The following is a 67,322-nucleotide window of genomic DNA, read 5'->3' on the forward strand; positions in this document are numbered from 1 at the left end:
AATATCGTCCTCTTTCGTCTTGACCCGGCTCCTTCGAGCTGCTTCCTGAGGAGCCCGGATCACCACGAAGACCACGATCCTGAGCCTCGATTGTTTGTTTGAACTTCTTGCCATTAAATATCGTTAAACTTAATTCACGCGCATCCGGAGCCTGATGTCCATCATCTGCCAAGTGCCCAGTTTCAGTTCCTCTTATAAGCGGCTGCGCTTTTCAAAGTCGCGTCTGGCGTGACCGCGCCCAGAGACCGCCTCAGTTCGTCGAACCGAAGTTCGTGTTATTTCTTCGGACTGTGGCCTTCGCTCCGATAGTTTTGGTCGGGCTTAAAAATCTGAAAGTCTTGAAACCAAATAACGAAAGAGTCGTAAAGGCTTCAGTCCTGACTACGAACGTCCTCCCGCTGTAATTCCGGTAAACGTGTGCGGTTGTAGTTCCTAAGAACTACATCCAAGCTAAATGGCCACACCATCAGTCTGGCTGCTAATCTCTGGGATGTGCAGCAGGAAGTGCGCCACACTACTGGTGCCTAAAGTACTCGCTCTCTTCCACGTTTTGATATCTGTCCAACGGCACCTTGTCTGCGTCCCCGCTGCCTCGTTCCACCGCACACGGAGCATGCCAGACTCATATCCGCCACTTTTCATTGCATGTGAATGTGCTCCTCATATTTCACCGATATTTCATTGCCTACTGGGTGTCATTGGGATATGAATGGCTGTGGCCATCTTCCAATAGATATTACCGGAAGGAATTTGGGGATTAGTTAGAAAATAAAAAATAACTTGGTGGCAAGAGATAATTGGGTACACGCATTTGTGTGTGTGTGTGTGTGTGTGTTGAGATTTCTCTCATTTCCCGGTGCTGAGCACGTGGCTACATGTGTGTGTGTGTGTCAGTGTGAGAGTCACGTACGCCGCCGGTCACAGGTGAGTGTCATGTGTGATGATCATTATTGCCATACACCTGCTCCGCTCCCGCAATTAACTTTGCCGATGCAAATGAGCCTTATTGCATCACCGAGGCCTCGCCTCCTCCCCAACAGACTAGACGATGTTCATCTGCTGGATCTAATTAAGGTAATGAGAGAGGGAGGGAGACGGAAGGACGGACGGATGGATGGAGGAGCGGAGGGGCAGAAAAAAGAGAGAGAGAGAGAGATGGAGGGGGAGTGGGAAAATGGCGGAAGGTGGAATCACGAGGGAGAAGGGGATGAAAGAAGTTGGCACAACAATACAACATATGAAGGGAAACAGGAGAGAGAGGTGCAGGTTTAGCTGTGTGTGTGTGTGTGTGTGTGTGTGTGTGTGTGTGTGTGTGCTTTTCATGGGACAACGGATGGGGTGCAGGAGTGTGATGAATCCATCTGACTATATAGAGTAGTGACATAACTGTCATGGAGAAACAAGGGAAGTTCCCTTCAGTGTGTGTGTGTGTGTGTGTGCGTGCACAGATGTGTGCAGAATGCCATGTGTGTGTTTCCAAGTGTGTGTAGAATCCTTTTATCGTGTGTGTGTGTGTGTGCGTGCACAGATGTGTGCAGAATGTCATGTGTGTGTTTCCAAGTGTGTGTAGAATCCTTTTATAGTGTGTGTGCATGTGTGTGTGTGTGTGTGTGTGTGTGTGAATGATGAGGTGTCGGAAGAAAGGACGGACAAGAGAGAGGAGGGGAGGAGACAGCAGGTGTTCTGACAAGGACAACAGCCGTCACCCACACACACACACACACACACACACACACACCAGAGTACAATAGAATGATGCACATGAACATACGATAAAAATACAAAGACGAATAAAAGAAATGCGGGGAAACACGCACACAGGAGCAAACCTATACACACTTGCTACACGCACACACACCTCTGTAAACACTCAAATACACACATTTCCAGACACCCATTCTCACATGTGACCTCCATACTGTGCTGTTGTTCACACACACACACACACACACCTGAATGTTACACATTCTCACCATCGCTCTAGAAATATCTGGTTTTCACACACATCGCACACCTTTATAAATATGAGAATACAAACCCGTCGCTTCTTGACTGCAGCTGTTTGAGTTCTTTCTTTAAAGGAGGATTCTCCACCTGAAGCTGTTGCCTCTTTCTGCAGAGACCCTGCCCCCTGCCTGGGTCTTCTCATGTTGCTGTGTTAGGGGCCTTTTAGGTCGTTAACCTTTATGAAAACATACCAACCAGGTTCAAATATACTACAAAATAAAGCCCGTCAGAAAGCTAGTAAAGCAAAGCTAAAGTTTATTGGGTGCAAAGCTTGTTCTAAATTGCGAATTAATCTGGGTTCTGGTATATGACTCATGTGTTAAAGCTGCATTATCACTCCTGACCACCAGGGGGCGACTCCTCTGGTTGTATAGAAGTCTATGCTTTATGTGTTAAAGCTGCATTATCTCTTCTGCCACCAGGGGGCGACTTCTCTGGTTGTATAGAAGTCTATGCTTCATGTGTTAAAGCTGCATTATCTCTCATGACCACCAGGGGCGACTCCTCTGGTTGTATAGAAATCTATACTTCATGTGTTAAAGCTGCATTATCTCTTCTGACCACCAGGGGCGACTCCTCTGGTTGTATAGAAGCATATGCTGCATGTGTTAAAGCTGCATTATCTCTTCTGACCACCAGGGGGCGACTCCTCTAGTTTTATAGAAGTATATACTTTATGTGTTTAAGCTGCATTCTCTCTACTGACCACTAGGGGGATCCTCTGGTTTTATAGAAGTCTATACTTCATGTGTTAAAGCTGCATTCTAACCCTAACCCATTATTCTCATTGTAAAGAATACTCAAACACTGACATATGGTAAATAAGAAAATGGAAAGGATTGTCCAATAACAGAAGTGTGGTGTTTTTATTGCACATCTGAATCCGGCATCAGAGTCTTTCTCCAGTGTCGTTCTCAGGTTGTGATGGTGAAGTCGTGCTCCGGTGGCCCTGAACATCTCCTGTCACTTCAACATAAACATGTCACATCGGGGCCCTTGTTGACGGTGCCGTCGCTCTTCCTGCAAGGACAGTCTTGGTAAAGTGTGAATGTCTGTTTACCCAGAAGCCCAACTTCAGTTCTACAGGTCAACGCACACTCATTGTCCAGCATCGCCGTAACGCACTGGCGAACTCACAAAGATGGAATGTGGCCGCCGATAGCGACGTCACGCAGTTGCATTAGCATTCCTCAAAACCTGAGACAAGAATTTTAAAAGGGATGGAGAGAAAAACCAATGTGGGATTCATTATGCCATGATCCTACTAACCCTCCTTTACTATATCTATCATAGGCTAACCCTACTTTACCACTTTACATCAGCTAACCCTACTTTACCACTTTACATCAGCTAACTCTCCTTTACCACTTTACATCAGCTAACCCTACTTTACCATTTTCCATTGGCTAACCCTCCTTTACCACTTTCCATTGGCTAACCCTACTTTACCACTTTACATCAGCTAACCCTACTTTACCACTTTACATCAGCTAACCCTACTTTACCACTTTACATCAGCTAACTCTCCTTTACCACTTTACATCAGCTAACCCTACTTTACCACTTTCCATTGGCTAACCCTACTTTACCACCTTCCATTGGCTAACCCTCCTTTACCACTTTACATCGGCTAACCCTCCTTTACCACTTTACATCAGCTAACCCTACTTTACCACTTTACATCAGCTAACCCTACTTTACCACTTTACATCGGCTAACCCTCCTTTACCACTTTACATCAGCTAACCCTCCTTTACCACTTTACATCAGCTAACCCTACTTTACCACTTTCCATCGGCTAACCCTACTTTACCACCTTCCATTGGCTAACCCTCCTTTACCACTTTACATCGGCTAACCCTCCTTTACCACTTTACATCAGCTAACCCTACTTTACCACTTTACATCAGCTAACCCTACTTTACCACTTTACATCGGCTAACTCTCCTTTACCACTTTCCATTGGCTAACCCTACTATACCACTTTACATCGGCTAACCCTACTTTACCACTTTCCATTGGCTAACCCTACTTTACCACTTTCCATTGGCTAACCCTACTTTACCATTTTCCATTGGCTAACCCTACTTTACCACTTTCCATTGGCTAACCCTACTTTACCATTTTCCATTGGCTAACCCTACTTTACCACTTTTCATTGGCTAACCCTACTTTACCACTTTACATCGGCTAACCCTACTTTACCACTTTTCATTGGCTAACCCTACTTTACCATTTTCCATTGGCTAACCCTACTTTACCACTTTTCATTGGCTAACCCTACTTTACCACTTTTCATTGGCTAACCCTACTTTACCACTTTTCATTGGCTAACCCTACTTTACCACTTTTCATTGGCTAACCCTACTTTACCACTTTTCATTGGCTAACCCTACTTTACCACTTTACATCAGCTAACCCTACTTTACCACTTTTCATTGGCTAACCCTACTTTACCACTTTACATTGGCTAACCCTACTTTACCACTTTCCATTGGCTAACCCTACTTTACCACTTTCCATTGGCTAACCCTACTTTACCATTTTCCATTGGCTAACCCTCCTTTACCACTTTTCCCATTGGCTAACCCTACTTTACCTTTTTCCCATAGGTTACCCTACTTTAGTATTTTAGCCCTAAGCTAGCACTGCTCTCCTACTTCTGGGTGAGCCCTAATCCAAGTGTGGCATTATTTCATTCATACAGCGCTCTCCTCACCCGGCCCTGGATTGGACAAATATAAATATACAGGAGCGATCACAATTGTTTCTGGACCTATTTCTGTGAACCGACCCACTGCACAATGCGTTTCAGCCATGCCTCGTCCCCGTTTCTATCACCGACTGCTTCCCCTTAACAGAAGACAGAGTGGTACCTGCGGAGGATACGCATCGTTGATACGACGCTGACGGATTTATCAACGTATGATTTCAAATGATTTTTTATTCAGTTAGGAGGTTTTCCCGTTGCCGTTCTTGTTGTGCGCTGTCAGTGCAAACAACATTCTGCCGTTCTCCAGTATGTTCTCCAGCGTTCGGGATGAAACACCACAGTGTGTAACCCACCAGGTGGTGTCATCACTTATCCAGTAAACAGCACCACGTCTCACATGTACGGCATGACTGTCTGTGTTTTCTTTGTCTCAGCTGTCCTCTAAGCCTCTCTCTCCTCCGACTTTCTTTTCGTTCTGTCAACCTCCGCTGGGTTTAATCTGACTAGCCGCTGTGGTGACTGATTGACCGGTGAATGAGCTGTTTATTGGATGCAAGGGAAACAAATTGCAGTTTGACGTGTTCCCCGAGTTGTCTAATGAGAGCCGGGATGAAGTATATCACTCTCTGCTTCTGCTCTCCGCGCTCAGCATGAGCTAAACCCAAAACAAGGTTTGGACCTGTGCCAGCGCAATCTCAATCATTCTGATGCACCAACGACTGTGTGTGTGTGTGAAGATGGAGAAATTGTGTAAATGCTGTACCTTCTGAATTAGCTTTGTACCCACACTTGGAAAACATTTCCTCATTTAATAGGTTTTGTAAGGTATTTCTCCTGGTGTCAAACACAAGGCCCGGGGGCCACATCCGGCCCGCCACGTCATTTTATGTGCCCCCCCCCCCCCCCCCCCCCGACGAAAGAAATCTTTTCTTCAAGAAATAGAAGAAAAATATCCTGTGCTTTTATTTTGAAGGGTTTCAAATAATGTTATAAGATTAGAGAAATGTTCTTATGTACAATATTTATACACTCGAATTAACAATAATGAAATGCAAAGAGATTTATTTAACAATATGTTGAGGAGTAGTTTATACAGTGTTTCAGTTACACCGGCCCTTTAAGAGGCGGCCACGATGCTGAAGTGGCCCTCGGTGAAAATGGTTTAAAATCACACGACGACGTATCCTAGCATGAAAAAGTTGAGCAACGTGTGTCAGTCGCCGTTTATATTAAATGTCATATATAGCAAATATATATAATTATTTATTGTGGTCCACTTACCCTTAAAGAATACTTCCTTTGAATGCACACTGTCATTCCCCCGTGTGCGGCCCACTTCAGCCCCATCAATGGAAACATTTAGCGTCGCGGGAGATTGTCATAAAAGCTCAGCCGCGAGTCCGCCGCCAAACCAACGGGAGCGGCGGCGTGTTTTTTTACTATGATTTATTAGAGGAGCCCGCCCTTCTCCTCCTCTTAATCTTTCATCATTGTCTCTCTCTCTCTCTCTCTTTCCTCTCCTCTCCTTGCAGCACTAGGGATGTCGCATGGCGGCCCTCAACATAAATCTCTCTGTGATCTCGCGCTTTTTTATTTTCGCCGCCCGTGACGGAGCCTCGGCGTCTCCGCTCTGATCGATACGACTTTATGAATGATTTGCTTTTCTTTTTCTGTCGTCTCTCTTCTTTTTTTTTTATAACTACACTTGCTCATTAGCACGCTGTCTTTATTAGCCAAGGCCACCGGTGTGAGCTTCCCCTCCCATGTGTGTGTGTGTGTGTGTGTGTGAACACGAAGCGTGTACATTTTTACGAGTTGTGTGTATAAGTCGCGGTGTAATTAATCTGCTTGCCCTCAGCTCTGATTAAGCTCAGATTCTTCCACACAGCTGAACACTCTCCACCTCCCGTGTTTTTTGTTGTTGTGTTTTTTTTGGCTTCTGCTCGTCAACGTGCTGCGAAACACTCACAGTCAAATATGATAATTTATGTTTCCGCGCGTCGGGAAACACAAAGTACTGACAAAGGAAAGCAGGAGCGTGTTTGATTTTTATTTTTTTAAACACACCTTCTTTTTTTTTGCCTAGAGAAATTGAAGATAATGTTCTCTAAATTGGGGTTAGGGTTAGGGTTAGGGTTAGGAAAACGTGGAAGAAATTGTAATTTATTTTCCTTGAAAGCTTGTGGAAAATATTGTGGAAAAATTAGGTGATGAATAAAGAGGATTGGGGTGCAATTCCCACATGGATACTCAATAAAAAAAAATAGAAATATAATTCCTCTATTTCATGGATGTTGCCCTTTAGGTGGTATGAGAAGTCAATATGCTCTCTTGTACAGATCTAATAAAAAAATGCTTGTGTGTGTGTGTGGGTGTGTGTGCACATGCAAACACACACACACACACTCTCTCTCCTCTTCCCTCGGCGTAATCTGTAATAATTGTAGCCGTAATAATCTTTACAAACAGAGGAAAAGGTCAAGTCTGGAAGGTGAGCGCGAGGTGGGGGGGGGGGGGGGGGACGACGAGAGGAGAGGGGAAAGAAGAAAGAAAGAGAGGAGGAGGAAGTCAAGAAGGAGGCGAGAAGGTAAACAAAGATGACGAGAACAGGGGGGAGAAAAAAATTGGAAAAACCGAGAGGGACGAGAACGTCGTCGCGATACGCGACTCCGTCTCTCGCCACTAGTCTCTGCTGTTGCATCAGGGATGAGTGATGCTCCCCTTCCTCCTTTTTCCTCTTTTCATGTCACTCTCTCTCTCTCGGGTCGGACTCCCGGAGGAAAGACTCGCCGTCGAGCGGCCGCCTCCGGGCCCACGGTCGAGCTCCTCTCACGCGCTTCCTTTGGAGAACAAGAAGTGGCGCTATACGCGGAGCGCTACGCGTTGCGTCACGCTGGCGGTGTGCAGGCCTCGGGGAAGCAGTGCAGCGCGTTGCCTCATTTTTTACTTTAGTTTCCTTTCGGCTTTAATCAGATGTAAAGATTTATTTGCCTTTTAAAACAATCTCTCTATCGACTTGTTGAATATTTTTTTACAAGCGATTTCATAACCACCGCCGACGCCGTCACGGTTCCTTTCCCGCCTCGCAAAGTGAGACCGGTGTGTGTGTGTGTGTGTTTTGAAAAGACCGTGTGTTAATCCAACCACTGAACACAATTAATAAACACAAGTAATGAAGGGGTTCATGTAGTAGTTGGAAGAAGAAATAAGGATTTTTCTTTTCATGTTGGTGAAAGTATTTGCGTCCGTTGCAAATAACGAATGACGGGCTTAATTGTTATAATGTAAAAATAAAAAATGTCTTTCATTTGATATAAATTTCTTCCATTTGAAGTATCGTGTGTTCTATTTATTAAATATATTGTTGTATGTTTTAATGAAGAATTTATTTATTCACAAAACACTTTAAGAAACACAGGAGAAATCCAGCCAATGGACTTTGAGTTGTTCAATAACGGCGTGTCGTCGGGCGGTTTAGACACTTTTCAGTTCACAGTTTGGAACCAGCCCGTGAATAGTTGATAAAACCAAATAAACAACAACAATTGAAGCTTTCTCACTTCAGAGAGATGGAGCATTAGAAACGCATCGGATCGGCACTGAGAACATCCTTAAAAAACGGAAAACAAACCGATTTAGGAGCCGATCCGATGTCTTACGACCAATCGGAGACTTTTAATACACAAATGGATTAGAGTTCCAGGTGTGATCGTACGTGTATCAAGATAAGGAAGGAGGAAGGAGGAAGGACCATGAATCCTGAATGTTTCGGTCTGGAAATACCACATACACACACACACAATCTAAATGCTCCAAGAAACAATTGCGAATACATAATTTATCCTTTTGTGTTTCCTGAGGTGAATCAACAACTCTCTGAGATTGACACCCTCGTGTTTTTTGTGCTAAATTCTGACATCGAATTCCCCCCAAAAAATATGAATCGTTTTTTTCCCAGACGTTGCTGATGGGTGCTCTGGAACTCAGCTCCCCCTCCCCCACTGTGTGGGGTTATTTCCCCACGGAGTAGCAGATAAATGGGTCATCGCAGATTAGCAGCGGGGATAAACTCTTTAAGTCTCTATATTTGGGTTTGAAAAGGAGCGAATATTCAGAAATACATCTATAAAAAAGAAAAAATGACACACGCCGTGTTCGGTGATTCTGCCAAAGGTAGACCGGGCGATCTGCTTTGGAGGGATCATTAAATTCATCTCATCCTGTGAAGCGGGAGTTTGTCATGCAGATGACATCCTCCTCCCGCGTGATTCACAGCTTTTGGATGTCAGACGCATGAAAACATCCAGATCACCCAGATTCATATTTATAACTTAAATCAAAGAATGTTTACAATACCTGTACCTGCATGCTTATTAATGGATTACACCTTTGGACATCCTACTAAAACATATTATATATATATATATACATAAATATTCATATATACATAAATATATAGATATATTTATATATACATAAATGAACATATTAACATATATATAGTTATGTATGTATATTATATATTTATATATTTATATATTTGTGTATATATGAATATTTATCGATATAAATAATATATATTTGTAAATATATATATATAATACATATGTATATATATATATTTATGTATATGAATGTTTATATGTATATTTATGGATATAATTAATATATATGTATTAATATATATATATATAATTATGTATATATATGTATGTTTATATGTATATGTATGTTTATATATATTAAATATGTGTATCTATGTATATTTATTAATCTAAATGAATATATACATATATAATATATATGTATATACAGGACTGTCTCAGAAAATTAGAATACTGTGATAAAGTTCTTTATTTTCTGTAATGCAATTAAAAAAACAAAAATGTCATGCATTCTGGATTCATTACAAATCAACTGAAATATTGCAAGCCTTTTATTCTTTTAATATTGCTGATTATGGCTTACAGCTTAAGAAAACTCAAATATCCTATCTCTAAATATTAGAATATCATGAAAAAGTATACTAGTAGGGTATTAAACAAATCACTTGAATCGTCTAATGAACTCGAAACACCTGGAAACATATTTTCAAATGTTTGATTTTGTTTTGCTGTTATAAATCTTTTTTACTTGGTCTGAGGAAATATTCAAATTTTATGAGATAGGATTTTAGAGTTTTCTTAAGCTGTAAGCCATAATCAGCAATATTAAAAGAATAAAAGGCTTGCAATATTTCAGTTGATTTGTAATGAATCCAGAATGCATGACATTTTTGTTTTTTTAATTGCATTACAGAAAATAAAGAACTTTATCACAATATTCTAATTTTCTGAGACAGTCCTGTATATATATATATGTATGTTTATATGTATAGTTATGGATATAAATAATATATATATGTATGAATATAAATATATACGGTACATACATATATATACTATATGTATATATATATTATATATGTATATGTATATATTATATATATGTATGTATATATGCATATTATTTTATATAAATAATATACATTTATGATTATGAATAAATATATATTCATAGATACAATAATTATTATAATTTAAGATAAATTAAATTAAACATTTACAATAAGATATGACAAAAAAATCTAATTAAGAGCATGTTAAAACCAGTCTGAAGTGTATATTTAATAAATGTAGACATCCTGCTGAGATCTCAAAGCAATTACAATTTGACAGAATGTTATAACAAAGCGAGGAAACAAAGCCATAAACATTAATGTTGCCTTTTAAAATAACCTTTTATTTGCTTTCCTTTGTGAGAACGGACTGAATATCGAACATCTCCAAACATCCAGTTCACGCACGTCCAACGTGACGGTAAAAAACCCAAATCCTCTCTTCACACTCGGTGTGGAGCGTCACCGCCAGGCGGACGCGACGCCGACGCCTCAAAGTCGACATCGACGCCGGGGAAAGAAGAGAGAGAGCGGAGAGTTGAGTCGTGCACGGCGAATATCACTCGCCCGAATCCGTGTGTGAGGAACCCCGAGTGTGTGAGGCTAATGAAGTCTTTGATTTGGTTATAGTTTATTAATGTCAGAGACTCCCCATTAATAACGAGACGACACCCCGAGCCGGCGCTGGGCCTGCGTGTGTGTGTGTGCGTCTGTGCATGTGTGTGTGTGCATGTGTGTGTGTGCGTGTGTGGGTTTATGTGTGTGCATGTGTTTGTATGCAAGTGAATGTTTGTGTACACTTGTGCGTGTCTGTGTGTGTTTGTGTGTGTGCATGTGTTTGTGTGCGCTTGTGTGTGTCTGCGTGTGTTTGTGTGTGTGTGCATTTGTTTCTGTGTTTGTGCGTGTGTTTGTATGTGTGTGTGCGTGTTTGTGGATGTGTTTGTGTGTGTGTGTGTGCATGTTTGTGCATGTATTTGTGTGTGTGTGCGTGTTTGTGGATGTGTTTGCGTGTGTGTGTGCATGTTTGTGCATGTATTTGTGTGTGTGTGTGCATGTTTATGCATGTATTTGTGTGTGTGTGTGCATGTTTGTGCATGTATTTGTGTGTGTGTGTGCGTGTTTGTGGATGTGTTTGCGTGTGTGTGTGCATTTATGCATGTATTTATGTGTGTGTGTGTACGTGTTTGTAGATGTATTTGTGCATGTATTTGTGTGTGTGTGCGTGCTTGTGGATATGTTTGTGTGCGTGCATGTGTTTGTGTGTTCTTGTGTGTGCATGTGTTTGTGTACATGATTGTGCGTGTAGGTGCATGTTTGTGTGCATGCATGTGTTTGTGTGTGTTTGTGTATGCACGTGTTTTGTGTGTGTGTGCATGTTTCTGTGCATGTGTTTGTGTACATGATTGTGCGTGTGTGTGCATGTTTGTGTGCGTGCATGTGTTTGTGTGCGCTTGTGTGTGTCTGCGAGTGTTTGTGTCTTTGTGTGCGTTTAAGGGCGTGCGTGTGTCTTTGTGTGCATGTGTGTGTTTGTGTGCGTGTGTGTGCATGTTTATGAGCATGCATGTGTTTGTATGAGCTTGTGCGTGTGTGTGTTTGCGTGTGTGTGTATGCATGTGTGCATGTTTGTGTGCATGTGTGCGCTTGTAGCATTGTGTGGGTGTGTGTGTGTGTGCATGTGTGCATCTTTTGAGTGTGTATGACGTGCATTCGGCCGGTGGGGGGGGTCAAAGCGCGCGTCTCACTCCAGCGGCAATAATATCGCACGCATTTTTTTTTAAAGGGCCGTCATTATCGCCGTGGGTTACCCCGGCGGCCCCCCACCACAAACCCCACGAACCATTTTCATTCCAAACTCATTAATATGCAAACTTATTCAAATGAGATTGTAATTAAGCATCTACTGAGTGGGAACCCTTTTCATGATAATTTATGATAAACTCCTCGCCACCTTTGATTGAGATTGATTTTTGGCGCCGGCAAGCCGACCTGAATACAAAGCTACACCTGAGAGACCTGCGGGGAGAATAACACTTTAAAAATAAAAAAAACAGCAAACTTATTTCATGGCTGATTGTGCCACAATCATCTTTGGAGGAGTAACAAAGATCCATTTGAATAATGCATTCCCAGTGTGCCGGCGATGATGTGCTCAGCCTGAGAAAAAATATATATATAAAAAACTTGGGCATATCTGTTCCTGGCATCGAGGTGACAAAGTGATGTGTGTGTGTGTGTGTGTGTGTGTGTGTGAGTGTGTGTGTGTGTGTGTTTCATAATGGAAGGTAAACCAAGCAGAACTCTGTTTACCCGGCGTTTTATTGGAAGGATTACAACCTCTGAAACTACCATTTCTTTACCAAAATCGTATCAGTTTTATGTTCGTGACTTCGGTCCGTTGGCCTCGTAGCGATCACCTTTTCTATTTATCGTAACCTCATTAATTACATTTCCCTGTAAAAGTCCACAAATACCCTGACCTTTACATCGTGCTGTTTTCTTTTAAACTCCGTGAGGCGGCGTGCCGTCAATTCAGGTTCCGACAAATAATATAGCCGAGCTGCTATTTTTATATGAGGAGGCTCTAAGCAGCCGCTCTGCAAAGCGCTGCGTTCACACCAGGAGGGGTGTGAACTTTTCTCGAGAGTAGAACCTGTAAGAAAAGTCAAAGTACAGACGCACACTTTTAAATAGCCACTCTGCACTCCCTTCTCGGCCTTAAAGGCCCGTTCCTATGCATCTGTGATCTGCTGATTCCCATGAGCCTCATGTCAACTTCATTTTCCTGCTCACCTTCCTGCTTTCTCTCTTGACTTATACGTCACTCTGAAAGTAAAAAAGCCCGGTTCATCGTCCTCTCCCCCAGAACCGCCTGCGACCCACTTCAGGATTCTATAGCCCCACCGTTTCGGGGTTTGGGAAACAGTGGTTTTGGAAGCAGATGGTAATCGCCTTGGTAATTAACACTCTGCGAGTACGACGTGTGTGTGTGGAGGTGTGTGTGTGTGTGGGGGGGGGGGGGCATTGTTGTTTTGACGAACATCATCAAAGACGAAGGCAGTCTGCAGAAAATGATAGTTGTGTAATTGCCCCGCGGTACTCGCCGAGCCAAAGGACCGCACACGCCGAGCTAGTTAGGAGCCCCGGTAGGGCTGGATCCCCCTCCCCCCCCCCCTTGTCTACACACACACACACACACACACCTGCATAAATTGGATAGAAACATTGGGATCGACATCAGAGATGCTTTTGTCTTTTTTTTCACAGGTATGTTGTTTTTTGGGGTCTGATTGATTTGGGGGCGGGACTTGGGATGAAACAAAAGGGAAGTGAAGTGCTGTTTGTTTGTTTTTTGACTCCCAACTCGAGTTAGCATATGGAATAAACCAATGACTTTGTCTTTGGCGGCGATGTTGTTTCGGTGTTGTTTCTTTCCCTTTACTTCCCCGCCCACCCCTCCCTCTCTACCTCCGTCGGCCTCATGGATCACGGAGGTCTGGATCGTGGTCCATGCCTATTACGAATTAAAATCTCATATTAATTACCTTCGCATTGAATGTGGTAGGTTATGTTTTGTTCGCTGTGTATTTATTTATTTGTATGCGTGTTATTCGCATAACTCAAAAAGTATTAAACCGAATCGCAAGAAATTTGGTGGGATGATTGGTTATTATCCGGGGACCATTTGATTAGATTTTGGGATCGATCGGGACAAAGGTCAAGGTCAAGGTCATGAAAAGGTACCAAAAAAGTGGCTGCTGCGAAGGTATGCGCTCTACCGAGTGCCCGTTCTAGTTTAACTTGTTCATGTAACTCTGTAATGATTCCTTCTGGTCACATGACCGGCTTTAGTTTCCATCTTTACCTTTACCTGTTTTCATCACTAAATTAGTTTGACATCCTGATCCATCTTTCAAATGCATATTGTCAAATGGAGCGACTTGACGGCACAGAAGCAGGGTGGGCGGGGCTTAAAAGAAGGATTCATTAAGTCACCTGCTCGCTACCACCATTGATTTCAGCTCAAACGAGAGCGACATCGTGGAATGATTGCATATTTATTCATATATTCTTTACATTTGTCGAATAAACAATGTCTTAAATGTGATACGAACCATCCGGACCGCCGTTCCCCAGCGTCCACGTTCACGTTATCCGCCATAACACACGGCAAAGGGTCTTTTTTTATGCTCGACTTCTTTGAGTCGTGCATGATTAAGTGGGATCTCATGTTCATCTGGTCACATGACCTCTATGCTCATGTCCATCCTGGAGAGGAATCCTACTTTTTTTTCAAAGGTTTCTTCCCTTTTTCCCCCTTTTTTTTCTATTTCTTGGGAGTTCTTCCTTATCCGATGTGAGGTCAAAGGTCAGGGGGGTCGCATGTGTCCTGATTGTAAAGCCCTCTGAGGCAAATTAGTAATTTCTGATATCGGGCTACACAAAATAAACTGAACTGAATTTCCCCGAAGGCATGTTTGCGTTGGATGGAGTAAACAGAGAAGTCTCCGGGTGGTCGCAGAAACTGCGTAGAAACCCATGCGAGGATAGTTTCCCCACATTCTATACGTGTGCCATTTTAAATCTTATCTACGGATTTCCTCCGTGCCTTTTCAAACTCTTTCATACGTTCGTACATATTTGCGGATGAAAGGGAAACGTCTTTCTGAGAGAGAGAGAGATGAGAGCGATGCCGACGCGTCCTTGACTCGCCAAGTCGTACAGCATTCGTATATATATGTGTGTGTGTGTGTGTGTTGCATTACGTATCGGCATATTTGGCATACAACATTAGCCGCCGTGCGCTACTGGTCAAACAACAACAATGGGAACGGCTGAATGCTTGCGAAGTAATTTCAAGGTACATCTCCCTTGAAACTCTCTCACGTCTTGACTAGCCAATTGAAAAGGGCTCATTGGTATTGGAAATACTTAGATATGGGAATATAATACCATCCTGTGAGCCACATATCCCCACATATGCAATACGGTAAGGTTATTATACACTTACTCTCCTGTTCAGAAGGTTATTCTCTGCTGCAGTCCCAGATGTCTGAGAAGACCACTCGAAAGGCTTGAATGGTCTTTCATGTATTTGAAAAAAAAGAAGAGTTCTTGCTTCATGTGCACAATAATGCAGCGTTTTAAAAAGCTGGTATTTAAAAGGCAATGAATTGCTTTAGTAAAGCTCTTCTTCAAAGACATGCGATGGACTGACACCACTAAGTAGACCGCAAAGGACCCAGAGACTCAATATTCAGAGCCCAGTTGCATCGTTGTGGTTCAATAATGATCCGTTGGGTCACTGGACATCCCAACGCTATTCTCCCATCATGCAACAGTGTTTGGACCTCCACCAAATGGGAGTTTTAATGTAAATAATACAATCGGCTGCGTCAACTGCACAGTTTTTTTTAAATTTCTGTTCAAATTTAGAGAGAAAATACCCGATATAATATATGTTGGTATGCCAACAGGTATGTGCTTATGAACTGTTAGTCAGGTGCATGTTCTATAGTGTAGACCACAGGTGTCAAACACAAGACCCGCGGCCCGAATGCGGCCCACCACGTCATTTTATGCGGCTCCTGGCGGCTTGAAAGACACATGATCGCCTTTATATCCTGTGCTTTTATTTTGAAGGTTTCAAATTAAATGGATTTGTGTTGTAATATCAGAGAAATGTTCTTGTGTACAATATTTCTACTCTCGGATAAACAATAATCAAATGCAAAGAGAGTTATTCAACAATATGTTCTGGAGTAGTTTATACAGCTCTTCAGTTACACCGGCCCTTTAAGAGGCGGCCATGACGCTGATGTTTGACTCCCCTGGTGTCAACTATTGGTTTTAGTGATATACCCCCATGTGAAATATGTTAACAGACAAACATATATCAGTGTCGGATTTAGACTGTAATATATCAAGTTTATGAACTTATATTTATATTGAATTGAATATTTATTGAATAACTACTATTTTTAAAGGATTTTTTCATGGATACTGATTTTAAATACACTACCGTTCAAAAGTTTGGGGTCATCCAGACAATTTCGTGTCTTCCATGAAAACTCACTTTTATTTATCAAATGAATTGAAAATTGAATAGAAAATATAGTCAAGACATTGACAAGGTTAGAAATGATGATTAATATTTGAAGTATTAATTTTGTTCTCCAAACTTCAAGCTCAAAGGAAGGCCAGTTGTATAGCTTATATCACCAGCATAACTGTTTTCAGCTGTGCTAACATAATTGCACAAGGGTTTTCTAATCAGATATTAGTCTTCTAAGGCGATTAGCAAACACAATGTACCATTAGAACACTGGAGTGATCGTTGATGGAAATGGGCCTCTATACACCTCTGGAGATATTTCATTAGAAACCAGACGTTTCCACCTAGAATAGTCATTTACCACATTAACAATGTATAGTGTGTATTTTTGATTAATGTTATCTTTATTGAAAAAACAGTTCTTTTCTTTGAAAAATAAAGACATTTCTAAGTGACCCCAAACTTTTGAACGGTAGTGTATATTTACAAAAATCTCACGTGCCCCAATTTGAGAACCATTGATGTACACTATTGCATATCTGGGGCCAGACATCAACTTGTGGCCATTATGGGGTTCTATTAATTGACAAATTCTCTTTTTTTGAAGTGTTTGTTGTTCAATCAGGGGTTTTGTATCAGAGCAAACTCTACACCTTTTGTTAAAGTCAACCACTCATCGTCCTGTGAGACCCCTGAAGCTCAAGCGTATAGAGTTCAATCAGAAGACCATTCTCTCTCTTGATGCCTCCGCTCGTCATTTAATTCATTTATGTCACTTCTCACTCACGCTCCGTTATTATTTCCCTGTGTCATTGTTGGTTTAGATCAGCTGCTCTCCTCTATGCAATAAGTCCAACAAAGACATCGTCAGCCTCTCATCTTGCCGCTGTCTCTTCTTAACGTGGCCGTCTCTCTACCTTCGGTGCATTCTTGTCGCTGTTACGCAACCCCTCCACCTCCCAGTCTTCATCAGGTCCATCATCTTCATCAACTCATCATTCTACCATCGTCCCCAGCGGGTCTGAACTCCACGGGGGAATCTATCTTGTCGCTGATCAGCGCAGACTCGATTATAAATCTCCCCGTAGAGTCCAAATGCCAAAACCTCTGTCAACACGTCATCGCACATCATCTGTTAAGAATAAATAATTATCTTTTCGTTATCCGACCGGTTTCTCCTGATTGAAATGTCTTTTGGACCCCCCACCCCCCCAACCTGCCTGATTATGGCAAAAATGACAAACCCCTCTCTAACACAAGGACTCAAGACTTTGGATTGATCGGATTGTACCAGCTTGAAGTCAAATCAGCTGTTCTCAGGACAGGAAAGTTTTAGCCCATATTTTCGAATCAGCAGGATTGAATGTTTTTATAATAGAGCGAAGAGTTGCTCTCTCGGAAGAAGAAAAAAGTGTCAAACTATCTAAATGGCAAATATCTGAAATAGTAGTTCAATATCTGTCATGTGTTTACGGTTGGAGCGCCAATGCTCCCCCACGAGTGACATTTTGTGGGTCTTTAATACTTGTGCAGATCATTATCGGCAGTTATTCACATGCACAGCGTCATCAAAGGTGTCCCTCATTATGCCTGTGGAGCCTCCATGCAAAAGGTGACGAATGTCTCCTACTCCCCCAATCACTGGCCTCGATCAGAGCTCATGCTTTCATTTTACTTTTAAAAGACCCTTTCAAGTGTAGACTCTCCAATTTTAGGGTTAGGGTTAGTTCTAGTGGTCAACTCACACTCGAAGCACCCTGAGGCCCCGGTAGTTCTAGTAGTCAACTCACGATTGAAGCACCTAAAGGCACCCGGTAGTTCTAGTGGTAGTTCTAGTTGTCTACTCATGATTTAAGCACCCTTAGGCCCCGGTAGTTCTAGTGATCGGCTCATGTTAGTAGCATCCTGAGGCCTTGGTATAGTTTTAGTGGTCAACTCCCACTTGAAGCACCCTGAGGCCCCGGTAGTTCTAGTGGTCAACTCACGATTAAAGCACCCTGAGGCCCCGGTAGTTCTAGTGGTCAACTCACGATTAAAGCACCCTGAGGCCCCGGTAGTTCTAGTGGTCAACTCACGATTGAAGCACCTAAAGGCACCCGGTAGTTCTAGTGGTAGTGGTAGTTCTAGTTGTCTACTCATGATTGAAGCACCCTGAGGCCCCGGTAGTTCTAGTGGTCAACTCACGATTGAAGGTCCTCAAGTGCTGTGGGGGGCCATAGAGGTCAGCTTATGCTTTAAGCGCCGAGGGACGAAGGGTTCCTCGCACTGTAGGTGCCAAGTGGCCCAGAAGGTCCTAGTGTTCAGATTACTTATGGCACAATGTTCATGTTTGTTACTTTTAACTTGGATAATATAAGGAAAACATTAATAAAATCTCCCGTATATCACAGGTCTCAGTTATCGAGTTAACCAGGTTGCTTGCTGGGTTGAGGTCTTAAATCGCTTCACCTTTCCTTTGACCTAACCTGCTTTGTGCCGATTACAATCTGAATCATGTCCTCTAAGAGCCCCTCGGGAACAATTAGAACGCAAGCTATGACGCGTGGTGAAAATCACTTTCACACAGAATTAGCCTAGCTGTGTGTTGTTTACGGCTTGATTTATGGGCTCTTAAAATCCCCCGAGACCAATAAAGGATCATGTTAATAAGCGGCTTGAGGAGACCTTCAAACGTATGAAGTTTTATGTTCAAACAAGAGATATGATTCTTCAAAATGAACAAATACCACCGCGTCAGGAGTTCCGTCTACTAACCGGATTTTGATATCTGTTTGTCAGCGGAAGGTATTCATCATCATATGATCCGTCGATTAAACCCTGCTAAACTGAATCTGAGACACTATAAACAAAGTCACTCCTCAAAACATATTCATATGTATTCTAATAACTTTGCGATAGAGGGTGAACATTTTCCACCAAACTTTTTACGGCCCAAAAAAGTTTTGATTCACTTTTTAAATTAAAGAAATAACTAAATCATGAAGTGTCGCCGTGAAGTCGTACAACACTCGTATTTCTTTTTTTTAGGTGATTATTTTAGCCAACTATGGGAGTACAAAGAGTCTGACTGCTTCGTTGAAGAAAGCCCCCCCCCCCCCCGTGTCCATGAGCCGCCAGAGAAAGCCACATTGAAGGAGGGAACGGCCCATCCATAGTTTTAAACCACATCCAACATATATGCGAGACAGGGTCGAGTTCTGTGCGTACTATTGACCTCCTTTCTTTCTCTCTCGCTCTCTATTTCCCTGATGAACGCTGGACTCTGTGTTGCCGATGTCATCAAGTCGTGAATGCATCAATCCGTGAATGTGTACGAAAAAAGTTAATTTTGTACGCTGCTTTCTATATGACACGCAACAAAGGCCAGTGCTCTTACCTCCACTCACCCAATAAGACAATTGATTTTCAACAACTTTATATTTCTTTCTTCCGTGCGTGCTGGGTGGTGTGCATCGATGAGAAATGTTCAGGTGCTTTTGTATTGATCATTGTCCGAAAAAAGATAATTTATATTCAGTGTTTAATGCTTGGAGGCTGTGGCTGCTGTTTGGGTGTGAATAAAGAACTATCTCAATGCTGCTGGGGACATTCCAGAATAGTTTTCCTTCCCTTTTCCAACTTTGAGACGTATTCATTTCGTAAAAATTGAGATTTTCTATTTTAAAGGACGTGAGTGTTGGGTTTAGTGACATCTAGTGGCGAGGTTGTAGATTGCAATCAACTGAATAATGAGAACTGGGTGGCCTTCGGGTAATGAAAAATGTTTTTTTACGGAGCGAATTAACTGAGATAAGCCCCGCCCCCTCACCGACGCGAATGACACGATTAAACCACAAATAGTGGTGCGAGTAAACTCATGCAAGTAAAGCGTTTTTAAATAAAAGGTTGGAAATTATCATATATTTTTTTATCCGATAAATCAAAAAATTCATCTCCAGATTGATCAATTATTAAAATAATCGTTATTTGCAGCCCTACATCACATTCAAATGGTGACTTTGGGCTGAAGGATGACTGAGAACTGTTGACCGGCGTAGTGATTAGCCGGCAACATTGGTCGTGTATATAGTCCACATCTGATATGATGGATGTGATTCATTATGATTGTATTGCAGAATAGATCCATACTGGTTGTTTATGACACACCTCTAAGCTGAATTGACTCCAATGCAACACTTCTATAGATTTTTCACATATTGCTTCTACTACCAATAAAACACAAAAGAGTCAAACGTATCTCATTTAGGTTTCCATAGGAATGGAGAATCCAGTATTTTCTCCAAGTCTTTTGCCTTGGATCGCACACACCGGAGGAAAAATAATTCACGAGCGCTTAAACTATCGGGAGGAGGCCGCCGAGTGGGCGCAGATTAACGGAAGCGAGCCGGCCGCGGCATCGCAACGCAAAGCCGGCACGAGCGTCTTTGTTCACGTAGACGGCGTCCTCAATGCACACACCGAGCAAATTACAGTTAAACGTGTCTCCAATTCCCCCTCGCTGGGCCACATCGAGAAACGTGAGGACCAAATGATGTTTGGTTTGGGGTTTTACATTTCAATTTAGCCTCAGGCCTGGAAGCCATTAAGGCCTAATCTGAATCCTGGTCAGTGCTTGCTCCCTGGAGCAGAAAGTATGGTTTTATTAGCATCAAATCATACACAGCATTGAGAACACACACACACACACACACAGCCCACGTCCAATAATGGCGAAACAGCATCTCATTACTGGCCATTAGATTTGTATTAGTTTCATTTGAACTGGCGATATGTCTCGTATTCATAAACGGAACCGAGTCACAACATGAAATGGTGACACAGATGCATGATGGGAGCTGCGAGACCAGGCTGGGAACAAATGATTCATTAAATGAAACTTGGTTTATGACGGGGAGGGGGGGGGGGGGTATCCCTCTAATGTGCCGACATGACTGACTGCTGTAAGTGTAATCAAATAAATTTTTAAGGGAATTTTGTGTTTTTTATTAATTTATTATTGGAGCCAAAATGTATAAACGAGCAAGCGGGGGGAAAAAGAGAGTAAAAAAAACCCGCTTCATCTTTTTCGACACAACGTCCACACTGAGTGTTTTCTCGCTGATGGACGCGGCACATTAACTGGCTCATTATCAGCCTCCCGCCATATGGCCGGTGTGGGTCATGCCCCCCCCCCCCTAATTAGGACAATTATGCCATCTCCATCACGAGGGCCGGTTACACAAAATGGTGTTGCGCCCTCGCCGAGATTGGTGTCACGGAGGCCGGGCGGACGAGAGGCGGCGAGATGAGGGGGGGGGGGCTGCGCCGCTCGGCCGGGCAACGGGCTCACGGAGCAATTACCCTCTCGGGTGAGAGGTGTCAGAGTGGGAGAGGAGGGGGGGGGGGGGTGAAAAGAGAGAAGACAACATGGTGGATAGATAGAGGGAGGCCAGGGTTAAACACCCCAGATCACAGAGAGAGGTTACAGTATCAATGAAGTTAACACCTGTGACTTTTGGATGGATCGGGCTGTTCGTTTGATACGTTTGATACATTTGGTACATTTGGTACATTTGGCATCCCTACTGGACAGAAACGTCTCTTATAGTTCGACATTTAGGAAAATACGTTGCAGAGGAAACCACCTCTACAAACTAAGAAAACACCCCGACTAAACGCTCTAAAGCCAGGGCGTATAGGGTCATGGAAAACCTGGAAAAGTCATTGAATTCAAAAAATGATTATTTGCAGGCCTGGAAAAGTCCTTAAAAAAATGTAATCGCAAAAGTTTTGGAAAAGTCAGAAAAATTATGTTATATTCATACGTTCATTTACGCAGTTTGATTAAAAGAAAAAATATTTATGTAAATGAATGAGAGACAATAGTTTGATTAAAAGAATAATCATTTATATAAATGTTTATTCTTTTAATCAAACTATTGTCTCATGTATACAAAGAGATTTCACAACATTTTTGGTCATGGAAATTTGGTTTGAAGTCCTGGAAACCATTGGTATTGGTAAATACCCATGCAGCACATACAGTTTATAATGCCAGCTTTATATATATATATATACATATATATATATATACATATATATGTAAATCATCAGAGCCCCCTAGCTGAAAAGGCCCCTGATGAGATGGTTGTTATTTTTTCACACTATTTTTCAGATCAGTTGGTATATACAGTTGATTTTGACATGTGGGATCACTGCTGGGCACCTTTAAGTGTTTGCCAATTAGATATGATCTCTGCGAATAGCAGGTATCCAGACGGGTTATAAGGTGCAACTATTAGGCCACATTCATTGTTGCTGTTGTTCCCATCTTCAGACAGACACGACTTAGAGCTCATCTTCACTCCAAAGCAGACCGACTCCCCCCCACCCCCCCATTTTTTTCCCGTATGATTTTTCTGTTTTTGTGACGTTCAAACGGAGATGTTTAAAAAAAAAAAATCTTCTTTTCAACGCAGAATCCTTGAGTCTTAAATGAGGCCCTCAGGGCGCCCGGAGATCGATGGGCTCACTGCAGGTGCACGGCGAACGGGAACAGCGAGAGAAGGGCATTATTCCCCCCCCCTCCTCCCCCCTCCTCCTCTCCTTTCATCGGAATAAAACACGCTTGATTGGGAGGGAAACGAGTGAAGAGGAAACAATGCGTGTGTTTTGTGTCCACCGCTGGGGCGTTTTTTTCTTCTTCTTCTTCTTCTTCTTCTTCTTCTTCTTCTTCTTCTTCTTCTTCTTCTTCTTCATCTTCTTCTTCTTCTCTTTCTACGTTCCCGGCGCCCGTGTTCACTAGCTTGCTGCGGTATTGACCGTGTTGTACGGCAAAACGGAGATCAAGCTGGGTCACCGCGGCGACGACTCAATCCCCGAAAACAAACTGCTATCGATTCGCGCGAGGAAGTAGTATTCAAGTTTTTTTTGAGCGCCCACCAATCCCGCGTCAGAATCCGGCGTTGTTAGAAGCAGGGGTGTCAAACTCCTGTTCACCGTGGGCCACATCAGCATCATGGCCCCGCCCCTTTAAAGGGTTAAAACTGTAACACGGTGTAAACTACTCCCCGACATATTGTTAAATAAACCTCTTTGCATTTGATTATTGTTTATTCGAGTGTAGAAATATGCTACATAAGAAGATTTCTCTAATATTATAACATGAATCCATTTAATTTGAAACTTTCAAAATAAAAGCACAGGATATCTTTCTTAGATTTCTTGAAGAAAAGGTAATCGCGTGTCTTTGATGGACAGGATGGAAGGTATTAGGGACGCCCAGATTTTACAAGGCTGATACAGAGCAGGGTATCTTAATAAAACTGAAGTTCCCTGACAAACAAATTCAGAAACACGTAAAAATTCACCCGGAACAAATTGTAAAGTCCTCTGAAGAGACGAAGCATTTAGAGCATTTTAAGATGTTACAACCTACTAATGAGTTTGTTTCGTGACAATGAACCGCTCCGTGAAGCGCGGCGACCCCGCCGCTCCAATGGCGGGGAAACCACAGCAATAATGAGGCCTTAAAATGAAACATTTAATTTGGAATATTACTGAATAATGACAGGGATGAATACATGTGTCTATGCATGGGCGGACTTCATACTGCGAGTGAAGGACGCAGCCTGGATGTAAACAGTATTTATTGAGCTCGGAGAACAAAATGACATGGATCGATTAAAAAAAAAGCACAGTCTCTGCAGCTTAGTTGAGATTTGAGACATTTCTTTGAGGGGTTTATTGACGTTTGGTACATGTATTCCTTTATGAAAATAATTCCACCGCAACAGGTTAAATCGTGCCTTTTCAGAGCTGCCTCAATGCTCTCGAAGCTGCTAACTCAACGCCGTCTCTGCACACAACTGTGTCCACTTGACTGAATATAGGGATCATGGCGCTGAGAGAACCCGTTACATCAGTGGTCGTGATGATTCTACGCCGGTCGATGAATGGGATTTGACGTAACGCATGTTAAAAAGGTCAGCGTCCTCAGCGGGGGGCGTCGTTAGGCCTATTTTGGGGGGGCTTCTGCAAAGTTACCCCTCGTGAACGACAGCCAGGATTACAGCCAATGAAGTTAGCTCAAAGTAAACGAGTCCAGGTAGTTACAGGATGTGGTTATCTGTAGTTATTAACGATTATTACCTGCTAACATTTAACGTTACTTGAGGCAAATGAAAGGAAACTTATAAAACTGTCTCCAGTAAACGAGCGAATTCGGAATTCAGGAAATAACTATCGACATCTCTCCATTCTTTGCATATATATATATCATTATCATAATTTTTTTCATTGAATGGTATATTTGACACGGAACTAGTTCATCTTTATCTCAGTGATTGAGTCCAAATAAGCATAAAGTATCACGATGACCCTGAAATTCCGTCTCTTGTGTTATAGTGTCATATACTGAATGCAGAAAACTACAGAGAAAAATCTCTTTCTGATTGAACCAATCTATGAACTGTCAGAAACAATGGATATACAGACCCCCCAATATACAATTATTTGATCTCTCTTTATGGCAATAGGGTTTACTACCCGTATAATATAAATCTGGTATTAGATTCTGAATAAAAATCATGATAACCCAGGTTTAGCATCGTGTTCCTCAGATAACAAATCACATGCTGTGAATTTTCACGAGTTCACCTATTATTACATACACCCGCTTCTACTGTTTCCGGATTGGCTGTTGAGTTGTCGGGAAATATTTCTCTGGCATTTCATTGGCTGTGCGGCGTAAGGATTCACTTCTCTTGCATGTCATTGGCTGTGCGGCGCAGAGGGCGGGACAACATCCAGGAAGTAAAGAGGTTTCGTTTCAGTCGAGAAACAGCGGAGCGGACGGTGGCTATAAAGTTTTAATAACTTCGCCAGCCTGTCGACACCCGTCCGAACAAGAGGCTCCACTGACGGCGTGTCTGTCCGGCTTCACCCCCCCCCCCCCCCTCCCCGGAGCTCGGTACGTATTTCAGCGGACAGCGCCTCTTTAAGTTAAGACGCTAGCTAACGTTGCTATCGCTAGCTGTCAGTCAGGTGTTGTGATATGACGTCACCCTTCTGGGAGGCGGGGCTAAATTTTGAAGAGGATGATGGCGGTACTTACAAAAATACTTTATACAGCAAAATAAAGCCGTGATGTAAGCTCGTTTCATGTGTTCAATACAAACTGATACAACTAAATCTTTATAAACATGAACATATGTATTTTGTATCGGACTATATAGGCTTTTAAACATCAGAGGTGGTGGTTGTGCACAGTTCAGGCCTTTATGCACGATGTTGGATATAAACCGGAAACAAAGTGTTCAGAAATAAACTGTTTATCACCTCTTTTATACTGCTTTCAATGATTTATTAAGAATACTGTCTTAATTCCATGAAACCCGACAGGCCACGGGTTGAAGATGTATCCTGAATGCAGGCCTCGACACAAAGAGGAGACACATTTACGTCATATAAGCAACAATTGTTTCCCATTAACATGTGTATTATGGTACATGGCAATGCCAATTTTTAGAGTGAGATAATTTTGTCTCAGTGGTTTGAGATCACAAAATGTAACATTAACCTGATTTGCATTCCCCCCCATATCAATAAATATATATAATTGTTGTTCTTTTTTCTTACAGATACTTTCTGAAACGTTCTCCGTTGTCATGGCACCCCCCAAAAAAAGGGCGCTCCCCAAACCGCTCCCAGAGGGCTTCATCCTGACCGACAGTGAGAAGAAGGACTGGAGGCTGGGGAAGATGATTGGTCAAGGGGGCTGCGGGCTCATCTATCTTGGTAACACACACACACACACACACACACACACACACACACATTAAGATGTATATGCGGACGGGCAGAATAAGCCCCTCCCTTTCTGGGAGACACTTCTCTGATTGATTAGTGTTTCTCATGGTTGTAAAAGCAGCTTTCCAAGAATCAGACCATTGCACTTAGCAAACTAGAATGGGCACTCGGTAGAGCGCATACCTTCGCAAATCACAAGATTGGGCATTGAATTATGAACATTTTGGCATTAGTTGCATGCCAATTGGATAGAAAGAAGATTTTGACCTTTTCATGACTTTAACCTTGACCTTTGACCCGATCGATCCCAAAATCTAACCAAATGGTCCCCGGATAATAACCAATCATCACACCAAATTGCATGCGGTCCAGTTTAATACTTTTTGAGTTATTCGAGTAACACGCATACAAATAAATAAATACACGCCGATCAAAACATAACCTTCCGCATTTTCAATGCGAAGGTAATAACTCAACATTTATAAAACTATTCGTGCTCAATACAGTGGTTTGTTTCTTCCTGGTTCTGGTTACAGTTACACAAAAAAACAAAAAAACAATCCAATGAGCTTGAAGTAGTTAAAACGTAATATACTGTATCACAACTTTGTCTCAAAGCCTCCAGCGACGTGGACAGACCCGTCGCCGCGGACACGAGCTTCGTCATAAAAGTGGTGAGTTCGTCTGGGCTGCACACAGGAGATCACATAGCGGGGTCCGTACGACACGGACAGCCTGGAGAAGTCATGGAATTTGTAAAATGGTTATTTCCAGGCCTGGAAAAGTCCTGAAAAAAAAGTTTTGGAAATGTGTTGTATACTTATATGCACGCCAGGGATGAGGTCGCCTTCTTCTCTTTTTACTGTTCATCCACAACCGGTTTTATTGACTCGCGTAGCTTGACGCTTATTATTATTATTATTATCATCATCATCCCACAAGCCTAATCTCTGATGTGTGCTAATGAAACCGTTAATAACGCGTTGCAGGAGTTCAAGGAGAACGGCCCCCTGTTCTCGGAGCTCAAGTTCTACCAGAGGGCAGCCAAGCCGGAGAGCAGTGAGTGGCGCCGCCGCCCGTCCACAGTCCCAGCTGCTCGCCGGAGCACGAGCGCGTCTGACTGATGAAGTGGTCGCAGGCGCGGAGGCTTTGCCCCGCCCCTGCAGCACAGTAATTAATAACATAAGCCAAAGCAAACATGCACCTCAGTGGCGGTTCCCCCCCCCCCTCCCCCTCCTTTACTCTCCTCCGCTTGTCTGAGCTCTCCAAACGCCGGCGTGAGGGAGCCACTCACACGTAATGATGCCCGCCGCCGCCGCCGAGCCCCCTGACCACCTGCCGGCCTGGTGGAGAGCCAGTCAGGCTGGCCGCCATCGAGCGCCTGAGCCAGGCCCGTGTGTGTGTGTGTGTGTGTGTCTGTGTGTGTGTGTCTCAACACTTAAGATTGATATCTGCATGCATGATTACACTTAGAAGGACAAATCAGTATCCTGGGTCAAAACTTGCCTCTTCTTTTTTTTGGTAAAGTCAGGGGGTGTCGGTTTGAGTCGAGGGATGATTTGGACCCTGTTGTCGTCGTAACGAGTAACATCACAAGTTCTTCCCGTCGACTTTCATCCCTTTCCGACTGATCGTCAGAACAAAGCACGAGGGGTCGACATTAAATGTGAAAATTAATAATTTCTCGTCTTGTTTTTCTAGTGGAGAAATGGAGGCGAAGCAGGAAACTGGACTTCCTGGGAATCCCGACGTACTGGGGAGCGGGACTCGCCGAGCACGACGGCCTCGGGTACGGCGAAGTGACCGTGACGCACGACCGCTGCCCCTCCCCCGCACCCGGGTTTTTTATTTATTTCGAATACGCGACCGGTCAAAAGTTTGACAACACTTCCCCCATTTTCCCAGTTTTTATTTAAAATGTGAGCGGTTCCAGTGAATAACCGGGAATGGTACGAAGGTCAGCGGCAAAAAAGTTTAGGTTACCAAAAATAATGTCGAGTTCAGAGTTCGACTTGCAGCTGGAAGAAGTTTCTGAACAATATTTGTTTACACTGTAGAAGGAACGAGTGTGTTCGCCTGTCATATCTGCAAAACGTGTCAACAATTTAGATACATCTAGTTAAACAAAATGATTTCATGATTTATTTTTTATCTCCAATTATTTGTTTTCTGCTTTCTGAGTACATTGATAAATTATACTGTGTACTGGAGAAATTGAGGTGTCCTTAAAGAGACCATCTCTTTTAAAATGGGGGGTTAGGTGTGGGGGGGGTGCATTAATTGGGATTGGATCAGCCCATCTGAAGAGAGGGGAGAAGCCACGCCCCTTTTGGTGTCCTCCCATGAGACCCCCTGTTTCGGACAGACTTTTTTGGAGTTCTTTATTTCTCAAATGTATGTCGTCTAAATGTTCTTTGTTGTTGTTGTTGACTGTTTGAATTTTATTTGTTACTTTATCTCTTTATTACTGCTATTTCACTTTTATGTCAAACAAAAGAGAGAAACACATTTTCGATTTTCTGCATTTTAAACATTGGAAATTTGACAATAGAGATAACTTGTAACTTTTTAACTTTGATGCATGAGACAAATGTTTTGTCGATTTCAAAAGATACTTTAGCGAGCGGAGGACGTCGGTGTGTTTGAGACGCTGACCTCTGACCTCTCGCCTCTCTCAGGTACCGTTTCATGGTCATGGACCGACTGGGCCGTGACCTTCAGAAGATCTGCGAGCGCAGCGGAGGTCGCCTGAAGAAGGCCACCGCCCTCCAACTGGGTCGAGGACTGGTGAGAACGTCTTCAGCGCTACGTGTTCGTCGCCTCGCGGCGGCAGGAAGCCGGGTCGGGGTCACACGAGGAAGCGAACGGAACATCTGACGTCTAAATCTCTGCGACCTCTTTGTTTCTGTGTGTCTTTGTGTTTTCCCGCCAGCTGGACGTGCTGGAGTACGTTCACGAGAACGAGTATGTCCACGCCGACATCAAAGCCGCCAACCTCATGCTCGGCTGCAGGGACCCCGAACAGGTCAGCGGCGCTAGTTCACCTCGCATGTTCACTAGCCTTCAAAAGTTTGGAGTCACCCAGACAATTTGGTGTTTTCCATGAAAAACGTACACTTTTATTTATCAAATTAATTGCAAAATGAATCTAAAATTGTCAATATCATCATCATAGGTTAGAAATAATGATTTTTATTGTAAATATTAATGTAGTTCTTCTTGTGGCTCAAAGGAAGGCCAGTTTTATAGCTTCTCTCAGCAGCTTAACTGTTTTCAGCTGCGCTCACATAAAAATGGTTTTTAGGGGTTTTCTACCCCTCCTTTAGTCTTCTAAGGCGATAACACAATGTACCAATAGAACACTGGAGATGGGCCTCTACACACCTCTGTAGAGACTTCATTACACACCAGAGAATAGTCATTTACACATTAACTATGCATAGAGTCTATTTATGATGTATTTAGTGTTTTCTGTGACATTCAAAAAATGTTTTTCCTTTTTTCTAATTGACCCCAAACTTTTGAACGCTTGTAAGAGCCGTTCGAGGAACTCACTGCAGTTACTAAATTCACTTGTCGAGGCATTTCACCTCCTACAAAAAGGTCTTGTGTAACTTTATGGATTAGGTGCAAGGATCACACACACACACACACACACACAGCTGTGCCGCTTCTACTGTACCAATGTGTTCTCAAAACGAGTTTAAATTTACGGCGATTTTAAAGAGCGCTTGTGTTTGTTCGATCACGTTGAAAGTGAAGTTCGGCTTTGTGTTCAACTTCCTGACTCATTTAAATAAAGAGAGAGAGAGACTGAACGGAGGGGAGACGGCGGTGCTGTGAACGAGAGAAGAAGATCACGGCGGTCACGCTCCGAAGCGCAAATAAATAACTATCAAACACCTCACCGGATGATTACCTGAGGAGGAGACGCTCGCTCTCCTCTGCGTTTCATTCATTACGTCCAACGTGCATCAATAAACACTCGGCGGCGGGTAATGACACCGCAGAAGGAAACGCACAAAGGTTTAGTCGGGTTTGTCTTCAGATGAAACTGAACTCGTTCACCTTTTGTCTCCAGACCTCGAGACTTCTCTGGAGAAGCAACAACAGCGAGAAGAAACTTTTAGCTCCTTGATTTACCAGGAGCCTGATGCTAATTCTGCAGACGGGGCTCCTATGGTCATGGAAAACCTGGACAAGTTATGGATATTTAAAAATGGTTATTTCCAGGCCTGGAAAAGTTTGGGAAATATTATGGAAGTATGTTATATTCGTAAGTGCGTTTTTGCTGAGTTTTAAATAATGAATATGATTTTAAAAAGCAAGATGCTTAAAATATAAGCCTAAGGACAGAAAATGTCTTGCGTATAAATAAATAAATGCACGAATAAATACAGGAATAAATAAATAAATGCTTAAATAAATGTATAATTAAATACAGGAATAAATAAATGCTTCAATAAATGTATGAACAAATACAGGAGTAAATAAATAAATGCTTAAATAAATGTATAATTAAATACAGGAATAAATAAATGCTTCAATAAATGTATGAATACATACAGGAATAGATAAATATATGCTTACATAAATGTAATCGTACAGAAATAAATAAATACAGGAATATTAAATGTATAAATAAATACAGGAATAAATGAATGTATAAATAAATACAGGAATAAATAAATAGATGCTTAAATAAATATAAATAAATAAATATAGGAATAAATAAATACAGGAATAAATAAATAAATGTATAAATATATACAGGAGTAAATAAATATAAGTTATACCGAAACGACATCATTAAATAAATCTATTTCTACATTTCTGTATTTCGTCGTCTATTTATGTGTCAACATGTATTTTTTCATTTATTTATGCATGACATTTATGTGTCCTTGTATGCAAACTATAGAATACACATTTGTATATGTATAAAACGCAATCACGGCCTACGTGCAATTTATAGATATATCCATTTGTTGAATAACTGTGTGTGTGTGTGTGTGTGTGTGTGTCTTAGGTCTATCTGGCAGACTACGGCTTGTCCTACAGATACTGTCCAAAAGGAGTCCACAAGGAATACAAGGAGAACCCCAAGAAGGGCCACAATGGGACCATCGAGTACACCAGCCTGGATGCCCACAGGGGGGTCGGTAAGTAGAGGAACCTTCAGGCGGGGAACACTCGGCCGATCCGCCGGCCGGTCACTCGACTCCTTCGACCAAATGACCCATAAATAAATCACGTTCCAGAAGACGAGGACGCTCGGTGACTTTAAGTCGTGGCGTACCGGACGCACCGCCGATGCTTGTCTTGGAATCGGAGGAACGTCTCTTAAATACAAATATATCGTATTTATTTGAAAGAAATGTCGGCGACTGTAATCGTTCCCCAACATTCGCTCTCAGAAGACGAGCCGGGACTCACCGGCTCTGAGGTCTTCTCTCCGTCCTCTGCAGTCTTTGTTTTGGTCAATACATGTAAAGCCCCCCCCCCCCCTCCCGGCTGATATTGGGAACACATTAACTGGCAAATTGCCTACATGCTCCCTCTCTCCTCATTGGCCGATCGATGCTGCGTCCGCGGCCCTCCCTGCTGACTTCCACCGGCGCCCGTCTCTGTTTAACAATTCCCCAATTAGCCGGAGTCGTAACCTGCATCGTGTATTCATCCGCCCCGTTAATTAAGTGCTCTGATGTTCTGGTGCAGAGAGAGAGGGGGGGGAGGAGAGAGGGGGGGGGGGGTAGGTCCCGGGCCACAGATAACCTCCAGTGGCTCCGCCCCCAACTCCCCTCCCCCCTCCAGTTCGATTTTGCGAGTTAGCTCCGGCTCTGACGGCCTAATCTCCGCGCGGCGGTGGATCGATGGGCAGAAGAAGAAAAAGAAGAAGAGAGAGAGAGAAAGAGAGAAAGAGAGACAGAGAGACATGTCCCGTCAGCAGAAACTGTCAAATGGAAGTTGTGTCAATTTTAATATTGTTTTTGAAGAGTAGAGGTAGAGGGAGGGAGAGGAAGTGTGGGAGAGAGTGGGAGAGGGAGAAGGAGAGGGAGTGGAAGTGTGGGAGAGGGTAAGAGATAGTGAGAGGGAGTGGGGGAGAGAAGGAGAGGGAGTGAGAGAGAGGGAGAGAGGGAGTGAAAGAGAGAGAGGGAGTGAGAGAGTGTCAGGGTGCAATAGCAACATCCTCAGACTGTTTTCCCCTCTCTTGTCGTCTCTGCAGTTCTGCACTGATTCGTATCCATAATGCTTTAAAGCTTCATTCAGGGTTCCGTCATGGAACAACGTGGCATTTTAAAATGGAGATTTCCAGGCCTGAAAAAAAGTCTGAGGAAAAAATTACATTTCCAAAAGTTTTGGAAAAGTCCTGTAAATGTGATTTATTGTTTTATTCACATGTTCGTTACGTTGAGTTTGATTAAAAGAATAAACATCTGTATAAATGTTTATTCAGTCATTTAAGATATTTACTCGTGTATTTACTTCTCCTCCTCCGACGCCGGCGTTCCCCGCCAAAGGATGTAGACGGGTTGCCATGGCGAGGTCGTGGACCAACGCAGCTGCCGAGCGGCGGCCTCTGAACCGCCGGCTAAACGGTGTAATTAGCGGCATTCGGTTGGGCGTCCGGCGGACAGGAGACCGCCTCCAAGGCGACGCGCAGGGGGTGAAGAGTGTGACGCCGCGCTCTGGGGGGAATCTGAATAACAATGGGAGATAATTAAAGCCCCCCCCACGCGTCTAGAGACGAGCGAGCGCCGCGTGCGTACCCGGTCGTGTGCGTTTCTTTTGTCGAACGTCCTTCGAGAGCTGATGAGGTGCACGCGACGCCCTCCGCACCGCCCCGCGTCGCACACAGCGCCCCCCAGTGTCAAGCTTTGGTACGGCGCCCAGAGCGCGCACAAAGGCCGGCGCTCAGGGAGTTGCAACACTTCTTCTTTTTTACATTTTACATCTTCATCACGGATTTGTCATCTTTATTCTCCTTGCTAACGGGCTCCGTGCAGTCGGGGTTCGTACGGTCATGGAAAACCTGGAAAAGTCCTGGAATTAAAAAAAATGTAATCCCAAATGTTTTGGAAAAATCATGGAATTTGTTATATTCGCTTGTTTATTTACACAGTTTGATTAAAATAATAAATGTATATACATATTTATTCTTTTATCAAACTATTGTCTCTTTTAAGGTTTATACTCATTTATATATATTTTTTAATTTTATTTCTTTATTTAATATATATATATATGTGTGTTTGTTTATATATATGTATATATATATAATCAATATTTTAAAATATATATATATAAATATATTTATATATTAAAATACATATATATATATATATATATATATATATATATATAAAATATATATATGTGTCAAAAATTTGTATGTATATTTATATACATATATAAAAAAATATTTTTGTATATATATATAATTATATTTTAATATATATGTGTGTGTATATATATATAAAAATAGTATTGTAATCCCTTCAACCGGAGGTTCTTCCCCCTCTGTCTTCCCGCTGCATGTGCACTGATGTCTTCATCGGTGTTTTCTGAGCTCACACTTTGTGATGGAGCATGAACGCCGTGACACGGCCACGCGTCTCGTCTCCCACCCCCCCAGGACGCTCGAGGTCTTTCTGCCCTCGAGGTGCCCGATGGCCGCCGCCGCTCCTCGCCGAGGGCCATCCGACACACTTTGTGTCCACATCCAGTCTTTAACCGCCTCTCCTCCTCTCATCTTCCTCATGATCGATCCTCCGCGCCCACCTGGCGTTCCTTGGTAAAAGTTGTTCATTCGGGGACACAACGCAACATGTATTCCCTCGAAGAGGTTCCTCGCCATCGTCTGCCCCCCCCCAGCTCTGTGACCACGAAAAGAAAACAAAAGAAATTGAAATGAATACAAATTTCGTACGGCGTAATCAGATTAACTCTCCCTACATCCCGTGTAATCTGGTTCTGTGTGGCAGTGACCACGCGTCTTCTGTAGAACCAGCCGATTGGCTAGGTTGGGGGGGGGGGGGGGGATCAATGCCGGCCGTGGACATTTTCTCCCCCTCTGATGGAGCCAGTCGATTGGTAATTTCTCCAGAGACGCGTGGCAGCCGTTACAGTATCGAGCGGCTGGGAGTCCCCGGGCTCGACCCCTCCGGATGGACTTGGTGGACAAGTATTGATGGACCCCACGCGTTAATGTAGACCCCCCCCCCCCCCCCCCGCCAATCAGATGCAAACACACTCCCAAGGAAATCTCAGTCAATCAGACGCAGTTTCTCTCATGTCTCCTTTAATTCCTTAATATTACATTCTGTTACACCTGCCCCCTCCGGATCGAAATCCCCCGAAATTGTTTTTAGTTAAGACTTTGTGGAAAGCCTTCGGACCCTCGGGGGACGTCTGCAGGCACACGGCTGATGACGGGGCTCGGTATTTAATTATTAAGAGCTGTAGATCGGACTTCACGCGGAAGAAGAAGTTGTCACCGCTTCGCTTTCATAGCAAAAATAAGCTGCAGCAGAAACGGAGACAAACATTAATATAATAAAAAAAGTCTTTTTTATTCCATACATTTTTCCACCTCCACAAAAAACTCCCACACAGAGATTCCCATGTGTTGTGGTAGCATAATTATAGATATATTATTTTATATATATTTATAATTGTTTGTATAGAAAATTATTTATATACATAGAATTATTGAGATATAATTATATGTACATATATTTATATATAATTATGTATATATAATTATATGTATACATTCATAGTTATATATATATAATCTTATACATAAAAGTATATATCTATATAATAATTATACATTCAAAGTTATATATATATATAAAATTATACATAAAATTATATATATCATTTTATATATCAAATTATATATATACATATAATTATTTAGATATAAATATTTATATAATTATATATATATAATATGTATACAATCATAGTTATATATATATAATCTTATACATAAAATTATATATCTATATAATTATACATATACATTCATAGTTATATAATATACATACAAATGTGTGTGTGTATATATATATATATACAAATGCGTGTGTATATATACAGAATATTATTATATAAATAAAATTATTAATATATATATTTATAAATAATTCTAAATATATATAATCTTATATATCAAATGATATATATATAATTATATGTGTATTTATAATTGTATATATATAAATGTAATTATATATAAATATATATTTATGAGTTATGTTGACTTATGATGTCTGATTTCTGTCCGTGTGTTTCGGTCCTTGTCTGACTGTTCGTATAGTTTGTTGTTTTGCTGTTATGTAAATGTTATTCATCTGTTGTCGTTTTATGCACTTGTAACAAACGAGAAATGATAATCACTTCTCTTCTCTGACTCCGTGTCCCGTAGCTCCGTCCAGACGTGGCGACCTCCAGATGTTGGGCTTCTGTCTGCTCGGCTGGTCGTGTGGCGCTCTGCCCTGGGACCACCTGACCAGGAGCCCCGCGCAGGTCCAAGAGGCCAAGGCCCGGTCGGTACTGGTCACCGCCGCAACATCACCACGTTTATTACCGATAGAAACATGACCTGTCCCTTCGGAAGAAGTGGAATTTGAGAGAATTTTGTGTTGCAATGCTAAAAAATGACAAGGATTAAAAGTGTAGAGGCCTTTAACACTGATGTGTCTCATCGTCTCTTCTGCCCTCAGACTGATGGACGATCTGCCCGACTCGGTCCAGCACCTGGCGGTGGGAGGAGCCAGCACAGGTATTATCTGGACCGTGAGACCTTCAGGTTCTTCCGGTTCTTCCTGCTGCGTGACTTGAGCGTCCCAGGACTGAGTCCTCTCCTCTTCCCTCGGCGCCCCGAACCGTCCGGCGGGGGTTCGGCCTCCTGGACGCTAACTTTCCTCTCCCTTGTGGCCCCGCCCCCAGACGAGGTGGCGGCGTTCCTCCTCTACGTGAAGACTCTGGACTACGAGGACGAGCCGAACTACCCGCATCTCAGGCGGCTGCTGGCCGGCGGCGTCACGGGAAGACTCGACTTCTCCACGCCGCGGGAAACCTCAGGGGCGCCCGGCGCCCGGAGACGAGACCCCCCCACCGGGGAGAAGGTGACGGTCAACGAATATATATGTGTGTGTGTATATATTATATGTATGTATGTATGTATATATGTGTGTATGTATACAGGACTGTCTCAGAAAATTAGAATATTGTGATAAAGTTCTTTATTTTCTGTAATGCAATTAAAAAAACAAAAATGTCATGCATTCTGGATTCATTACAAATCAACTGAAATATTGCAAGCCTTTTATTCTTTTAATATTGCTGATTATGGCTTACAGCTTAAGAAAACTCAAATATCCTATTTCTAAATATTAGAATATCATGAAAAAGTATACTAGTAGGGTATTAAACAAATCACTTGAATTGTCTAATTAACTCGAAACACCTGCAAGGGTTTCCTGAGTCTTGACAAACACTTTGCTGTTATAAATCTTTTTTTACTTGGTCTGAGGAAATATTCAAATTTTATGAGATAGGATTTTAGAGTTTTCTTAATAATTTTCTAATAATCAGCAATATTAAAAGAATAAAAGGCTTGCAATATTTCAGTTGATTTGTAATGAATCCAGAATGCATGATATTTTGTTTTTATATATAAGCATTATATATATATAAATGCATATATATATTTTTATATATATTTTTTTATATTTGCATCTATTTATATTTGTATATATATATTTATATTTGTGTGTATAAATATATATATATATACAGCAACAAAGACGCCCGTTTCCTCTGTCGAATCTCTTGAGTGGAGAAACCTGACAGGCAGTACCAGGGAGGGTTAACCCCCCCCCCTCTAACTCCTCCCCCCCCCCAATGAGTATGTCAACCAGGCCTGAAGCTGGAGGAGGACTGTCTGATTCCCCCTCAAACCCACCAGAATCACCTCTTGACCTCTCGGCCTCCTCAATGGCTCAATTTGAGGAGGTCATCGACACACTCTGGACGGCGCCGCTCCAATTACGCTCCCCATCTCCTCTCGCCGCCTCGCGCCGTTTTAATTCTCCGGCTAGAGGGCCGGCCGGTTCGATCCCTACAAACTGAAGTGGCCGTTTACCGGCGAGAGTAAATGTCAGCGGAGATGAAGCGGCCGATCGGCGCCGAGTCGTTGGATGAACGTTTTATTATCTCACCGACGCTCGTGGTGATGCAGCGAGGCAACGCTTCATTCTAAGAGGGAAATAGTCGAAACCAACCAAAAATGTAAAGCTGGTGTAACCTCACCTCCCACCTGAAGGGGGCGTCTGTTGTTGAGGATTTCATCCATCGCTGCCTCCACAGACGGCCAGAGGGTCCCCCGAAGCCAAGGCTGTGGCCACGGAGCCAGATGAGGAGGATGAAGATGAAGAGGAGACGGGGAAGTCCAAACCGGTGCGCGCTCACCGCAGAAGAGGGCCGGTCCTCCCGAAACCGCCGACGCAACCGGTAACGTCCGAAGCCGCGTTCACACCAACAGCGGTGGGAATATTTGGAACGCTTTACTCGCGTGACTATTCTTGCCTCGGAGGGGGCGGGGCTTATCTCCGTGGAAACAGTTATCTCCTTCCTCCAGCATGAAGAACTCACCACTAGTTCTGCTTCATACGTGTTGAGGACGTCCCACAAACGTGTGAACATGTAGCGCCCTCGTGTTTGGGTTCATAACATTAATATATATATATATATTTATCCATGACATCACCCGTAGGCTCACAGCTCGGTGACCTTCACCTCTACGTCTGAATGTCTCTTCAGCTCCACTAGAGCAGCAGTTAGATTCACCAACGGAGGAGCAGCTCGACGCCGATTGGCTCTCGCGACTCGGCGAATATTTTAGCAAAGTTTAAATATTTCAACTTAAAGCTCTAGAGTATGACGATAAAATGTCCCATAATAGCATGTCAATAGGTCATAATACAGTATGTTAAAAACAGCCAGAAAAGACGTCGGAGCACATTTATCGTTGATCAATAATCCAGTCAAACATTCATGAATCAATAATCAGATGTTTTTTATTTCTTGCTCACAGAAGGAAGAAGTCAGCAGGTCATTGAGGCCGAGAGCTGCGGTGGCTTATGGAGAAGATGACAGTGATCAAGAGGAGGAGGAAGAGGCTAGGCCCAAACCCATCCCCGCATGCTATCTGAGAGGCCCTCCGATTGGCCGCCCCGGAGCGCCGCCCAAACAGTTGTGAGCAGCCAGCTCCTCGAGTTTGATTTATGTGAAACTTTTTTGTTTTTAGAGGATGAAAAAAAAAAAAGCAGCAAACCAGAAAAAGCTTCAGACTTTATGTCGTGACTGGAGTTCAAGAAGTTTACGGAGAAGTATTTAATATTCATAACTCTTCAGCTCCGATAACTTCTCCGACAGAAAACTAAACGCAGCGGCGGGAAATCCGACGGCCTCGCCGAGACCTCGAAGAGACGGGACCGCCCCGCCGAGCCGACGCGGCCCCCCCCCCCGCAATGAGGACAAGGACCACCTGTCGACTCCTCGTCGCTACGGCGATGACCGCCTCCGCTGGGAGCACAGACAGGGCGGCTTGACCGGCCCGGGACAGGAAGTCGGCCCCTTATGGAGCGGCGCTCCGGCGTCCTGGTTGGTCGTCGTGGCCGTCTTCCTTTTCCTGGCGGTTTGCCAAAGTGCACTCTTTTAAAATCCCGCCTCAGGACTGCTGCGCCACCATCTTTACCGTGATGGGCTGGAAGGGAAGGAGAGAGAGAGAGAATCCTCGCTTTCCACTCGGCTTATTAAACAGATTTCAAATGTCTTTAAAAAAAAAAATGATGACCCCCGTCTCTGAAGGTTCACGGATGTATGGAGGAGGGTGTGGCGGGGGGGTGGAGGAGGGGGTCACACGCACCTTGCTGCAGTAAGGACACTCTCCGAAGACGATGCTGAAGCTCTGGCGGCTGGAGGGCAGCGCCCGCAGCCACTGAGGAAGAAGAGGAGGAAGAAGAGCACTTCATGAAATGGTTGCTGTGGATGTGACGCGTGTCTCGAGTGGTCGCGGCGCTCGTTTCAAACAACTTCTCGCTGCATACTTTTATTTATTTATATATAATTAATATATTATATATATACATATATAATATATATATATTATATAATTAATATATTATATATATAATTAATATATTATATATAATATATCTATATTATATAATATATCATTATATATATTATGGAGATGCACCGATCAGGTTTTTGGTGCCGATCACCGATCACTGAAATCAGTATCTGCCGATCCGATAATACCGATCACGGTGTTGATTGAAGCATTCTATTTATTGTGTAGCATTATTGCTATGAGGAAATACATATATAAAGCACCTCAAACATTTAAGAAATTACAGATTTCTTTAAACATTTAGGACTTTTACTTTGAAAAATGTCCTAATTGATACATTAAAATTGTTTGATTGCTATTGTAGGGGATTCCAGATATGTATGGAACATGTCTGCATTATTCATTTCCTGGAACTCTTGGGGAAATCTATTTACAGGACTTTGTTTAACATACAAAAGTCTGACTTATTTTTATAAACTCTTCCTTGGTGCAGTAAAAATGTTTTAATGTGAGCATAATTTAAGCTAAATCTCAGAAACTATCTCTAAAGATACAAAATCAGTTCATTGTTTACTTTTATATGCTAGTGGATGATTTGTCGACATCTTATTTTGAAAAACGGATGTTGTTTCACGTGGTTCTTTCCGCTAACTTTGCAAAACCGGATGTTGTCACTTAAATCCTTCCGCTAACTTTATCAAAACCCTCGCGCGCTCCCGATGGAATGTGTTTACCGTGAGCATCAGTCTCTAGGGGCTCAGACATGTGAGAGTCGGCTGAGTCGACCCAGAGATTCAACTCGGGGGACGGGGACGCCGCTCGGTGGTGAGGATCCCCTCTGACCTCTGACCTCTCACTCTGCGGCCCTCGCCGGGCGCATCGTCTCCGCTTGGTGCGCGATTGAAACGTCTGATAGTTCTCGCAGATGTTACGTCATCTGATCGGCCGTTTTGAGAACGCCGATCAAAACCGATAATGGGAATATCGGCCGATATGGATCGGCGCCGATCAGATCGGTGCATCCCTAATATATTATATAATTATATATATAATATTAATTATTATATATATATTATATATAATCATCAGACACATCAAAGCTTTTCAAGTGGAGCTCAGAACGTCTGGACGTAGCAGAGACTACGTAGACCTCATCAGAGACTAGACCTCAGTACGGTTGTGTGTGTGTGTGTGTGTGTGTGTGTGTAGGTGTGTGTGTCTCCATACCTCATACAGACAGGCCTGGTGGAAGGGCTGGCCACAGCGGGGGTCATTGCACACCTGATCCGGGATGGCAGCTTCAAGGCGATAGGAGTAACAGATCCCACACTCGATGCTGAAGCTCTACACACACACACACACACACACACACAGACACACACACACACTCAGCGCAAGACTTGTAACCACTTTGCGTTGAAGCTCGGCCGGCCCAACTTTCTCTGCTCTCGTTTGCATTCTTTGGGCGTAATGAGAAGCTCCTGGTTGTTGTTGTTGTTTCCATTAAGGGAGAGGGTGGCAGGTAAAAAATAAATAAATCAACATCTGGTCAACTCAACTTTTCTTCTTTTTTTTTTGCACTCCTGAATGTTAATGAAGCCGAGGCATTAATCACCGCGGCGACGGCGGATGAACACGACGACCTTCTCACCCATCCACGGAGAGGAGGAGGAGGAGGAGGGGGGGGAAACGAGTGTTGAAATAAAGAGAGAAAGATAAATGCCCGCGGGATAAAAGCGATTTGATAGCGCACAGGATTCTGCCATCTTTGTTATTCCAATGATCTCGTCTGTAAACAACCCAATTAAAAAGAATTTGTGCCCCCAAAAAATTTAAAAATAAACACAGAAAGAGAGAGAATGTAAAATATGGAAAAGAAAAGAAAGGTAATATAGTGTTGGCCCGCCCCCTGATGACTCCAGCTCCAACAGGAGTCTCCATGCTCAGAGATGTACACACACACTCCTTGAGGTAATCGTGATGGCAGCGGGCATGTAAACGGGGGGGGGGGGGGGCACATACCGATTTTTCGTGGGTGACTGGTGACGGGAATTCGATCTCCAAAACATCCCGGAGGTTGCGCAAGACGCCGGCGTCCGGGTTCCTGCCGGCAGACCACAGACAGCTCCGTCACACACAGTAATTAACCACATGCAAATGAGCCGGCACAGACACGGTGAGGGGGCTTTCACCATTGGTAGAGGAATATATATATATATATACAGTATATAATTTTTTTAGCATTTATTTATATCTTTTTTACATTTTAATTTTTTTAAACAAAAATATAAAAAGATTATTTAAATATATATGTATATATAAATAAGATATAAATATAAAATATATAAATTATATATATATTATATATAAATAAAATATACTTATAATATATATATATATTTATTATATACATATATATATAAATACAATATAAATTATCTATAAATTACATATATATATAATTATGTAAATATATATACAACAATAATAATGCATTACGTTGTTATAGCGCTTTTTCAAAATACTCAAATACGCATATATATCAAATATGTATATATAAATGCAAAAAAAGAAATGTAAATGTAAAAAAAGATATATACTGCTGCTTCAGACTGGAAGATGTTCTTCAGATGTAACATGCAGAAGGTAAACGTTAAACCCCCCCATGTGGATTCTTTTATGTTTTAGTCTGAGTGATAATCAAAATAGAACGAGACAAAATTAAGTCAATGAATCCTGCACAAAAAGACCAGCTCTGAACTGTGTGTGTGTGTGTGTGTGTGTGTGTGTGTGTGTGTGTGTGTGAGATCTGGGAGCTTACCACAGGTGCATGTTGGCGTTCAGCTTGTCCCTCAGCGGCGCCACCGCTGCAGCGACACACACAAGAAAAGGGAATATTATTTGGCGTCGGGTGTAAACGATGGGTCCAATAAAAAAGCCTCGAATTGGATTTGAAGCATCCGCTCAGACACATTATTAGAATACGCTCGGAACACACCCGACACGGAGCGCCGTTGCTCTCTTCGTCTTCATCACTTTCACTATTTGTTATTCCGACATGCAAAAAGCAATATTTCTGCCCCCCCCCCCCTTCGTGTTTGAGGGTCGCCGCCTGGGCGGCCGTGGCGTGTGTGTGTGTGTGTGTGTGTGGCGTTTAATATCTTTTGAGTCGCATTGCTAGGCAACAGGCTAGGAGTCGCACGACCTTGGGTTTACTGAAACAATGGCCGACGATCGGCGCCGACTTAAATGAGAAAGCCGAGACGCTCGAAGGCCGGCGCGGCGAGGACCAAAACGTGGCGGCGGACGAGCGGCCGGCTGAAGTCGAGACGCCTGGAGGAGAAGCGGCGCTGCTCCATCTGAATGATGGCGTTCATCGGTATCGCCAGCTGGGCCCGGGAGGCGGGTCCCCGTCAGGGGGGCTCGACCAATCAGAAGAACTCCTGAGTTACGTCGCTTCTCACCGTTTCGCTTGGATCAAAAAAGGGAAATTGAATATTTCTGGAGGCGGGGTTTAAATCACAAGGTCCGTACGGTCGTAGAAAACCTGGAAAAGTCCTGGAATTAGATTTTTTTTTAATTTCCAGGCCTGGAAAAGTCCTGGAAAAAAAAGTCCCCAAAGTTTTGGAAAAGTCGTGGAAATGTGTGATATTCAAATGTTCATTTGAATACGCTTTAAAAAGAACAACGCTCTCAACATAGGCCACGCCCCCGGGTCCTGCCCACCGTGCTCGGCTCCCAGCAGGCAGCACTCGGGCAGCATCTTGGGGTGTTTGGGGTCCACCTCCACTTTGATGGACACGTTGGTTCCTGCAAACAAAGATGGCCGTACGTAAACACAGCGGGGCCCGGGGCCAAACTCACAAACATCATGCTGCCCCCGATGTCACGAGGGGGGGGGGGGGGGGATTATAATTTAATAGCGTTTTGTCTTGTTCTTTGTTTTTTCTGTCCTACAACATTTTTTTATACATATTATTTTTAATGATAAAAAAAACTAAGAAATAAGTTATATTTGTTAATAGTCGTTAAAAAAAATGTAATAACAAGAAATAAACACAAAGAAATAAGAATACGATTGAATATGATTGTCTGATTTATGTTTTCTGTTCTTAGAATATGTAGACTGCCTAATAGTGTTATTATTGTCTAATAGTCGTATTATTGTTTAATAGTCTTATTATTGCCATTTTTATGACAATTACTCATATCCTTTAAGCCTAAATAAGTATATTTATTATTTTTGAACAAAGGTTAAATGTTATTTCACAAGTTTCAAAAAGATGTAAATGTTTTTTGTGGCTTTTCTGTAAAAATAAATCAGATATGTAGTCGTGACCCATGTGCGGTACCGGGTCCGGTACCGGGTCCAGTACCGTGTCGGGTACCGGGTCCGGCGTGAGGCTCTGTCTGCGTACCGATGGCGATCCGCCTCGTGGTGTCGGCCCGGCTCGGCCGCTCCGGCTCCAGGACCCAGGTCTTGCCGTCGATCTCGTCCAGGACGCCCCAGAACTCGGCCAGGGACTCCAGAACCAGCAGGAACTGCCCGTGGAGCTGGTCCAGGGTCGTCTTCAACGGGCAGGACCAGAACCGAGCACAGCGGGGACAGAAAGTGGGCGGAGCTACAGTCAAATCATCTCACCCACTCATTTGAGGGGGGAATTAAACTTTTAAAGAAATACTTCAACATTTTGTTTGTTTTCTACACACACACGCACACGCACACGCACGCCCCCCCCCCACACACACACACACGGTTTAGTAATCTCTCACACACACACAAACATGGTTTTGTAGTCTCTCACAGACACAGTTTAGTAGTCACACACACACACACACACACACACACACAGAGGTGTGTGAGACCGCTGCAGATGGAATTAGGTGGAGAAAATGAACCACAGATTACGGGTCATTGTGCCAGCACAGTGCACACAATTAAGCATCGTCCAGGTGCCGAGAGCCTCGGCAATTACAGCCCAATTAATGCCAGTGGCATGATTACGGTTACGGCGCGGGATAACGACGCTCAGCCCGGTTCACGAAGAAGAGGGGGAAGAGGAAGAGGAAGAGCTGGTAATTGAATACGTGAGAAAAGGGAAGAAAGTAGGAAAAGCACTGAGCTGAGATTTACTCCTTGGCCGTCTGCTTTAGCAATTTATGATTATTATTATTCCTATTAATATTATTTGTATTAATATTATTACTATTAATAATATTATTACTATTATTATTTATAGTATTTTTAGTAGTATTATTATTATTATTATTACTATTATTTTTTTTGTTATTATTAATAGTATTTTTAGTATTATTATTATTATTATTCATCTCTGACCTCATAGTGGCTTTTAAAAAGCCAGCAGGATGAAATAATTCTCAGTTTTTTGCATGCAGAAGGTGCTGAGACGGCCACACTAGAGACGGGCATTTAATAAAGAACCCCCCCCCTGCCCATTAGTTGCATGTTGAAGTGCCCTTGAGCAAGACACTGAACCCCTAGTTGCTTCACTGCTCCTTAATAACTAAGGATTTAGCCACGGGGAGGAATAAAGAATATATTGTCAGTGTGATCTCCTCGCAGCGCGGTACGGCACAGTGGTGTGAAGGGGTCATTACCGCAGGTACAGGGGGGTCAGTGAACGCACCACGGAGCCGCAGAAAGGCCAGAAGGCCAGACGGAGTTGGACCGGCCTCGACGAGCGTCTGAAGACATCGGCGTGAATTGGAAGTGTAAATAAAAAGAGCGATTTGGAGGTTTATAAGATGTAATTATTAATTGGATGTAGGACTTATTAATCTTCTGAGGTCGCCGTGGCGATATCGACTATGTGTATTATTATTACAAAATTAAAAGGGTAAATTCCTTTTGAAACATGACCGTGGGAATTTTAATTACTCTATTGGTAATGTAAGGTAAAGCAATACAACATATATATATATATATAAATACATATATAAATAAATATATATATATATATGTAAATAAATAAATATATATATGTAAATAAATATATAAATATATATATACACACGTCAAGTCTATGCTGTGAATGTCCTCACTCACTCCTCGATTTCTTAATTCATGCAGTTTTAGGTTGTTAAAAAACACCTTTGTATAGTCTGCTACCACAAAGGACACACACACGCTCACACACACACACACACACACACACACACACACACACACACACACACACACACACACACACACACACACACACACACACACACACACACACACACACACACACACACACACACACACACACACACACACACACACACACACACACACACACACACACACACACACACACACACACACACACACACACACAGGTTTATCTCTCTTCCCGTTCTAGTTCCACACAAATGCACAGAGTGGCATGTCTTGGCCCTGCAACAGAGCAGGCAATAATTACTCATTCAAATGAACATGTCAGGTCCACCGACAGACAGGCCCCTCCCCCCCTTCCTCTCAACACACACACACACACACACACAGTGTGGGAGAGATCCATCAGCGGCCCAGCATGCAGACAGCCTCCATACGGCAGCGCTGTTCTAAGCTGGTCCTCACTGTACGCCTGCCATGTATCAGCTCAACCACACACACACACAAGGAGCTCTCCAAATTTTTCTCTCTCTGCCCTCCCAGATTTTTGCCTACACTGTCATTTCACACACACACACACACAAGGCAGAGCGGTCCAGTCTATTGCTCAGACACTTTGTATGATGGACAAAGTGACTGTTGGTTTTGACTGTGTGTGTGTGTGTGTGTGTGTGTGTGTGTGTGTGTGTGTGTGTGTCTCGGAGGCAGTGACGGAGATGAAAAGCCGAGCCGGAGTGAAAGAAGCACGACGGCAAACAACAATAACGAGGAGGCAAAGAGGCACAAAGAGCCCACAGCTGCTCCGCCATCAAAACACGTTTTTATGCCAATTAAGGCGAAATAAAAGCGTCTCCGTGCGGCAGGCGGACGAGCGGTTTGTCAAATGAAGCGACGGGACGAGTGGAGTGGATCCGCGGAGCCCCTTGAAGTGCAGTTTGAGTCAACTAAAGAGGGAACGTCAACTCCAGCTCAGGGGGAAAATAAATACTTATAAAAATAATAATAATGCCAAATATATTTGAGAAAAAAGATAATAATAATAATAATCTCGAGATGTGGAGGCCTTCAAGTGTCCATTAGATATCTATCCACCGCGACCTTTCCCCAAAAAGCTTTTTGGTATTAATCCATAAAAACAAATTACAGTGATGGGGTAATTTATACTGCAGGGGAGGGGGAGGGGGCGGAGCTAAAGACTCTAAACACCAGGTGACCTCTGGCTACCTGGAGTTCAGCTCAATCTCTAGTTTCAAGTCTTCTTCCAGGCAGCATGATGTTTGTAACTTATCCATGTAGAGCAGGGGTGCTCAATACGTCGATCGCGATCGACCGGTCGATCGCGGCGACCTGCCAGTCGATCGCGGCGTTGTATGGTAGATCGCATGACCTAAAAAAAAATTGGCCCGCCCCCCTGTTACTTTCTCTCTGGCGCCACATTACAGCAGCAGCATGTCATTTATGTCTCTACGTGTCGCGTTAACAGTCCTCTGCCCGCCGTCTCGTGCACCGCGGAGCTCCGACACCGGTTTGCGCGCATCGGGACGGAGCAAAAAAAAAGTCACTAGCACCCCCCCCCCGTCAACAATCCTTCGGCTCGCACGCGACTCTCACTAGCACCCCCCCCCCCGTCGGTCGATCGCCTTGACTCGGTCACATAATAAGTAGCTCGCATGCTGAAAAAGTGTGAGCACCCCTGATGTAGAGTCAATGGAAAGGGGGCGGGGCTACTGTGATTGACAGGTAGGTGTGGCCTCTCGGCCGCCCTGCTTTCCGATTGGTGCTCGAGGCCTGAGGGTGGATGTGTAGTCGCCTGTGCACGGTGTTTTATTTATTTACTTATAATTAATTAGAATAACTAACTCCATTGTGTCCGACCCACTTCTGGAGCCCAGAGAAAGAGAGATACAAATAAAATGTCGTCCCGTCGTGGAGGACCGAGATCGAAATCCTTGAACCGTGTGTTTGCTGCGTACCTGTGGAGTCCAGGTTATGGCCAGCGGCACCGGCAGGTCGGCCGAGCATCCGGGAGCTTCTGCGGGATGCTGAGGGCAGAGGAGACGAGAGGTTATGGAGCTGGAGGTGCTGAGGGCAGAGGAGACGAGAGGTTATGGAGCTGGTGGTGCTGAGGACAGAGGAGACGAGAGGTTATGTAGCTGGAGGTGCTGAGGGCAGAGGAGACGAGAGGTTATGGAGCTGGAGGTGCTGAGGGCAGAGGAGACGAGAGGTTATGGAGCTGGAGGTGCTGAGGGCAGAGGAGACGAGAGGTTATGGAGCTGGAGGTGCTGAGGGCAGAGGAGACGAGAGGTTATGGAGCTGGAGGTGCTGAGGGCAGAGGAGACGAGAGGTTATGGAGCTGGTGGTGCTGAGGACAGAGGAGACGAGAGGTTATGGAGCTGGAGGTGCTGAGGGCAGAGGAGACGAGAGGTTATGGAGCTGGAGGTGCTGAGGGTAGAGGAGACGAGAGGTTATGGAGCTGGAAGTTAAAAAGTTTGTTTTTATTCATGTGTTAGTTTGAGGTGAACTACAATGTGGGCGCTCTGGTTTCTGCCTACTGGCCAATCCTGGTATTGCATGTCTGGATGTATTGGACTTGTGTGATGTGACTGTATTTACTTTGAGTGATGCAGGTGTATCTACACACAGATGGACAGGTGTGTGTGTGTTTAGGTACATATATATATATACACACATACATAAATATATATATAAATATATATTTACACATTTGTATATATATACATTTGTGTATATATATATATATATATATATACACAAACATTTATATATAAACATTTGTATATATATATATATATATAAATACATACATTTGTTTATATAAATACATACATTTGTATATATATATATATATATATATAAACATTTGTATATAAACATTTGTATATATATATATGTAGATGTCTGGCTGGGTGAAATGAGGTGACCTCTTTGTATCTATTTGTATGTATTAATGTTCCCGTCCTCTAGGTGTACCTCTAGATGTCCCAGTCGGTGGGGGGGTTGTTGTCTGTTTGTATACGTCAACAAAAAGATGAAAAACAATGGAAACATCAGATAAAGTAGACCAAAAAAAGTGCAGGATCGACCGCCAACGACTTGCTTCCATTTTTAGCTCTAGAATCAAGACTCATGTAACTCCGCCGCTCCATATTGTTTTACGACTTTCATCTACTGGATTGTGCTCATGACCGAGTCATCGCCGTGACACTAGAGTGCAGTGGAGCTCGGCCTCCGGGCCTCTCGTCATATCCTCATAGCCCTTATGAAGAATCTTCCTCTTCCTCGTCTCTTCCTCCCTCCGTGCCAGAGCTGCCTCCTCCCTCGCTGTGCGTGCTGAGCGATGACCTGGCGCCGGATCTGGTGGAAGCGGGGGGGAGGGGGGGGGGGACCAGGTGGGCACGGTGTGGGGTCCCTCACCACCCTCCCTTGTCCCCGGCGGATGTCATCTGGGCTCAGGTAAGCAGCGCCGCACGCACCCCCCGCTGGGAGATACAAAAAATCCCGCCAGCGACGATGTGGGAAAAAACAAAAATGGCGACGGTCCAATTCTGCTTCGTAACTTAGTCGCGTGCTTTTTCGCCTAATTCTCGCTTTAGAGGGGGCGGGGCTTAGATGGGGCGGGGCTTATCTCTGTTGAAACAGTGATCATCTCCTTCATCCAGCATGAAGAACTCACCACTAGTTCTGTGCCCTGTGCCCTCCTGTTTGGGTTCATAACATTAATATATATATATATATATATATATATATATTTATCCATGACATCACCCGTAGGCTCACAGCTCGGTGACCTTCACCTCTACGTCTGAATGTCTCTTCAGCTCCATTAGAGCAGCAGTTAGATTCACCAACGGAGGAGCAGCTCGACGCCGATTGGCTACATGATGATATAACGGGAGGCCCTGGGACCACCAGTCCAGTCCAGTCTAGTCCAGTTTACTCCAGTCCAGTCCAGTTTACTCCAGTCTAGTCCAGTTTAGTCTAGTCCAGTTTACTCCAGTCTAGTCCAGTTTAGTCTAGTCCAGTTTACTCCAGTCTAGTCCAGTTTAGTCTAGTCCAGTTTACTCCAGTCCAGTCCAGTTTACTCCAGTCTAGTCCAGTTTAGACTAGTCCAGTTTACTCCAGTCCAGTCCAGTTTACTCCAGTCCAGTCAAGTCAAGACCAGTCTAGTCCAGTTTACTCCAGTCCAGTCTAGTCCAGTCTAGTCCAGTTTAGTCTAGTCCAGTTTACTCCAGTCTAGTCGTTTAGTCCAGTCAAGACCAGTCTAGTCCAGTTTACTCCAGTCTAGTCCAGTCCAGTCCAGTTTACTCCACTCCAGTCCAGTCAAGTCAAGACCAGTCTAGTCCAGTTTACTCCAGTCCAGTTTACTCCAGTCTAGTCCAGTCATTTAGTCTAGTCCAGTCAAGACCAGTCTAGTCCAGTTTACTCCAGTCTAGTCCTACAACTCAATACTAAACTCTGTGCTATGCAGACGTGTGTGTGTGTGTGTGTGTGTGTCCTCTAGGCACTGAGGGATGTTTCCCCCTCATCAGCCGGGGTCTAATGTGGAGATGTTTTATCTGCGCTACATCTCAGGGCGCAGCGGGGCCTCGCGTCTCTCCGGTTTGACCCAGATCTCGGGGCCACAGATGTGAATCACCGATTTGCTGCGAGCAGATTGAACATCCCGCCGCGCCGCTTGGCGTCGCTCGGGTCGGCGCCGAGCCGCCGCGTCGCGCCGTCTGATGGAGGTGATCCGGTCCTTACGGGAACAGGAGAGTGTGTGTGAGTGTGTGTGTGAATGTGTCTGTGTCTTTGGGTGTGTTGGTGTATTTGTGTGTATGTTTCTTGGGGTGGGTGTCTGTGTGTGTGTGTGTGTCTGTGTCTTGGGGTGTGTTGGTGTGTGTGCACACACACACACGTCTGTTGTGTCTTGGGGGGTGTGTGTGTGTATATGTGTTTTGGGGTGTGTGTGGTTGTGTGTCTGTCTGTGTGTGTGTGTGTGTATGCATGTTGGGATCTGTGTGTCCGTGTTGTGTGCAGGAATGTGTGTATGTGTGCGTGCGTGTCTTGGGGTGTGTGTGTGTGTGTGTTGGGGTGTGTGTGTGTGTGTGTCTTACCCTGGACTTGAGTGTCACAGTGAGGACGTGCTCCCGTCCTGACGAGTCCTCCGCCTTCAGTCTCAGCGTTCGGAACTCGGTGTCGATGAAGAGCAGCCTGAGGGGAAACAACGAGGAGTCAGAGCGGCGAGAGGCGAGAGGCGAGAGGCGAGAGGCAAGAGGCAAGAGGCGAGAGGCGCCATTTTCTTGCCTGAAACAAACCTGTGAAAAGAAGCTAATTAGAATCTATCGAAGCCAAGGACAAAGACCCTCGTCTGGCCTGAGATCTAGTCTAGATCTGGTCTGGACCTGGTCTAGATCTGGTCGGTCTAGATCTGGTCTAGATCTGGTCTGGATCTGGTCTAGATCTACCCCCCCCCCCCCCCCCACCTCGAGTCCGTCTCAAACCTGCCGAGACCCAAAAGACACATCAGAGGCCGACGGATGCGTTCAGGTTCCCTCTGCACATTATTTACAGTACATTGCGACGGCGAGGCCGTATATCTGCCGAGGATTTACGGGGTGAGTTAGCGAGGAGTGATGCGAGAGAAGGGGGGGGGGCGACAGCTAGCACACACTTAAGAGTGTGTGTGTGGTGACAGAACGATGGGCGGCGGCCTCTCAGGTGTGGCCGATTCATTAAAAGTGTCTCCGAACACCGGCGACCCCCCTTTACAGCACGTCATCGCCACCCGTCACTCTACACACACACACACACACACACACGGCTCATAAAAAGCCCATTACCGCTAACAGCAATAAATACGGGCGCCTTTCGAGCGCGACCGTTTGATAAACCGGCGAAGTGACGAGCTCCAAATGATCAAATCAATACACGAGAAGTCCAACCGGCGAGATGCAGGACAGGTGAACTCTCGCTGTGTGTGTGTGTGTGTGTTTTGGATTCTTTGCAGTCTAACGGGCGATTCACGACGCTAAGGTTTATTTTTTAAAGCCAGATGTTGGACACGACACCTTTTAAAATCCACCTGGGATTAAATGAACGTCTCCCTCACAAGTTCACCGGACGTGGCGTGTACGTCTGTAGGTATTCAGTTGGGTTTAGGTCCCAATTTATCAAATTAAAATAAATAACAAAATCCACGTTATTTCATTGAATTCGGTTCTAGCGTTCTTTTTTTAAAGATTTGTAAAGTTTTGGTGAGAACACTTGAATACAGGAGATGCAATATGAATATAGATTTCATATTGCTGTGAAAACATCTCCTTCACACACACATTTATTCCAAGTTTCTCACCAAAACTTTACACATAGGAATCAGAGAGAGAAACACGAGCTTTTAGACGCTCACAATATACCATTAAAACGATTCGTTTTTCTTCCTTTACTCGACATTCCTTTGAATTGTCTCTTTTTGTGAAAATAACCACAATAAGTTGAGTAACTTGTTCCGCCGATGGCGTTGAATTAATGAGCCGCATTCCTTAAAACTTTGCAGAAACCACCTGAATAGTTACTCATCAGAATCGTAGTGTCTGACACCTGATTGGTCGATTGTCACCCATCACAGATCCAGCTGTCATCTCGAGGTTACTCTGACTTTTGAGTTTTTTGGGCGTTTTTGTTTTTGCAACCACTGTCCCCAAAAAATAGGTATGGGGCTTATCGACCGTCTGGCAATCGCACAAACACACACACACACACACACACATATCCGTTTCCATCTCCTCTCCTCCGAGGCCTCGCGCCCGGAGTACCGAGGACGAGGCGCCGCCGCCGCCACTCGGCCCTGATGGAAACAGCGTGACAGCCGAAGGGTCCTGCTGGGAAGACTGATGAGAGCATCCCATTTGCAACTCCACAGCCAAGTGAGCTGCTTCCACACACATCGGTACTGCGTGTGTGCGTGTGTGCGTGTGTGTGTCTCTGAATGCATTGTTTTTTTGTCAACAATGTGATGAATGAACAATGAGATGATCCATACGGCAAACAAAGGCAGAACAATGGGAAACGAGACAATGATCAAAGCTCATATAGACCCTAAATAAACAGTATATATATATAATATATGAAATATATATATATATTTATCCCCCCACACCCATATATATATAATATATATATTTATTCCCCCCACAAACCCATATATATATATAATATAATATATATAAATAATATATATATATAAAATACCCCATATATATATATATATAAAATACACCATATATATATATATATATATATGGTGTGGGGTGTGTGTGTGGGGGGGGGGACCTAATCCCTCAGCCCGGGTCCCGGTGGCGGTCTCAATAAGAGGGTACTGGGTACGTGTGCCAGCTGTGTCCATTATAAGACCCCCGGTCGCTCCCCGGGGTCACAGCTTTGTTTTGGAGGGGGTTTGGGGAGAAGGGTCGACCGACTTGACCTCGTTTTTTTCCAATTAATTAACATGTGGCGTGCCAATTAAGATGGCCGCGCTCTCAGGTGCTGGAATGGAAATGAGGAGAGAGAAGAGAGAGAGAGAGAGAGACATATATAGCGACAGACAGAGAGAGAGAGACAGACAGACATAGCGACAGAGAGAGAGAGAGACACAGAGAGACATATATAGCGACAGACAGATAGAGAGAGAGTGACAGACAGAGAGAGACAGACAGCTCACTTACCTGTGGCCCAATCAGCAGACAGCATTACAGATGAAAACCCCTGGTGGCTATTAGCACCGGCTCACACCAATTAAGACGCTAAGCGACTCTCGAGTGCTCGGGAGATTGCGGCCCACTGTGTGTAATGCCTCCCGACCGAAACACGACACCCAACGTGATGTTGGTCCCATTTCCAACGTAAAACATACCTTTACACCCCCCTCCCCCCCCGCTTACCCCCCCTTCTCCTATTAAAACCAGAGAGTGTTCAATTAGAGCCATTTGCATTTTGCTAATATCATAATTGTGGTCATTAATAGGAAAGTGGAAAATGAGTGTAGTAGTCGAGACTTAATCCGAGCTGGGGGAGAAGATATCTTCCCACTAACCAACCCCCCCCCCCCCCCTCCTGACGGGTGGAGACGGCATTAGCCGGGCCTGTCGCCGCGCGTGGGCTGAGAGTTATTAAATGTGACCTGGATTTTAACTAGAACTCAATAACTAAAAATAAGGAAGTCATTAAGAGACATTTGTTAATGCGGAGCTGTGTTGTTGCCGGCTCTCCAATCAGTTCTGACTGCTGGGGGGGGGGGGGGGGTTAAAAAACATGGACTGCTCCATAAAGCCGTTTAAAGCACCAGAGGTGTCGAGCCGTACCCTTCGGTATGATAATCTTACCTCTGGAGGGGAAGAATACAGACATTTAAATGAATATAAACTAATAATTTTACAGTTTGAATAACAATTTCCATTTGTCTCTGGCGTATGAGTTGCTCAAAGTTGACTTATTTTTGGGAGGCTCACAAACTGTGGGAGGTACAGAATGTGGTGAGTGTGGAGAGAAACCACAGAGTTGGTGTGCAGCTCATCGCACAAGAGGAGAGGAAAAGCCAGTGGAATGTTTCCATTGGATTATGGATGATTATCAATATTGAAAGTTGATGAAATCGTCAATCAACACATCCACATTAAGCCAACCGACAAGAAAAAAGAGACGTCCTGTTTATTTTTTTCTCGGAAGGAGGCCGATTTCTCAGAAAAATCGTCAACCAATCACGTCGTGCGGAGCGGGTTAAGCTCCGCCTACATTTATAAAACGACAAGCAGGATCCGTGTAGTCGGAACCGAGATGGCAAACCCGCTAAATCCTTTCAACCTCGACAAAGACCAGACACCCCCCCCCCCCTCTCTCCCTCCACTCTATGCGTTCTTTCCTTTCACAATAAAAGCCCTGGCCAGGTGTGGAAAGACACAGTTAGGCGACCTTTAAAAGTCTTTAAAACACAGTGTCGGCATTGGGGGCTCCCAGCCAGTAGTCACTCACCTGCCCCAGCCGAGGGTCTCCATCTCAGCGATGAGCTGGGAGTAGTACCGTGGAGGCGGGATGGAGCGGCAGTCGGGGCGGCTTTTCAGAACAACTTCCTGCAGCGGCAGAGAGAAATCTAGATGTAAAACCTGAGTCGTACCACGGAGACCCCCGATCCACTAAAACAGGGTTCATACACGTGTCGACCAATGGGTGTCCAGGACTTTAAACCACATTTCCATGACCAAACTTTTTTTTAAATCTCGGTGCATAACATGAAAAAGTGAGAAACTGTCGTATTTAAACTAACAAAGAGGATTCCAAAGCACACAGTAAATAACCTTAAATGACTCAAATGAATGAGACAATAGTTTAGATTAAAAGAATAAACATGTATATAAAAAGGAAGGAAGGAAGGATAGAAGAAAGCGAAGGGAGGGAAGGAATCGAAGGGAGGGAGGGAAGGAAGGAAGGTAGGAAGCGAAGGGAAAGAAGCAAGCAAAGGGAGGAAAGGAAGGTAGGAAGGAAGCAAAGGCAGGGAAGGAAGGAAGGAAGGGAAGGTAGAAAGTGAAGGGAAGGAAGGGAATGTCGTATTTAAACTAACAAAGAGGATTCCACAGCATACAGTAAATAACCTTTAATGACTCAAATGAATGAGAGACAATAGTTTAGATTAAAAGAATAAACATTCATATAAAAAGGAAGGAAGGAAGGAATCGAAGAGAGGGAGGGAAGGAAGGAAGGGAGGAAGTGAAGGTAGGAAGCGAAGGAAGCAAGCAAACGGAGGAAAGGAAGGTAGGAAGGAAGCAAAGGCAGGGAAGGAAGGAAGGGAATGTCGTATTTAAACTAACAAAGAGGATTCCAAAGCACACAGTAAATAACCTTTAATGACTCAAATGAATGAGACAATAGTTTAGATTAAAAGAATAAACATTCATGTCTCTTTAGTTAAGGTGCGTTCACTTGCAGCGCGGAAACATTTGCGAGTATGAAAAGGCGTATGTCGGCTTATATTTAGAGCGTCTTTCTTTTTAAAACATATTTATTAATTAAAACTCAGCGTAAATGAACATATGAATACAACGTATTTCCATGGATTTTATAAAAAACTTTCGGAATTTTTCTTTTTTCCAGGCCTGGAAATAAACATGTTAAATAATCCCGTGACTTTTCCAGGCTTTCCATGACCGTACGAACCCCGTGAAAGCAAATACACCGAGCTCCACTGAACCCGAGGGCGGCTTTGTTCAGCGGTCGAGCGTTTCATTTTCATTAATCTCACATAATATACGGGCGCGTGCCTCGTTACCGATGGCGCCCGGAGCGCCACGTCTACTTCCCCATCGGTAAAGTCGCCGACGTCAAAGTGACCGGCGTCATTCTCCTCCTTACCAAGACGGTCTTCAGCTCCAGAATGAAAGTGACGAGATCCGCCGACTGCTGCAGCCTCTGAGTCAGACAAGAGAAGAGAGACATCTTTGAACGGTGGGAGGGGGGGGGGGGGGGTAATGAAGTGACACTGTCTATTTTTTCCTTCCTTCTCCTCTAGCCAGCCATTCAAAATCAAACACAGTGTTTGTGATTAATGGGGGCTGCCACCAGCTTTAATAATTAATGATGGCTTAAAGGCTGTGAAAATAATGAACTTTGCAGCCCGGGGTGAAATATCAATCTCATCCAAATAACCCTGAGGGGCAGCATAACAAATAGGGACATTTTCCAGGAGATGTTAATTAAACAGTGGAGAAAATATTATTTTTTTCCCCCTTCTTCTGCTGCTTCCGAGTGAAGCGAGCCGATTGGACGCAGGGGGCAGGAAACACAAATCTCAATAAGAGCCGGAAGACACAAACAAACTCTGTTGTTGACTCGATGTGTTCTTATTTGGGGATTCGGCGTAGAAGTTACCTGCTTCACGATGTTTTCGTACCCCTGCAACAGGTGTTTCAGCCGCCAACAGCAGTGCAGCCTGGGGACGGCCAAAGGCAGTTAGAAACATCCCCTTGTCTGATGTATTTCTCTGTTTATATGCACACTCTCCCAAAAATGTTCCATGTTACTTAATTTGAAAGACTGGATGGTATATATTGAATACTACACCACTGATGTATACTTTGTAAATTAAGATACTGTCCAAAAACAAGAAATTATAATTTTAAAAAAAGAACTAGAACGGGCACTCGGTAGAGCGCATACCTTCGCATATCACAAAATTGGACATTGAATAATGAACATTTTGGCATTAGTTGCATGCCAATTGGATAGAAATTGACCGTGCTATGGTAAAAAGAAGATGTTGACCTTTCCATGACCTTGACCTTTGACCCGATCGATCCCAAAATCTAATCAAATGCTCCCCGGATAATAACCAATCATCCCACCAAATTTCATGCGATTCGGTTTAATACTTTTTGAGTTATGCGAGTAACACGCATACAAATGAATAAATAAATACACGGCGATCAAAACAAAACCTTCCGCATTTTCAATGCGAAGGTGAACACCCAGTGTGCCGTAAACATCCACAGTGTGTCGTAAAGAGGACGGCGCGCACCTATACTCACCTAGCACGTTTAAATGCGCGATCCGGGGGTAGGAGCACTCTCAGCCGGAAGTCCCGCTCCTGGAAGAGCGACAGCAGAGGAGTGTAAAGACGTGACACGGGCACGCGCTAAACCGCGTCATCACCGGGCACAGCGACAACCGCAAAGGTCACGCGCATAACGGTTATCCAGCTGCTTTACGGCTTAACGCCGTAAATGAGACTCGTTAAATTAACATCTCTTTCAACGTCAACTTGCCTGGACTGTGATGAATCCGTCGTACACCGTCCTCTCCTTGTTGAGGGGCAGAAGAAGCGGGTTGTCCCTCACCAAGACGCTCTCCATCGCCACGGCTAACTTTTTCTTTTTAGCGAACCAGTCGTTCGGCAGCCTGGAGCAAACAGTAGCACTTCCGCATTCCAATAAGGCCGGGACACATCCGGTATCAAGCGGGGCACTTCCGGTACAAAGCGGGACGCAGCCGAGGTGGACAAGCAATCCTCCCGCCGTGGAATCCAAAATGTCGTGACGTCACGACGCTGCGTTCAGGGACTCAGAAAAATGTCAGAATTTCAGACGACGAGAGCGTATACGTTTTATTTTAATTTTAATTATTACTATTTTAAAATAATTACACGTCATTTAGCTAACGCTTTTATCCAAAGCGACTTACAAGAAGTGTATTCAACCGTGAGAACAACGAGAATTAAGAAAGTAACGTTTATTCAAGAAAAGCCAAAATACATAAAATACCAAGTGCCACTGAAGTGCAAATCTGTTGTTGTTGTTGTTGTTGTGATCATGTCCACCGCTAGTTTCAGTGATTATAAGCTCTTCAATGAAGTCTTTCATTTACAATTCATGAAGAATACTCAAGGGCGTAGGTTTGCATACGGTCCGTAGGGACTATAGTCACAACCAAAGTTATATTTTATTAATTTGAATTGCCTGTTCATAAATAATGTTGCACAATATGCTGGCAGTGTCCCTAAACCCATGCTGAGACCAAACCTACGCCCTTGAGAATACTCTTCACTGACGTGGAGCAGAACCGTCGCATTATGATCCGTGAATATGACACAAATGATCCGTCAAAAAGAACTTCTTCAGTCACCGGGAAGAGAAATGAAGATGGCTTTATCCTTCTTCTTTCACGGGGCTTCCTCTGTGTTGCTGCTGGTCTTTCCCTGACCCCTGCTCAGGTTTTTTATACCGCGTGGGTTGATCCCCAGGACGTTCACGAGAAGACATGCTGTGACTGTGACTGGAAGATGAATAACCGCAGCACAGGCAAATGATTCTGCTCGATGCCATAAATGTGATATAAGAAGAAAGCAGAGCGAGCCAATTTGTCCTGAAGCCATGCCATTGTGATTTCTCATAACATTGGATATATAGATTCAGCAGGCTCACGTAAAAGGTATTTAAGGTGCCATCTTCAGCTTATGAATGTCTCTCATTAGATTTCTTTTTCACTTTTCCTTTTTTTTTTGGAATGATGTCGTGATAAAGTTGACAACACCAGACGTGGAGAATGATTCCCATCCTGAGCAATTTTGACTTTTTTTACTTCATTAATTCATGAAAGATCAATATCTTCTATTTTTATTTTTTATTTTAACTGTATAGAAAGATAACGAGATACAAATAAGAGCAAATTATATTACTTAGAGATTAGCTAGTAGTGAATACATGGAAACATATCCACACATACATACATGCATACACGCATACACACATACACACATACATACATGAATAAAACACATACATACACACTTACATACATACACACATACATACATAGATACACACACATACATACACACATACATATACACATTCATACATACACACATACATACATAAATACACACATACATACACACATACATACACATACATACACACATACATACACACATACATACATACACACATACATACACATACACATACATACACACATACATACACATACATACATACATACATACATACACATACATACACACATACATACATACACATACATACACATACACACATACACACATACATACACACATACATACATATACACATACATACACACATACATACACACATACACACATACATACATACATATATACACACATACATACATATATACATACATACATACATACATACACACATACATACACACACATACATACATACATACATACATACATACACATACATATACACACATACATACATACACACATACATACACACATACATACATACATACACACATACATACACACATACACACATACATACATACACACATACGTACATACACACATGCATACATAAATACACACATACATACACACTTACATACATACACACATACATACACACTTACATACATACACACATACATACACACAGATATACATGCATACACACATAGATACACACATACATACACACATACATGCATACACACGTATAGATACATACATTCACACATGTACAGCATATATAGATATGTATACCTTCCTACATGTACACATATGTACACAAAACAATATTTTTAAAGAGAGGGGCACAAATAATAATATATACAATACATAGATACTATAATAATAAAAACATTTATCATAAATGGATGTGTAATACATAGATAAATACAGTATTATCTTCCTCTCCGGAGATAAATCATGCAGTCAGATGAAGATGAATTTTGATTTTAAATGAATTGAAACTTTAAAACATTTCGAGAGCACGACACCTCGCCACGATGTCACCGTGACTCCTAGTCTTCGGTCCACGCCCATCAGACAATCTTCTAAATCGCCTCAGAGGGGGCGCGGCTTAGAGGGGGCGGGGCTTATCTCCATGGAAACAGTTATCATCTCCTTCCTCCAGCATGAAGAACTCACCACTAGTTCTGCTTCATACGTGTTGAGGACGTCCCACAAACGTGTGAACATGTAGCGCCCTCGTGTTTGGGTTCATAACATTAATATATATATATATATATATATTTATCCATGACATCACCCGTAGGCTCACAGCTCGGTGACCTTCACCTCTACGTCTGAATGTCTCTTCAGCTCCACTAGAGCAGCAGTTAGATTCACCAACGGAGGAGCAGCTCAACGCCGATTGGCTCTCGCTACTCGGCGTCGGGCGAATCTTTAGGCAAAGTTGAAATATTTAGACTTGAGGCGAATGAGGCGAATTTCTCGCGTGCTCAATTTGTGTTAAGTGCGACACCCGGCGAAAATTCTCGTAAATCGCAACCATTCGCTTCAATACGTTGACTTTGCTCCTGGGATCTACTCGCGTGATAAATTCTCGACACTTTTGGTGTGAACGCAGCTTGAGACGGTCCGAAAATCCCAAAGTCATTGCTTCCGAGCACTTATTGATTATAGCGCAGCTTTGAGATCAGGGGTACGAACACTATTGGATGGGCGCCTTTTCGCGCGTCAGTCCTGAGCCCCTTTGGACTCCTCAGCCCGATATCTGCGGGGCGCTTAACCTTTTGACCCCTGGTTCCTGGCTGACAACATTCTACATTCTAATCCAATCAAAACGCGATTACGACGACAATACGGGCGCTCGTCCTTGAGCTATTTCTTCTACATTTTATTCCCTTTATTTTAGTTCGCTCGTCGGAGCCGCCGAGGAGAGAATGGGAATGTGTGATTATGCGGCGTATGGAGGCTGGATGAGGGGGAGTTGGTGGGTAAGCGGGCGGGCTACACAAATGTGCCTGGAGAGATTGATGCTGTTTTGTTTTTGGTTTGTCATCAACCTGCTTCAAAGCACGGTGAAAAAATGAAAAAGGAAAAAGGAAAAGAAGCGTGCACAACTTGAGAAACCTATAGCTAGGCAGGCTCACAAACAAAAGATGGGTGGGCGAGGGGGGGGGGGGACGACGACACCTCGCTGCTTCTCTTCTGCACATCTGTTTCTGGAGGAATGTCTGAGGTTGTGACGCAAAGCACACACTGGGCTCAGAACCAGCACTGAGCCAGAGTCTGGGAGGTGGGTAAGTGCTGGACGCCTTTCTGTGTTCCTCTTCTTCTTCTCTTTGGGAAATATGGGAACAATTTACGGCTTGTTTCTTCTTCTTTCTTTTTTTTCTCCCATTTTGGGGGGGGGGGGGGGGAGAATCGGCACAGTGGCAGTGGGACAAAGGAAGCAGCAGCCCCCCCCCCTCCCTCCCCCTACTCTCTCTCTCTCTTTTTTTTTCTAAATCTTTTCACGGAGGGAGCTAAAAAAAAAAGAAGAAACAACCAAAAGAGAAAAAGGGCGTCAAAATGTAGCATCGGAGGAGAGAGGGAGAAGAGGGAAGGATAGATACCGGCGGGGAGCTCTCTGCCGCGCCGCTGCCGCTGCCGCTCTGCCGCGCCGCCGCTGCCGCTCGCGCGGCTCGTCTGGAGAGGAGTGATCTATGGCGCTTTGTTTATCGCTGGCCCGTGGTCACTTCTCTGGAATTCAATTGGCTGGAACTACATCGTGTGGGTCCTGCACCCTGCCTCTCTCTCTCTCTCTCTCTCTCTCTCTCTCTCTCTCTCTCTCTCTCTCTCTCTCCCTCCCTCTCTCTGTGGCGTTTTGCATGTATCTGAATGATAATGGGATCGTCCTGTTCCCCTGGACCATGTGATTTATTGAATGGCTTGACAAGAGGAAATGTGTTGAGGACGTGCAGGAATGTGTGCATGTCGGAGATGATCTGATCTTTTTGTCTTATTTTAATTTTAAATTGTTGAGCAACATTTTCATTTATTTATGTATGGCTTTAATTGTAATTTTTTAAAAATATATATATATTTTTATATATATATGTTTAATCTGAATAACGCATTGCATGATTGAAAACCAATCTGAGTTTTTATTCTCTCTCTCTTTTATTTAATTTAATTTATTTATTTGTAATGGAGGCATCTGTTTGATAACTACGATGTATATATATATATGTATATGTATATATATATGTGTGTGTGTATATGTAGATTAACACTAAACACCTTTATTCACCCTTTATTGTACATATTATATATATATTTGTGTGTGTGTGTGTATGTGTGTGTGTGTTTGGCTTGAGCTGAAATCCATGACGCACACTTTAACCTGGCAAACCGACACAACCACACACTCACACACACACAAACACACACACACACACACACACACACACACACATGAACACTGATTCGTCCCTACAATACAAATTCATCACTTTCCTCTCCAAGTGTGTTCGTGTGTGTCTGTGTGTCTGTGTGTGTGTGTGTGTGTGTGTGTTAGAGAGTGTGTGTTTCCAGATAAGTGGGAGCGTGCGGTGTGTGAAGTCTTAGCCGTGGATTACAGGCCTCCGCAGATAGGCTTGTATCCAGACTGCTGTCATGACATGAGTTGATGGGATTACAGGAGGCGGTGTCCTGCACCCCCCCCCCCCCCACACACACACACATATACCCCCCCCCCCCCCCCCCCAACCTCAACAGAGGAAGCTGTGGAACTCAGGGTCGTTGTGTGTGTATGTGTGAAATTATATTTCTTGTTATTTAGCCTGCAAATAAGTGACGTGCAAAATAATGTGACTGAGAGTCGAGCAATAAGGAAAATAATAACACAAATAAGTTTTAAATAAAAAAAAATCCAGACATTTTACACAGATAACTTTTTTACTCTCTCTCTTTATTAATGAAATAGTTTTGGGTTAAATTTCGGCTGGACAACATGACACTGACACCTTTTTCTATTAGTTCCTCAACATAAAAATAGTTAAATTGTATTAATTGATCTGCAGTATTTTCTTAAATATGTAAATGTAATTCTCCGAGGTTTTGGACGGCTTGTCGGGACAATTTAGGATATTTAAAGACGCCGCCTCGGTGACCTCGGAACATTCTTTACACTTTTTTTATGATTTAAACAATGAATTGAAGAAAGAAAAAGAGAAAAACAACACAGTGTAAATTCTTCTCATGAATTTAACGAGATTTCACGTCATCATGAAATGATGCTTCTATAAGCTCTGTGATGTTCCACAATGTTGTGTGTTCAGTGTAAAGTAAAGTCGTCATTTGGCGGTAATTTACTGTAAGAATGACTCAGTGACTTGCTGTGAACGTGATGCCGGTGATTTAAATGTATATGCAGTGAATGTTGAGATTCTGGAGAGGAGAGTATTTATAGCTCCTCCACTCTGTTGGGTGGTTGTGTTTAAGGGGTTGCCTTGGCAACGCGACGCCTTCAGAGGAGAGAGAGAGGATCGATGCACCGGAGTTCTGGGGAGGAGCACATTGTCCCACCCACACACACACACACACACACACACACACACACACATATATACACACATATATACACACACACACACACATATATATATATACACAAACACACTCACACACACATACACACATATATATATATACGTACACACACATATATATCCACATACATACACACACACACACACACATACACACATATATACACACACATATATACACACACACACACACATATATATATACACACAAACACACTCACACACACACACACAAACACATATATATATATATACGTACACACACACATATATATCCACATACATACACACACACACACACATATATATACATTCACATACATACACACATAGACTTATATAGATACACACACACACACATACACACACATATATACACACACATATATACACACACACACACACATATATATATATATATATACACAAACACACTCACACACACATACACATATATATATATATATATATACGTACACACACATATATATCCACATACATACACACACACACACACACATACACACATATATACACACACATATATACACACACACACATATATATATACACACAAACACACTCACACACACACACAAACACACATATATATATATACGTACACACACATATATATCCACATACATACACACACACACATATATATATATACATTCACATACATACACACATAGACTTATATAGATACACACACACACATATATACACACATACATATATACACAGACATGCACACAAAGAAACACACATACTCACACACACACGCACAGATGCATATATATAGATACACAAGCACAAAAACACACACATACACTCACATACACGCACCCACACCTACACACACACACCCCACATACAAACCCTAACACACACACACACACACATCCCCACATACACACCCACACACACACTTTGCATTTGGCACTTTTATCCCCCCCCCCCCCCCCCCCGCCAACTAATTACCTCGGGCAAGTCACCGACGGCTTTATGTATCGATTACCCGCAGATCATTTGATAATCTAAGGGGGGAGGGGAGGGGGGGGGGGGGGCGTCTCTCCGTGCGCGCGCACGCGGACACGTGGGACGCGGAGTTGCATTAGTCCACTCGAGCCGATTACAGTGTGTGACGTGTTGCAGCTCGTTACGCGTCCGGCCCTCGCGCGCCCGGTGGCTACCGGAGAACCGGGAGAATGTGTTTTGGAAAACAAGGAGAACATGAGAACGGACTCATCCTCTAATACACCCAATAGACTGGATGATGGGAAATAAAAAATGTCTCTGCAGTAATAAAAAAAGAAGAGAAAATCTAAATAAAATAAAAGGTCTCCCGCCTCGTCGAACTTCATCCTTATTGTATATTCTCTCTCTTTTTTTCTCACCCTCTTTTGGGCAGAGCTGAATATGCTCCTCCATATGCTGTGTTAGTGCACGTGCACGTGCCTCCATAATGCATTCCTACAAAAATCCCTCAGTAATTGTGAGACTGAATGTGACACGCGGGTTTGAAACACACAATGTTAATATTATTTGTGTGTGTGTGTGTGTGTGTGGGGGGGGGGGCGGGGTATGGCCTGCTGTGATTCTCCATCATGGCCTGTGCACTGTATGTTGGAGTGAACCGTCCCGGAGTAAGCTTCACTTTTTTTTCTTAAAGGGGATCAATTCTTTTATTATTGAAGTCGGTCTCGGTAGGGCAGGCTAATACATTCTGCATTGATTCCCCCCCCCCCACACACACACCACCCCCAAAACCTTTATTCCCATTCTTTCCAGCGAGGCTCGCATATAATAATAATTTAAAAATAGAAAACAGAAAGAAGGAAAGAAAGAGATCTTCGGCGGAATAAAGATTTTACAAAGTGACTGGAGGACAAATAAACCCATAAAACGGAGGTATTCACATCCTAGAGTGTGTGTGTGTGTGTGTGGAAGGAATGAACGTGGAGGTGGAGGTGGTGGTGGGGGGGGGGGGCCGGAGTCGCCAGCGGGCATTTTGAATATCATTACCAGCTTTTCTTTTTGTGGTGGAGAAATTGAAATCGCGAGCATAAGGGAAGTACCTGGTAATTAAAAGTGTCTCTCTGCGCCAAGCCTTTGATACCTGCTCTGAGGAGGAGAGCGCGCGCGCGCCTCTCCGCGTGCGCGCAGAGATCTGCGGCCGCACCGCATTCCACTGAGGTCTGACACAAAGCACATGGAGAACACGCACACGCACACACACACACACACGCACACACACATGTCTGCAGCATGTCTGTTGATGACGGTCGTGCGTGTGCGCCTGCGCTCTTGCGCATTCCTCGGTTCAGTCGCCCAGGTTGAGGTTCGAGGCCCGCGCGTGCAGGAGTGTTACATCAGTGACACCATGTATGCGTCGGCTCAGTTTTTTCTCTCAAATATTTAGGATTCATCGCAAGAACTCGTGAAGGAAGAAGAGCAAGTGCGCGCGTGCACACGACCGCCGGTTCGCGACAAAAACCTACGTCACAGCGGATATGAAGCCTATGCGCGTGCGCGCCGGACCCTTATCGAACTACATGTGCGCCAGTGAAGCTATAGCAGTTGAGGACATTAATGATCTGGACCCGCTGGGGTCAGAGGAGGTGGGTGGGGGTGGGGTGGGTGTGTGTGTGTGGAGGGGGGGGGGGGGCAGGGCAAAAGCTCGATCCCCGATCGATAGCCTTTTATTAAAATTGTTTGCGAGGCAACACAAATCCATAACGTCGTGCCCGGGACAAGGGGCGCGCCCGTGTGACATGTTTATACATATATTATTTTTCTCCAGATGAATGCAGAATATGATTGGTCGATATGCATGAGGGGGAACCCCCCCCCCCTCACCCCCCCCCCCCAAATAAAAAACGGAGGGGATTTTTGTGTGTGTGGCGTTATTGGAATATCCATTTCAACATTGATTTTCATAAGAGATGCATTTGTGATCATCTTATTTTCTCTTCCCTCAATGGGGCTGAATTACGGATCGTATTCCCCCCCCTCCCCCCCTCTCCCCCCCCCTCCCGGTATTAAGGCGATATTAATAACACAGGTAATTATAATACTTATGTCTAATGATATGCTACGAGGGCCCTATTGATTTCGCTGGAGATGCATCCAGGAGAGATGGCTTGGAGCTTTGCCCGAAGACAAGGGGTCGTGTGTGTGTGCGTGTGTGTGTGTGGGTGTGTGAGTGTGTGTGTGTGTGTGTGTGTGTGTGGCACAACAACAGCCCATCCACGTTCCGGTGTCATCGTCCTCAGCTCACAGTCCAACAATTAGGCCCCTCTATATCTCTCAATCGTGGCCCTCTGTGCCCCCCCCCCACACACACAAGCTGCAATGCTGTATTTTGCTTGTTCTTCTTTTTTTAATCATATTAAGGTAAACAAGACGGGACGGTCGGTTCATTCATTTAAATATTTTTTTCTTTTTGTGTCTTTTTCGGAGGAGTGACTGAATACACAATGATGACATCATCACAATGACCTTTGAAGACCTTTTTATGAGATCGCCACGTCTAAAATAAAGTGTTAGTGTCGCTAAAGGGGCCTTCCACGTAACCCTAACCCCCCCCCCCCCCCCCCCCCCGTGTTCCTCATCGTATTATTTCTGAGAAGAAGGTGAAGTGTGTGAAAGAGAGAGAGACGGTGCATTCAATGTCTTTGGAGTTGGTCTCTGGCCCCTCCTCAACTTCTGATCCGTGATCGACATACTCGTGGTGGCTCGCGCCATTTCTTCTTCTTTTTTCACCCCTCCAGATCCCGCCCCCCCCCACACACACACACACACACAAAAGGGGGAAAAGCCAGACAGAATGTGGATGCCTCTGAGGTGAGAGGACGGTGAGCTGCAGTTGCAAACACACACCAAAAGAGGGCAACATGATGTCAGAATTGTCCCCCCCCCACACACACACCACCACCACCACCAGTAACAACAACAACAACAACACAACTTCTACGTCCTTCTGAATGCCAGCAATCAGGGAAGAGAGAGTGTGTGTGTGTGTGTGTGTGTGTGTGTGTGTGTGTGTGTGTGTGCGTTGGGGGGGTTAAACGTGTCAGTTATAATGATTTACATTTATGTCAGCGTGGAAGTCTGCAGTTCAAGTTTTTTATTTTGGGGATTTAGGATCCAACTCGCCCAGTGGACCCC

The 67,322-nt window shown here is 43.7% G+C and overlaps 2 protein-coding genes across 6 annotated transcripts; one reads left to right on the top strand and one right to left on the bottom strand.

The window, feature by feature from the left end:
• The first annotated feature begins 25,018 nt into the window (after positions 1 to 25,018).
• LOC130206888 (serine/threonine-protein kinase VRK1-like) lies at positions 25,019 to 38,869 on the top strand. 3 transcript variants are annotated; one of them, XM_056435130.1, is made up of 14 exons: positions 25,019 to 25,159; positions 25,830 to 25,986; positions 26,617 to 26,672; positions 26,988 to 27,057; positions 27,700 to 27,787; positions 28,677 to 28,785; positions 28,931 to 29,023; positions 31,028 to 31,160; positions 35,435 to 35,555; positions 35,733 to 35,791; positions 35,959 to 36,137; positions 37,381 to 37,524; positions 38,108 to 38,268; positions 38,449 to 38,869. In XM_056435130.1, the coding sequence occupies exons 2-14, from the start codon at positions 25,857 to 25,859 to the stop codon at positions 38,732 to 38,734; spliced, it is 1,629 nt and encodes a 542-aa protein (XP_056291105.1). In that variant the 5' UTR covers positions 25,019 to 25,159; positions 25,830 to 25,856; the 3' UTR covers positions 38,735 to 38,869. The 3 variants fall into 3 exon arrangements, with proteins under 3 accessions (XP_056291105.1, XP_056291103.1, XP_056291104.1); XM_056435128.1 differs by having other exon boundaries at positions 35,435 to 35,559; positions 35,733 to 36,137; XM_056435129.1 differs by lacking the exons at positions 26,617 to 26,672; positions 26,988 to 27,057 and having other exon boundaries at positions 35,435 to 35,559; positions 35,733 to 36,137.
• Positions 38,693 to 57,342, bottom strand: fancl (FA complementation group L). Of its 3 annotated transcripts, XM_056435134.1 has the most exons (15): positions 57,077 to 57,342; positions 56,840 to 56,946; positions 56,184 to 56,244; positions 55,668 to 55,724; positions 54,294 to 54,391; positions 50,384 to 50,480; positions 49,924 to 50,025; positions 47,240 to 47,308; positions 43,567 to 43,717; positions 42,875 to 42,958; positions 41,970 to 42,015; positions 41,171 to 41,252; positions 40,376 to 40,492; positions 38,942 to 39,013; positions 38,693 to 38,779 (listed from the first exon to the last, which is right to left on the bottom strand). In XM_056435134.1, exons 1-15 carry the CDS (start codon positions 57,161 to 57,163, stop codon positions 38,744 to 38,746), a joined length of 1,266 nt encoding a protein of 421 aa, XP_056291109.1. In that variant the 5' UTR covers positions 57,164 to 57,342; the 3' UTR covers positions 38,693 to 38,743. The 3 variants fall into 3 exon arrangements, with proteins under 3 accessions (XP_056291109.1, XP_056291106.1, XP_056291108.1); XM_056435131.1 differs by lacking the exon at positions 49,924 to 50,025 and having other exon boundaries at positions 57,077 to 57,258; XM_056435133.1 differs by lacking the exon at positions 49,924 to 50,025 and having other exon boundaries at positions 56,840 to 56,898; positions 57,077 to 57,257.
• Positions 57,343 to 67,322: the final 9,980 nt, after the last annotated feature.

The sequence above is a fragment of the Pseudoliparis swirei genome, chromosome 17 (assembly GCF_029220125.1).
Source record: "Pseudoliparis swirei isolate HS2019 ecotype Mariana Trench chromosome 17, NWPU_hadal_v1, whole genome shotgun sequence".
In the NCBI taxonomy this organism is placed as follows: domain Eukaryota; kingdom Metazoa; phylum Chordata; class Actinopteri; order Perciformes; family Liparidae; genus Pseudoliparis; species Pseudoliparis swirei.

Coding starts and splice junctions, on each gene's coding strand:
- LOC130206888 (XM_056435128.1), top strand. CDS start 25,857: ATGGCACCCCCCAAAAAAAGGGCGCTCCCCAAACCGCTCCCAGAGGGC. Junction 25,987..26,616: donor CTGCGGGCTCATCTATCTTG/GTAACACACACA, acceptor TTTGTCTCAAAG/CCTCCAGCGACGTGGACAGA. Junction 28,786..28,930: donor TCCAACTGGGTCGAGGACTG/GTGAGAACGTCT, acceptor TTTTCCCGCCAG/CTGGACGTGCTGGAGTACGT.
- fancl (XM_056435134.1), bottom strand. CDS start 57,163: ATGGAGAGCGTCTTGGTGAGGGACAACCCGCTTCTTCTGCCCCTCAAC. Junction 56,245..56,839: donor CGCGCATTTAAACGTGCTAG/GTGAGTATAGGT, acceptor GGCCGTCCCCAG/GCTGCACTGCTGTTGGCGGC. Junction 54,392..55,667: donor TGGAGCTGAAGACCGTCTTG/GTAAGGAGGAGA, acceptor CTGCCGCTGCAG/GAAGTTGTTCTGAAAAGCCG.